The sequence below is a fragment of the Pantherophis guttatus genome, chromosome 1, assembly GCF_059756535.1.
Source record: "Pantherophis guttatus breed Tessera chromosome 1, ASM5975653v1, whole genome shotgun sequence".
NCBI lineage: Eukaryota > Metazoa > Chordata > Lepidosauria > Squamata > Colubridae > Pantherophis > Pantherophis guttatus.
In genome coordinates, this window is record NC_142063.1 from 6743018 (window position 1) to 6815106 (window position 72089).

Consider the following 72089-nt stretch of genomic DNA (forward strand, 5'->3'; position numbering starts at 1 on the left):
TGGTTAGAGGGAATGTTGCAGCAACATATAGAGTTAAAACTAGAGATATTCTTATTGGGAATTTTACCAGAGAAATATAGTAAAGAAGATACATATTTGATTATCCATATAATAACAGCGGCTAGAATTATACTGGCACAAAACTGGAAAGCAGATAAAATCCTGTTGGAAGGAGAAATTATGAAGAAAATGTTCAGAAATGAATAGATTAACATTGAGAATAAAAGATAAAGAGGAGTCGATGTATTTCAAGACATGGGATAAATTTTATGATTGATTAGCAAAGAAATATGAATAAGGATACAGAAATAAAATAGATAGAGAATAGATGGGAAAATACAATTAGAAAAATAGATACCCAGATGATGTCAAGTAAAAGGAGAAAGTGGGGAGGATAAAAGGGAAAAAGTGAGATATTATAAAAATGTACGCAAATGATGAAATAAAAATAAATAATAATTGAAAAAAAAAAGAAGTCATGGGTGCCCCATTGCTGGAGTCATTTAAGAAGAGACAGGATAGTCACTTGTCTAAAACTGTAGAGGGTCTGTTGCTTGAGCAGGAGGTTGGACTAGAAGACCTCCAATGTCCCTTCCAATACTGTGATTCTGTTTCTATGACAACCACAGCACAGAGTAAGATTCAAAGTGGTCCTAATGGGTTCTTGGTCTAAAATTCATCAGAATTTTCTGCATCAAAGGCTAAAATGTTGGACCTCTCTGGATAGTGAAGTGACCAACCAGGTCAGATGCTTCCTTCCACATGGCCCAGTAGATCAAACCTCGTTCCTGGCTTCTGCTGCCTTTATCAATGAGCTAGAGAAAATCAGTGGAATTTTCTATGGTTCCGATAGAAATGATTTATTCATTTCAAACATTCATTTATCTGTTAACAAGGTCTTGGGCCAAAGGAACTATTTGAAAGGGTATGTAGCCAAGTAACACAAGAGTAAAATCCTAAAATTAAATTTAGATTGTGGGACTAAAATTCTTCTGTTTTGGTGAAATTTGAATTGGAAACCATTCCCAGTGATAAAGGGTAAATGATTAGTTTCAGAGTTAAATACTTGGTGTTACACCTGATTCCTCAGATCGCCATCAAGAGATGGAAATATTCTCAAATATAAATTCATCTTCTCAAGATGGCCATTATGTGATGATAGAAGCCATGATGTCCCATTTGTAGCTCTAGCCCAAAAACTCCAATTTCTGAAGGTCTCCTTTCTTTCAGATTCTTCCCTATTTGAGCAATGTGCAGTTCAACAACAGTGCTGGAGATGAGGTCTCCTTCTCAGAAGATGGACTGGGATCTGCTCGTTATGACCTTCTCAACTGGGTTTTCCTCCCCAATCAATCTTTTCTCCCCAAGAAGGTTGGGCAAGTAAATCCTGAGGCTCCCAAAGGCCAGGATTTCACCATTAACTCTGATAGAATCGTCTGGGCCACAAAGGTGAGTTGCAAGAAAATGTTTTAAGTTCAGGGAAAGATTAATTCTCTTCCTGAGATGGAGAACATCTTCCTAACTTTAAAAATAATCAATTGAGTCGAAAATCATGGCAGTTATTTTTTGAGAAATCTGCTTTGCATGTAACACATTTGAGGTCTGATCTGTGTCATTCCACAAAGGATTAGGCTTGGGAACAACGTCTGCTTAAAATACAGAATACAATTACAGCAAGTAACAATGATTTCCATGGACCATTGCTGGTCAGTTGTATCCTCATGGTTCTTTCTTCAAGAAACACTGCAGTTGAGTCACAAGCCATCCTCTACAGGCTGAGATCTCACTTCCAATCTCCAAAATCCATTGGTGTCTCAGAAATGCCACTGGCATCCCTCAAGAGTGTCCCGGATTTCTTATCGATGGTGGCAAACTATTTCTTTGCAAGAGAATCAAAACATAGAAGTAGGAAAGAGGAAGGGAAATAGGAATGAATCATCAGGTTCATTGCTTAGCTCATCCCAAGTATTTCTCTTTTCTCTTTCAGAAGATGCCCATTGCCAGGTGTGGAAGGGAGAGATGCCATGCAGGAGAGAGGAGGAGAGTTCCAGAGGGCAAGCCAGTTTGCTGCTACCAGTGTGACCCTTGTCCAGAAGGGACCTTTTCTAATCAGACAGGTAGACCAAACTTTTAAATCTAAATCTTCCATAATCAAGGAAGACATTCATTAAATCAATATATTTTTGTTATTGTGTCATTTTTGATAAGATTGAGATGCACTCATACTTTTCAGCAGAACCTTTCAGTTTATAGATCTAAACTGCCCTGGCGACAGAGGCCACCTTTCCCAACCCTCAGCAAGGATAGTTTGAGGGCACAGTTCATGAGTCCCCAACATCCATTTCTGCTAACACTTTCACATCCAACTGGGAAATCACCTTTCAATCTTTTCCTGAGGAAGTGAGGTATGCAGTCCAAACTGTTATTTTTATTATTCAGAATATGCTCCTTCCATCCGCACTATCAGCCTCTTTGATAGAGCTGGCGGGAGAGAAAAAAAGACTGAATGAACAGATGAACTGCCTCTACATGGGGCTACCCTTGAAAAGTGTTTGGAGACTACAGTTGGTCCAGAATGCAGCCGCGAGAGCTGTCATGGGTGCACCTAGGTACATCCACATTACACCAATTCTCTGTGAGCTGCACTGGCTCCCTATTGGTCTCTGGTCACAATTCAAGGTGTTGGTTATTACCTTTAAAGCCCTACATGGCTCAGGGCCAGGGTATCTTCGAGACCGCCTTCTACCGCATAGCTCCCAGAGACTGGTAAGATCCCACAGAGTTGGTCTCCTTCGGGTCCTGTCAGCTAAACAGTGCCGGCTGGCGGGCCCGCGGGGGAGGGCCTTCTCTGTGGCTGCCCCAGCTCTCTGGAACCAGTTACCTCCTGAGATCCGGACCATCCCCACCCTATTGGCCTTCCAGAAAGCGGTGAAGACCTGGCTTTTCCGGCAGGCCTGGGGCCGTTGACCTCGCTGTTGCGATCTTGTAAGATCTGGCCATGAATGGTGTGAATGGGTTTTAATTGTTTTTAATGTTTTATTGTTTTTATATATGGTTTTTAAATGTATTGTAAGCTGCCTTGAGTCTTCGGAGAAAGGCGGCATACAAATTAAACAAATTAAAATAAATAAATAAAAAAATTTGACCTGCAAAGCAGACAGATTAAGGCTATCAGATTAAGGGATGATAATAGAATAGAATAGAATAGAATAGAATGGAATGGAATGGAATGGAATGGAATGGAATGGAATGGAATGGAATAGAATAGAATAGAATAGAATAGAATAGAATAGAATAGAATAGAATAGAATAGAATAGAATAGAATAGAATAGAATAGGAAGGAACCTTGGAGGTCTTCTAGTCCAACCCCCTGCCCAGGCATGAAACCCTACATCACTTCAGACAAAGGGTTATCCGACATCTTCTTAAAAATGTCCAGTGTTGGAGCATTCGCAACTTCTGTAGGCAAGTTGTTCCACTTATTAATTTTTGTAACTGTCAGGAAATTTCTCCTTAGTTCTAAATTGCTTCTCTCCTTGATTAGTTTTCACCCATTGCTTCTTGTTCTACCCTCAGGTGCTTTGAAGAACAGTTTGACTCCCTCTTCTTTGTGGCAACCCCTGAGATATTGACTGCTATCATGTCTCCCCTCATCCTTCTCTTCATTAAACTAGACATACCCAGTTTCTGCAACTGTTCTTCATATGTTTTATCCTCCAGTCCCCTCATCATCTTTGTTGCTTTTCTCTGCACTCTTTCTAGAGTCTCAACATCTTTTTTACATCGTGGCGACCAAAACTGAATGCAATATTCCAAGTATTGCCTTACCAAGGCATTATAAAGTGGTATTAACACTTCACGTGATCTTGATTCTATCCCTCTGTTTATGCAGCCTATAACTGTGTTGGCTTTTTTGGCAGCTGCTGCACACTGCTGGCTCATATCTAAATGGTTGTCCACTAGGACTCCAAGATTCCTCTCACTGTTACTACTATTGAGCAAGGTACCACATATACGGTACCTGTGCATTTTGTTTTTCTTCCCTAAATGTAGAACCTTACTTTTTTCACCATTGAATTTCATTTTGTTAGATAGCGCCCAATGTTCCAGTCTGTCCAGATCCTTCTGTATCTTGAGCCTATCTTCTGGAGTGTTGGCTATTCCTGCCAGCTTGGTGTCATCTGCAAATTTGATGAGTTCCCCATTTATCCCCTTGTCCAAGTCATTGATGAAGATGTTGAAGAGCACTGGGCCTAAAACAGAGCCCTGGGGTACTCCACTGCATACTTCCCTCCATGTAGATGCAGTTCCATTGAGGACTCCACATTGAGTGCAGTTGGTCAGCCAGTTATGAATCCATCTGGTGGTGATGCTGTCTAACCCACATTTTTCTACTTTATCTAGTAGTAGGTTATGGTCTACTTTATCAAATGTTTTACTGAAGTCCAAGTAAATTATATCGACAGCATTCCTCTGGTCCACTAATTTTGTCACTTTGTCAAAGAATGCAATAAGATTAGTCTGGCATGATCTGTTTTTGACAAACCCATGTTGGCTTTTGGTTATTACTTGGTTTACTTCTAGGTGTTCGGTGATTCATTGTTTGGTTATCTTTTCCAGAATCTTCCCTGGTATTGAGGTCAGGCTAATAGGTCTGTGGTTTCCTGGATCTATTTTTTTTTCCTTTTTTTGAAGATGGGAACTACTTCAGCTCTTTTCCAATCCTCTGGCAGTTCCCCTGTGCTCCACGATCTTTGAAAGATATAGTTCAGTGGTTCTGAGATCTTGTCTGCCAGTTCCTTCAGAACTTTGGGGTGTAATCCATCTGGTCCTGGTGATTTGAACTCATCTAGGGAAGATAGGTGTTCACTTACCATTTTCTTCCCTATTTTAACTTGTGTTCCTAATCTGTTTTTTGTGGTGCTGTTTTTGATAGGTTGGACTGTTTTTTTGTGAAAAGACAGATGCAAAAAAATGAGTTAAGTAGTTCTGCTTTCTCCCTGTTGCTTGTCACCTTCCTGCCACTTTCTCCCAGCAATGGAGCAATTATTTCCTTGACTTTTTCCTTGTTTTTAATATGATGGAAGAAGCTTTTTTTTTTTGTTATTTTTTACTTTAGTCGCAAGCCTTTGTTCATTGTGAGCCTTAGCTTTCCTCACTTCATCTTTACAGGCTCGGGCTATTTGCTGATATTCTGTCTTAGTTATTTGCCCCTCTTTCCACTTTTTATACTTGTCCTTTTTGTCTTTCAATTTGTTAGAGAGTTCTTTATGCAGCCATGCTGGTTTCTTTTGAGATCTATTATTTTTCTTCTTCATTGGTATTGTGCTAGACTGGGCTTTTATAATCTCACTTTTCAAAATTTCCCAAGCTTCTTGAGTTGTTTTCCCCTTAAGGATTCTCATCCATGGAATCCTTCTCAAGCTCTCTTTTTAGCTCTAGTTTATTGAAATTAGCTCTCTTAAAGTCCAAGACTCTAGTTTGAATTTGTTCTACTACTTGTGTTTACATAATGTTGAATTCCAATATTGCGTGATCACTTGCCCCCAAGGTTCCTGTAGCTTCAACACCTTCTATTATTTTGTCTCTGTTAGTGAGAATTAAGTCCTGATCCTCTTGTTCCCTTCTCTACTTTTTGGAAAACAAAGTTGTCTGCTAGGTTTTTTAGGTACCTGTTGGATCTTCCACTTGGTGCAGAGTTTGTCAGTTGATGTCAGGGTAGTCAAAATCCCCCACTACTATTGTGATGTGCTTCCTACATACTTTAGTTAGCTGACTAGCAAAAAGTTCATCTACTTCCTCTGTTTGGCTGGGTGGCCTATAGTATAGACCTATGGCAATGTCATTTCCGGCCCCCTTTTAATATTGACCCAAATGCATTCAAGATAATTTTCATCATTGTTGTGCTCTATTTCTGTAGAGGTGTAGTTATTTCTTATATATAGTGCAACTCCACCTCCTCTTTTATTTGGTCTATTTCTTTTAAATAATTTCTATCCCTCTAGCTGTATGTTCCATTTGTGGGTTTCATCCCACCAAGTTTCCGTAATGGCAACAATATCATATCTGCCCTCATTTACTTGAATTTCTAATTCACTCTGTTTACTCCTCATACTCTGTGCATTGGTGCATAGACATTTGAGTCCATTTTGATTGACCCTATGTTTGCTGTCTATATAACATGTGTTGTACCTGACTGCCCCCGCTTTCTTGCCACCTGTTTGATTAATGCACATGGTAAGACACTCACTATCAAATGCTTGATTTTGGTTGTCAGCAGGAGTGATAATCTTACTCACACAGACATCTATGTTACATGCACTGATAGCCCTATTAATTTTGGATTGCTGGGGATTGTACAATGTACATTGTACTTTGGATTGTATATTTGGATTGATGTACACACAAACAAAACACCAGCATTCCTGGACAGATCTGTCTCTCTTCTGTGGGTTCCATTATAAAATGGGAGTAAAAACAGGCAGCTATCTCAAATATGAAAGCCATATTATTTATTTATTTATTTATTTATTTATTGCGATTTATATGCCGCCTTTCTCCCTAGGGACTCAAGGTGGCTTACAAAATGACAACTTCAATACAAATCACAATGCAATACAAAATTAAAATCCGTAACCCAATTAAAAAACAATTTAAAATTATACCAGTGTACCCCCAAACGGATCAGTTTAATTGGCGGAAGAGCCACATCTTCAGCTCGCGACGGAAGGAAAGAAGGTCGGGGGCTGTCCTGAGCTCAGTGGGCAATCCATTCCAGAGGGTCGGGGCTCCCACAGAGAACGCCCTCCCCCTGGGGGTCATCAGCCGACATTGTTTGGCCGACGGCACCCTGAGGAGGCCGACTCTGTGAGAGCGCACAGGACGATGGGAGAACGGCTGGAGATGGTCCTGCAAGTACCCCGGGCCTAAGCCATGAAGGGCTTTATAGGTGAGCACCAGCACCTTGAAACATATCCGGAGTGCCACCGGTAGCCAGTGCAGCTCACGCAGGAGAGGTGTTACACGGGAGTATCTAGACGCCCCCGTAACTACCCGCGTGGCTGCATTTTGGACTAGCTGAAGCCTCTGGACACATCCCAAGGGCAGCCCCATGTAGAGGGCGTTACAATAGTCCAACCTAGCGGTAACAAGGGCGTGAGTGACCATGGCGAGGGCATCCTGGTCTAGGAACGGGTGCAACTGGTGCACAAGACGGACCTGTGCGAAGGCCCCCCTGGTTACGGCCGTCAGATGGTCATCTAAAAACAGCCGAGAATCCAGGAGGACACCCAAGTTGCGGACCCTATTGGAGGGAGCAAGGGTTTCACCTCCGATCATTAAGGATGGAACCTCCAGATCCCGGGATGCCGGCATCCACAGCCACTCAGTCTTGGAAGGGTTGAGTCTAAGCCTGCTCCTCCCCATCCAAACCCGCACCGCTTCCAGACAGTGGGACATCACGGAAAGGGCATCCCTAGGGTGGTCAGGGGTGGAAATGTAAAGTTGGGTATCATCAGCATATTGATGATACCTCACCCCAAAACCACGGATGATCTCACCCAGCGGTTTCATATAGATGTTAAAGAGCAGAGGGGAGAGAACCGATCCCTGAGGCACCCCACAAGTGAGAGGCCTCTGGGAGGATCCCTGACCCCCCCGCCCAAACAGACTGCAGATGGCCCGAGAGATAGGAGGAGAACCACTGTAAAACAGTGCCTCCTAACCTTATCCCCCTGAGCCGCTGCAGCAGAATACCATGGTCGAAGGTATCGAACGCCACTGAGAGGTCAAGAAGGACCAGGATGGAGGAGCAACCCCCATCCCTGGCCCGCCAGAGATCATTTACTAGAGTGACCAATGCCGTTTCCGTGCTGTGCCCATGCCTGAAACCAGATTGGTAAGGATCCAGGTAGTCAGTTTCCTCCAGGAATTGAGGGAATTGCTATGCCACCACAGACTCAACAACCTTCGCTAAAAAGCGAAGGTTGGACGGTAGTTGTTAAGTATGTCAGGATCCAGGTTAGGCTTCTTAAGGAGGTGTCGAACCACCACCTCTTTAAACGCAGCGGGAAAGACTCCTTCCTTTAGTGAAGCATTGACAACAGCCTGGATCCAGTCTCCAGTCACCTCCCTGGCTGCCGAAACTAGCCAGGAGGGACAAGGGTCCAGTAAACATGTGGAAGACCCCAGCCTACCCATAATCCTGTCCACGTCATCCAATGAAACAGGCTCAAACTCAACCCAGATGTCTCCACCAAGACTAGGCCCTGTCACCTCAATGGACTCTGTCCAGTCGGAGTCCAACCCGGTCCGAATCTGAGTGATTTTATCTTGCAGAAACTGTGCAAAGTCCTCAGCACGGCCCTGTAAGGGGTCCTCCCTCGCTCCCTGATTAAGGAGGGAGCAGGTCACTCTAAACAGGGCTGCTGGGCGATTTTCTGCAGATGCAATGAGAGTGGCGAAATAGTTACGTTTCACCACTTCCATCACCACAAGATAAGATCTAATATGGGTTCTTAGTTGTGTTCGGTATTATTCATGGAAGAGCACAGTGAATGGATAGATGAAACTCAATCCTTGTCTCTGCTTAATCTATGCCTAGGATCATCACAAATGAAGGATGATTTGCTCTTTTTGATGTCCCATAAATTGCACAGTGGGTTCTTTCATTCTTCCCTTTGTGGATCGGTCAACAGCAGAAAGGAAATACTTTTGTGATTTATGCGGGAGGGATAATATACATGGTAGCTGCTCATGAACTACTTAGAGAAGGACTTTTGATTTCAGATGCAGCTCACTGTGTCCCCTGCCTAGAAGACCAATTTCCCAACAAGGACAAGGACCAATGCATTGCCAAGAAGATCCACTTCCTGTCCTATCATGACACCCTGGGATACATTTTAGTTTTTCTTGCACTTTTCCTCACAGTGATCACATCTGCAGTCCTGGTGATTTTCTATAAACATCATGACACACCAATTGTCAGGGCCAACAACCGAGATCTCACTTATGTCCTACTAATCTCCCTCCTGCTCTGCTTCCTCTGCTCCTTCCTCTTCATTGGCAGACCAGGGAAAGTTACCTGTCTCTTCCAACAATCTGCCTTTGCCATTCTCTTTGCCCTTGCAGTTTCCTCTGTGTTGGCAAAAACTGTCATGGTGGTTCTGGCTTTCATGGCCACCAAGCCAGGGAACAAGACAAAGAAACTTTTAGGGAAACCACTGACCAACTCCATTGTCATAGCCTGTCCCATGGTCCAAGCAGTCCTTTGTGCCACCTGGCTGGGAACCTCTCCCCCATTTCTTAACTTGGACTTCCACTCCTTGTTTGGAGAGACCATCTTGGAATGTAAGCAAAGCTCAACTGTAATGTTTTACGGTGTCCTCTCTTACCTAGGAGTTTTGGCCCTTGTCAGTTTCACAGTGGCATTTCTAGCTAGGAAATTGCCTGATAGTTTTAATGAAGCCAAGTTCATTACTTTTAGCATGCTGGTCTTTTGCAGTGTTTGGATCTCCTTCCTCCCCACCTACCTGAGCACCAAAGGGAAGTCCATGGTGGCTGTGGAGATCTTCTCCATCTTGGCCTCTGGAGCTGCTCTCTTGGCTTGTATCTTTTCCCCCAAATGCTACATTATTCTGCTGAGGCCCAATCTGAATTGCAGAGAAAATATAGTAAGAAACAAGAATTTCTGACTAATTCAAGGATTGGCCTCATTTTTATTTGTCTTTGTGGCACGTTTAGAAGGTGATAAGATTTTTAATAAATGATAACATGAAGGAGGAATTTGTCCATAAAAGCATTCCTTATGAAGTTCTGCAACTGCTTACAATATTCCAGTGGTCAATTTTTTGTTTTTCATGTTTTCAAAGTCATTAGTGAGGTCCAGTGCTCTGAATGGAAGGAAAACTTGTTGTCAAAGATGTGTTTATTATTTCTGATTTTTCTAAGTTTATATGGCAAGGGGAAAAAAACAAGAATTAGATACAAGTAACTGCAAGATGCTAAGGAAATAGAACCTCCTATGGGTTTATCAGACCTAAAATTATATTTTGAGGCACGTTGTCTGGCCTGGTTAAAAAAATGGGTGAACCTCCAGAATAGGAGGCTACTTGAATCACTCTGCTAGACGTGCCATATTTATATTTAGTTTTGAATAAATATAAACAAGGTTCTATACAAAGTTGCCTCTTTGGGTGTCCCCCCCCCCCCAAGAAGCTTTTTTTAGAAAAAAGGAATGGTGGCAAAGCCAGACTGGTGGACGTGGTAAAATATTATCTTTAGACTCTGGTGAAGCTACATTAAAGTTGAGGGAAGATCTTGAATTATGCTTACCATCGGTTTACATATCAAGAACTGAAAGAATAGTTTAAATCAAATTTAAAAAGTTGTGGGTTTGATTTTGCTAAAAATGAATTGGAAATATTATTGTGTGGTAGTGATGAGCATATTATTGTTAAGTTTTAAAAAATGTTATTGAATTTGAATTTGGAAAGTGAACATGTAAAACATTGTATGATTCAGTGGGTAAGGAATTTTGGATATAATGTGATGCTTGAACAATGGAAAAATATGTGAGTGAAAGCTTTAAAATTTACACTAAACTATAATTTAAAAGAAAAAAAATTATAAGATGATGTATTGCTGGCATTTAACACCAGATAAGTTATCTAGAATGTACACAGATATTTCAAATGAATGTTTTGTCTAGCTTTGTTTCCACATGGAGACTGTTTATGAACTTTGTGCTTGAAGTGATAAAAAAGGAAACTTCGATTTTGGGTTTTACCAATTAAATTGATATGTTTTTATAGAAATGGCTAGTTTATATTATTATGGAAAAACAAAAAGTTGTGGTTTGATGTTAATGCTTTTTTTTTACTTCAAAAGAGGGAGTTGGAAGTCAATGTCTCTTCTTTTCTTTTCCTCAATTTCTCCTCACTTTTCTCTCCCCTTTCCTCTCTCCCACTGTGTCTTCCTACTTACTTTTGTATTTTGCATTTTATCTTTTAACCTAATAAAAAATGTTAAACGGCAAAAAGATGTGTTTGTTATTTTAAAAAGGATTCCATGGGATGACTTCCAATGTGATAACCCAAACCTTCAGTTGGACATGGATACAAAGCAGAAACCAATGCAGCTTGTAAAACAGGGCTATGACATGGGCCATACTAGGGGTAGAAAACATTGTCCACCCTGCTTCCTTCAGCACCAGCTGCAGCTTCCAAATGCTCTTCAAAGGTAGCCCTATGTAAGCACATTGTATGAATTCAAAGGGAAGATGACCAGGGCATGAGTGACTGAGCACAGGGAATCACAATCCAGAAAAAGTTCCAACTGGTACACTATAAGAAGTTATGCAACTAGAAAGAGTTGTGAGTCCAGGAGAGCGAGAAGGCCCCATCTGCAAGAAGCAGCTGGGTCTCCCCTCCCCATCTGCCCTGTCCGAGCCCAACTCCAGAACTGACTCACAAAAAATAGAGAATAGACTGGGAGAGGTTGAACAAGAAACAAATCATTTTATTTGATGAGAGATGGACAAAGCAGAATTTTATTTGAGATTCCAAAATGTGGAGGAAGAGAAAGGAGAAAATTTGGTGGATATTATGATTAATTTGCTGGCTGAGGCATTAGAAATCACTAAAGAGAAGATGATGGATGGGGTCGACGAAATTTATCGAGTTTATACCAGATATGCTATGCGCAACAAACTGCCAATAGAAGTACACATAAGATTTACCAAGAAATCAATTAAAACACAAATACTTCAGGCAGCTAGAGAAAAAACCCTGAAGTACAAGGAGAAAGAAGTGTCTTGAAACAAATACCAAGAAAGATTAGAGAGCTGAGAAGAGAATACCAATTATTGACAAAAATCTTGATTCAAAAAGGAGTTAACTATAGATGGCTGGTCCCAGAAGGATTAACTCTCACATGGCAGCTCCAAAGATATAGGCTGAATACAATTAAGAAAGCAAGAGCTTTTTATGATGAATTTCTTAAAGAAAAAGAAGCAGTAATGCAAGTTGAAACACAAGCTGCAGTAGTTCCAATGACATTCACAAAGGAAGAACTGGCAGTGCTTGAATCAACAGAGGGTGCCGTCGGCGGGGCGGTGGAATATAAGGAACAACATGAAGTAAGAGCAACTAGAGCAACAAAACCCACATACAAAGTATGAACATGGAAGAAAGGAAATTAATTTCAATAAATGTAAATGGACTAAATTCGGTCATTAAAAGAAGGAAAGTATTTCATAAATTAGAGAAATTAAATTGTGATATAATTTGTCTACAAGAAGTGTATATTAAAAAACAGCATGAATACATGAACCCATGTATTTCAGAGCTCCGCAGCTAGGCCACCCCTGCTTTTCTTCCTTCCTTGCCTTGCAGCAGTGGCACCACCAGCAGCAGCAGCCAGGATCAGGAGGCAAGCAGGCCCAGGCATCCCCTCAGGGAAGCGGGGCTGGGCAGTAGAGTCCCGGAGCTTTAGGAACTCAAGTGTTGGGTGCCTGCTGCCCAGGACCTGCCGACATGCCTGGGAGGGTCGGTGAGGCTCCTGCAGTGGATCAGTGCCTGGTGCCTACTCTGGTCCCAACCCCTGACATTAGGGACATCGAACTGGCCATGTCCACTCTGGCCATGCCTGCCCAGATAGTCAAAACCGCCCGGACACACCCCTCCCTGGTTCCCCTGAGGACAAGGACAATCCTGATCTGACCATCAAAGAAATGGTGTTTGATACCCCTGTTCTAGCTCATGTTCAGTCAGATTCATCCCTCATGTTCCTTCAGCAGAGCTTTGAATGTCTCTTGATCCTTTTCAGCTCCCTCAATTGAATAATGGGGCATGTTGGGAGCAATGGACCAAGAGAGGCTGTATGCGAGTGATCCTATCCAAGGCCTCAGTAGTTTTCCTATTCCAGGTAGTGGCCAAGGCCTCAGAAGGATCACGCAGCAGAGCCTGGGGTATAATCCTCAATTCCCTTTGGAACCCCATCAGTCACTAAAAGTGGACTGGTCAAAGAGATCCAGCCTCCCTGCAGAGAGAGGCAACATAAAAGAATCTCAAAGTCATCAGGCCATGATCTGGCCAGACAAAGGGGACCAGGATAGCTCCTCCTCAGATCACATTGGAAGTGGTCTGTTTTGAGTTAGCCAAGAATGATGGTGGACATGATGAGATCCTCTAAGGCCAAACCTGGGGATGGCAAATGGACATCTCTCCAGACCATAAGTCTGGGGTACCCCACAGTCAATTGTGAAATGCCCTCTAGAGGTTCACACACAGAGGTTGCTGTGCAGCAGGACGGGTAGTACAGTAGTAGCAATCCCAATTGGTCCTGTGAATGAATCTTCAAGAAAAGAATTTCAGACCTGGGAATTTGGGGAGCAGCACCCCAAAAGACCAAAGGAGACACCTTCATGACAATTCCTACCCTGAGGCTACAGCAACAGAAATGTTTAAGTCTTGCCAAAAAATTGCAGTTAATATGCTGAGATACTTCCTCAAATTACATTTCTGTCTTGTGCCATTGTTCCCAAGTAGCCCTCCTATGATCTGACCAAATTAGGACACAAGCCAAAGAGTCATTTTCATACGGGTCGAATAAAAAGCTTCCCCATGACTCCATCTGCTCTGTGAATTACAAGGAGAGACACAGATATGTTTTGCATGAAGAGAAGCTGTTGCTAAGGGGATAGGACAATGGCTCTTCCTTGCAATTATCAGAAGAACAGTCATTCTTCATCCTTCCAGGATAAAACTTGCTTTAAAAAATATCTCTGAGTTCACCAGCTTGGGGGCAGATAATAAGAGCCTGTAGTACAGTGGACTAAAGCTGTTGTTATTAACAGCTAAGTTGTTATTAATAACTGCTGCTTGCAATTACTGCAAGTTCGAATCTCACTAGGCTCAAGGTTGACTCAGCCTTCCATCCTTCCTAAGGTAGGTAAAATGAGGACCCAGTTTGTGGGGGCAATAAGCTGACTTTCTATAAATATACAAAAGTATGAAGGCTATTAACTGCCCTGAGTCTCCGGAGAAGGGCGGCATATAAATTAAAGCAAAAAAAAAAAAAAGATATGTCACCTGCCTTGCAAAGAGCTTACTCCTGGGTTTGAAGAGACTCCCATGCCTTTGTTTCCTCTATGGTCCTCTATGGTCACAGCCCAAACTCAGGTAAGAGGAAGCACTGTTGCTATAAATTTGTCCTGGTGCCATCCAGGTGGCACAGATGGTGTCTGATCTGCTAAAATTTCAGTGAGATTTCAGGAGCAACTTTTAAATCAGTTTCTACATAACTTTGATTTCTGTTCTAGGATGGAAGGTGATAAGACAGACTGGGCAGGAGTCATGCTACTTCTGATGCTTCTGCTGCTCTTCTGGCTCCTGGCTCCAACTACAGCACAGAGGCTGCAAACCATCTGTGAGCTCAGAGATTATATTGACTCAGAGTTAAACTACTATAGGCCTGGTGATCTCAATTTGCCCTTGGGAAACATTTATAAATGTCCTGTCCAAGAGTTTAATAAAGTGAATCGTCATGTACAGAGTATGTAAGTCTCAACTGGAGGTGAAATATGCAGATAATTATTTTCTTTGCTTAAAATTCAGGCACTGTTTTTAGAAATACTTCTTCTAGGGCTTTGAACTGTCCTGATGTAGTTAACGTTGCACTTTTCTCGATAAAATACCAAGTTCTTCAAATAAGATGCAATTCTTAATCTCTTCCTCAGTAATTCGATAAACAGCAAAAATGAAGAGGGAATCTGTGTTGGCCTAGGGAAGAACTTGAATTATAATATTAAACTGAAAAGTAACTTGTGGTCAAAAACTCAAAAAGAAGCTCAATCCTCTTCCAGTGTTCAGGAGTTACAAAAATGCCTCTCAGCGTTGGAATCAGCATTGCTGATGAATAATGGCCTTCAGTAAAGCTATGAGGTGACCCCCACTGTAGTCCTGTGCTCAGAAATCTTTACCACACCTGTAGAAGCTGCTCCAAGAGAGACCTTAAATAATTACTGTGAAAGGGGAACAGTTGGAAAGGATTTCAGCCACTGGAGCAAAGTCAATATGGCAGGGATGATAGAGAGTATAAACAGTCCATGATATCTATGGAAAGGCTTGTCTCCTTTCTTACAAAGTCATCCAAGTTTAGCCAAGGGTAATCCTTTGAAAAAAACCAAACTCCCAAAGAAATTTGGGAGTTTCTACCCTCAAAAGTCCCCCCAAAAAGTGAAGCAAAATCTACACCCATACAGAAGCTTTCCTGTAATGTTCTCCAATGTTTTTCTCACTACAGATTCATACCTGGTAACTACCAGCAGTTCCTTGCATTAATGTTTGCTGTCTCTGAGGTCAATACGGATTTTCTTCTGCTCCCCAACATCACCCTTGGCTTCCACATCAACAGCCATTCCCAGAAAGAGATGGATATTTCTTTAAACAGCCTCTCCATGCTCTCCTCACGAGGCCAAGTGGTTCCAGGGTACAAATGTCACCTGCAGGACACTCTGCTGTCCCTCATTGGTGGTCTCAGTGCCAAGTCCTCAAGGCTGATGGCCTCCATCTTCAGCATCTTTAAGGTGCCACAGGTAAGTGAGCTCCATTGGATACACTATGGAATAGACAAAGATCAAAATACACACAGAGAAGCCAAAGATGAAACTAAAAGTAGGAGGAGGCATATAATGAGTTTGTGACTCTTAGATTATTCTTTATTAAAGTGTAACCATCATTTTAGTGCCATCTATTCTCTGTATTAGGTTGTTGGTTTCTTCTCTTGTCTTCTGACAACCAATAAAAATGGCTAAGAAGGGAAGAAGATGAAGTTTGCCAGTCAAAGTGAGTCAGCCTAATTAGAGGAACATCAACCACACAATGGTCACTACTAAAGTCACCAGAAAACTTTTACTTTGTCTTTGAAAACAGAATCTCTTTTTCTCCAGCTCGGTGTTGGCTTTGGGTTCTCTCAGGGAGAGAGAAGAGTTTATCCTTCCTTCTTCCAGATTAATCCCAAGGAATCTCCTCAGTATGTGGGTTTAGTCAAACTGCTCCTGTATTTCCAGTGGAACTGGGTTGGTCTTCTGGCCCCTGAAGATGACAGAGGAGAACGTTTCATCTCAACTCTGACGCCAATGCTCCAGGAGAAGGAGATCTGCATGGTGTTCACTCAGAAAAAAATTGTTCTCTATTTCCGTACCTGGTCTAAAGCAGAAGTGTTTATTCTGTATGCAGACTTAGCTGTTACTCTCACTGTAATAGGGGTGGTAGAGTTATTTGAAGATATCTTGAAAGTATCATTCAGGAAAGTTTGGATCTTCACTTCCTATTGGAAACTTGGCATGGAAGAATCTGAATACACATTGCAATTTATAAAGCCCTTGCATGGGGTCTTGCATTTTAGGGACCATTCTGGGGTTGTCTCTGAATTCAGCCACTTCCTCCTGTCTTTAGACCCCTTGAACCCCCAAGGAGATGTCTTCCTCCCTCCATGGTGGGAAATAGTTTTTCGCTGCAAGATCCATAAATCAGGAAAGATCCCTTCAAAGGGGGGAAAACAATATACAGGAAAGGAGAATGTGCAGAATCTGCCCAATTACACTTTTGAAAAAAGAATGACAGGAGAAAGTTACAATATCTACAATGCTGTTTATGCTCTGGCACACGCTTTACATGCAATGGATGGATCCAGAGTTGGACTGACCATGATGAGGCTTAGAAAGAGGATCTCAAATGTCCAATCATGGCAGGTAATTTCTGTGGCTTTTGACTCAGTCCACATAGATTGGAAACTCCCATATTTCTTCAGTTCCTGATTAAGTCACTGCGTGCTCCCATACCAATTCATCTGAGACCCTGCCCTTTTTTTTAGTTTACCATTTGTTGTGCTACTCAGCTTGCTGTGTGAAAACAGCTTTTGATTTACAATGGATGGAAACTAACCAAGGAGAGAAGCAACCTAGAACTCGGAAGAAACTTCTTAAGGAACGGTTTACTTTAGAAACCATGGGTGGCCCATTGCTGGAGTCATTTAAGAAGAGACAGCATAGCCACTTGTCTAAAACCGTAGAGGGTCTGTTGCTTGATCAGGGGGTTGGACTAGACAACCTCCAATGTCCCTTCCAATACTATGATTCTCTTTCTATGACAACCACAGCACAGAGCAAGATTCAAAGTGGTCCTAATGGACTCCTGGTCTGAAATTCACCAGAATTTTCTGCATCAAAGGTTGAAATGTTGGACCTTTCTGAATAGTGAAGTGACCAACAACGTCAGATGTTCCCTTCCACATGGCCCAGGAGATCAAACCTGGTTCCTGCATTCTGCTGCCTTTGACAAGGAGCCAAAGTCTAGTCAAAAAAATTGCAGTTAAGATACTTCTTCAAATTACTGTATTTTTCTGACTATAAGACAAATCGGTGTATAAGATGCACCAAAGATTTTGAAGAGGTAAGTAAGAAAAACAGGTTTTTGCCCTCCCCGGTCCCCAGGAGCACTCTGCAGGCCTCCCAAACCCTCTGTGCACCCTGTTTTTGTGAAAAAACGGGCCCATTTCTCACAAAAATGGGATGGGCGGGGCCTCAGGAGGGCAAAAATGACCATATTCGGTGTATAAGAGGCACCAACATTACCACCCTCTTTTAGGGGGGTAAAAGTGTGTCTTACACTCCAAAAAATATAGTACATTTCTGCCTTGTGCCACTATTCCCAAGTAGCCCTCCTATTATCTGACCAAACTAGGGCAAAATCCAAAATCCATCTTGTGTGCAGGGGTCACTTTCACATAGGTCACCTACACAGCTTCCCCATGACTCCATCTGCTCTGGGAATTACAAGAAGAGACACAAAGATGTTTTCCATTCTGCTGCATGAAGAGAAGCTGTTGCTAAGGGGATAGGACAATGGCTCTTCCCTGCAATTATCAGAAGAACAGATACATTCTTCATGTATCCCCTGTGGATTTCCAGACACAAAGAACTTCCAGGATGAAACTTGCTTTAAAAATTATCTCTGAGTTTACCAGATGGGGGGCAGATCGTGTCACCTTAGCCTGCCTTGCAAAGAGCTCACTCCTGGGTTTGAAGAGACTCACATGTCTTTTTTCTCTCTATGGTCACAGCCCAAAGACAGATAAGAGGAAGGATTTTTGATATAAATTTGTCCTGGTGCCATCCAGGAGGCACAGATGGTGTCTGATCTGCTAAAGTTCCAGTGAGATTTCAGCAGCAACCTTCAAATCAGTTTCTGCATAAACCTTGATTTCTGTTCTAGGAGGGAAGGTGGTAAGAATGACCGGGCAGGAGTCATGCTACTTCTGATGCTTCTGCTGCTTTTCTGGCTCCTGGCTCCAACTACAGCACAGAGGCTGCAAAACATATCTGTGTTCAGGGATTGTGTACAGTTAGAGGAAAGTAACTACAGGCCTGGGGATCTCATTATTGGTGGGAATTTACCCCTGCAAATGATTTTCAAGCCTCCTGCCCTAGATTTTAATACAGTGAATCTTCTTTTAGAAAATGTGTAAGTTTCAGCTGAAGGAGAAACATGCAGATAAATTGTTTCTTTGCTTTACATTCATGGACTTTTTTCAAAAAATCCTTCTAGTGTTTTGAACGGTCCTGGTGTAGTGCGCATTTTGTGCTTCTCTCAGTTAATTAGGAAGCTCTTAAAATAGGCTGGAATTCTCAATCTCTTCATCAGGAAGACGATAAACAATAAAATGAAGAGGGAAGCTATGCTGGCCTAGTGAAGAAGTTAAATTATATTATTAATCTGAACAGAAGTTTCTGGTAGAAAATTCAAATAAAAGCTCAACACTCTTCAAGTGTTCAGGGGTTACAAAAATCCCTCTCAGTTTTGGAATCAGCATTGCTGATGAATAATGGCCTTCAGTAAAGCTATGAGGTGACTCCCACTGTAGTCCTGTGCTCAGCAATCCTTACCACACCTGAAGAAGCTGCTCCAAGAGGGACCTTAAATAATTACGGTAAAAGGGGAGCAGTTGGAAAGGATTACAGCCACTGCAGCAAAGTGAATATGGAAGAAATTGATAGAGAGTATAAAACAGTCCATGATATATATGGAAAGGCTTGTCTCCTTTCTCACAAAGTCATCCAAGTTTAGTCAGGGGAAATCCTTTGAAAAAATCCAAACCCAATGAAATTTGCGAATTGCTGCCCCCAAAAGTCCCCCCAAACAGTGAAGCAAATTCTACAGCCATGCACAAGCTTTCCTGTCATGTTCTCCAATGTTTTTCTTACTACAGTCTCCTACCCAGTAACTACCAGCAGTTCCTTGCATTGATGTTTGCTGTCTCTGAGGTCAATAAGGATTTTCTTCTGCTCCCCAACATCACCCTTGGCTTCCACATCTACCGCCATTTCCAGAGGGAGGAGATTATTTCCTTAAACAGCCTCTCCATGCTCGGCTCACGAGGCCAAGTGGTTCCAGGTTACAAATGTGACCTGCAGGACACTCTGCTATCCGTCATTGGTGGTCTCAGTGCCAAGTCTTCAATGGAGATGGCCTCCATCTTCAGCATCTTTAAGGTCCCACAGGTAAGAAAGCTCTCTTGGATAGAGTATGGAACAGACGAAGATCAGAAGCACAGACAGAAGCCAAAAATAAAACTAAAAGTATTTTTTGTTGGGGTGGGGAATATAATTAGCTTGTGACTCTTACTTTATTTTTTATTAAACAGTAGCCATAATTTTAGTGCCATTTTTTTAAAATTTGATTCATATGCCGCCCTTCTCCGGAGACTCAGGGCGGCTTACAGTGCGTTACTTTTGTATATTTTATACAAAGTCAGCTTATTGCCCCCACAAACTGGGTCCTCAATTTACCTACCTTAGAAAGGATGGAAGGCTGATTCAACCTTGAACCTGGCAAGATTCGAACTTATTTTAATTGCAGACAGCTGGTGTTAAATTACAGTGCTTAGTCTGCAGAGCTATCCAGGCTCCATTTATTCTCTGTATCAGGTTGTTGGTTTCTTCTCTTGTCTTCTGATGTACCACAACTAATAAAAATGGCTAAGAAGGGAAGAAGATTAAGTTTGCCAGTCAAAGTGAGTCAGCCTGTCTGTGAGGGCCATCAACCAGACAATGGTAACTACTAAAGTCAACATAAAACTTACTATGTCTTTGAAAAAATAATCTCACTTTCTCCAGCTCGGTGTTGGCTTTGAGTTCTCCCAGGGAGAGAGAAGAGTTTATCCTTCCTTCTTCCAGATTAATCCCAAGGAATCTCCTCAGTATGTGGGTTTAGTCCAGCTGCTCCTGCATTTCCAGTGGAACTGGGTTGGTCTTTTTGTCCCTGAAGATGACAGGGGAGAACGTTTCATCTCAACTCTGATGCCAATGCTCCAGGAGAAGGAGATCTGCCTGGCCTTCACTCTAATGCTGAAATTGGATGATATTCAAATTGCTCAGAAGAAGCTTATTCTCAATTTCCTCACTTTGTCTAAAACAGAAGTGTTTATTCTGTTTGCAGACTCAGCTGTTACTATCACTGTAATAGGGATGATGTATTATTTTGAAAACTATATGAAACTATCATCTAAGAAAGTTTATATCTTCACTTCCCATTGGAAACTTGGCATGGAAGAATCTAAAGAAACATTGCAATTTATAAAGCTTCATCATGGGGTCTTGCATTTTAGGGACCACCCTGGCAATGTCTCTGAATTCAGCCACTTCCTCCTGTCTTTAGATCCCTTGAACCCCCAAGGAGATGTCTTTCTTCCTCAATGGTGGGAAGCGGTCTTTGGCTGCAAGATCTATAAATCAGGAAAGATCCCTCCAAAGGGGGAAAAACAATGTACAGGAAAGGAGAATCTGCAGAATCTGCAAAATTACATTTTTGAAACAAGAATGACAGGTGACAGTTACAATATCTACAATGCTGTTTATGCTCTGGCACATGCTTTGCATGCAATGTATGGATCCAGAGTTCGACCGACAATGATGAGGCTTGGAAAGAGGATCTCAAATGTCCAGTCATGGCAGGTAATTTCTGGGTCTTTTGACTCAATCCACAGATAGAAACTAACCAAGGAGAGAAGCAACCTAGAACTAAGGAGCAATTTCTTAAGGAACGTTTTACCTTTACAAATTGTAGGTGCCCCATTGCTGGCGCCATTTAAGAAGAGACAATATAGCCACATGTCTAAAACTGTAGAGCAGCAGTTCTCAACCTGGGGGTCGCGACCCCTTTGGGGGTCGAACGGCCATTTCACAGGGGTCGCCAAAGCCCTCTCTCGACCCCCCCCCCATGCCTTCACTCACCCTCACTCTCTGCTCTGTTGGATCGCCAGCCGTTCACTTACCCCGCCCACTCCCAATCTATTGCTGCCTCCTGAGTCCCAGCTGATGGCTAGAGGAAAAGAAACTGTTTAAATTCTTGCCGTGGGGCTTTCTTAAATTGCTGGCTCGCCCCGCCCCTCCGCACCACTATTTATTGCCAATAAATAGTGGTGGGTGAGCCAGCAATTTAACAAGTGGTTCGGTGTTTTTTTGTAATTTTATTGGCCCGCGGAGCTTCAGCATAGGCTAATTAGCCCTTGATTGGATCGGCTCCCGACCCTCAGCTGATTTGCTCTCAGCTGTTTTGCTCAGGGCTTGCTGCTTGCTGGAGCAGATTTTTTTTCCCCTAGCTATGCTGAAAAACGAAACTGAAACTGCTTTGCTGTTGCTGCAACATTGGAAAATTAGGCAGGCAGATTTCTTTTCTTTTTCCTCACCAAAAAAGGTGGGTGCAAACAATGGGAAATTTAGGGAAAAAGAGGAGAGTTCAAGATTTTAAAACACAAAAGAAAAAAAGCTCTGTTTAACTAGGGAATTGTAATAATTGAGATACTATTAATTGTATATTGTGTTGAAAGCAGAAATGGTTAAGTTGTGATTTGGAGGAATATATGGGGAAAATTATTTGGTTTATTATTATTGGTAAATATAATTAATTGATTTGTAAGAAATTGGATTGCATGGAAATAATTGGAATATTCATGTTCATATTAATTAATATACAAAAAGGTAGTTATATAACTAATTGATTTATATTAAAATGTTGAATTTATATTAAACAACTGTAATATTACATAATTAACCAATGTGAGCATGGATATAAAAATAGATGACAATGGGAAGGGGTATAATATAGAATAGAAGGGAAAAATTGAATTTGATTAAGATTAGAGATGAGGATGAAGGGTAATATTGGCTTTTTACAAAAATAGATGAGGAATAAATATGGCAAAAAGGAAATATAGAAATTGTAAATTTAATTGAAATGACTAAACACTGTTTAAATTTGTGAACCGGCCAAATACTCTGTTCAAAGAAAATACATTGTATGTTTGTATGTGTGTTTCTAATTATTGTTATTTATTCATATTTGTTCTCTTTTATTCTTTAAAGTTTAACAATTCATTCTTTATCTTAATATCTTTATATTTGTTTGGGGTTGGCTTTCTTCCCTTTCATCATTTTTATTGTAAGCAATCTTTCTCCTCAAACCTACCACCTCTCTCTTTTCTTTCCTTCTTACTTTCTCTTCTTCCCCCTCTTCTCCTCCTCCCTACTTTCTCTTCCTTTCTCCTTCTCCTCCTCTCTTCCTCCCTCTCTTACCCTCACTCCTACTCTAATTTCCCTTCCCTTCCTTCATCCTTCTCTATTGCTGTATCCTTTTATGCATATGGACTACTCAGAGGGCTGAAAAGGTTATTTTTGACTGGTCCTCGCACTTTTGACCAGTCCTCGAACTTACGACTGTCCTCACATTTTACGTTTTTGCCCTATCTTGTCACCATGGTGAAGAGAAGCAGTTGTGAAATGAGTGACACGGTTGTTAAGAATGCTACAATGGGCATAAATGATGACCAGTCATAAGTGCGAAGACCGGTCAAAAGTGCAAGGACCTGTCAGAAATCACTTTTTTCAGCTCTCTGGGTAGTCCTTTTGTGCATATGGACTACTCAGAGGGCTGAAAAAGTTATTTTTGACTGGTCCTCGCACTTTTGACCAGTCCTCGAACTTACGACTGTCCTCACATTTTATGTTTTTGCCCTATCTTGTCACCATGGTGAAAAGAAGCAGCTGTGAAATGAGTGACATGGTTGTTAAGAATGCTGCACGGGCATAAATGTGAGGATGGTCATAAGTGTGAGGACCAGTCAAAAGTGCGAGGACCTGTCAGAAATAACTTTCAGCCCTCTGAGTAGTCCCTATACACATAGCCATGGCCACCCGGTCACATGACCAGCTAGCCACGCCCACCCAGTCACATGACCTCCAAACCATGCCCACAAAATAAGCCACGCCCACAGAACCTGTAGTAAAAAAATTTAGAACCCACCCCTGGTTGGGGGTCACCACAACATGAGGAACTGTATTAAAGGGTCGCGGCATTAGGAAGGTTGAGAACCACTGCTGTAGAGGGTCTGTTTCTTGAGCAGAGGGTTGGATTAGAAGACCTCCAATGTCCCTTCCAATAATAGGATTCTGTTTCTATGACAACCACAGCACAGAGCAAGATTCAAAGTGGTCCTAATGGGTTCCTGATCTGAAATTCATCAGAATTTTCTGCATCAAAGGCTAAAATGTTGGACCTCTCTGAATAGTGAAGTGACCAACCAGGTCAGATGCTTCCTTCCACGTGGCCCAGTAGATCAAAACCGGTTCCTGCATTCTGCTGCCTTTGAGAATGAGCTAGAGAAAATCAGAACCATGAATTTTCCATGGTTCTGATAGAAATAATGTATTCACTTCAAACATTCATTTATTAGTCAACAAGACTTTGGAACTGTTTCAAAGTGCACATAGCAAAGTATCACAAGAGGAAAATTCTAAAATTAAATTTAGATTGTGGAACTAAAATTCTTGTATTTCAGTGAAATTGGAGTTGGAAACCATACCCAGTGATAAAGGGAAAATTTACTTTCAAAATAAAATACACTAGATTCTTCAGATCGCCACCAATAAATGGAACAATGATGTTCCATTTGTAGCTCTAGCCCCAATACTCCTATTTCTGAAGGTCTCCTTTCTTTCAGATTCTTCCCTATTTGAGGAACGTGCAGTTCAACAACAGCGCTGGAGATGAAGTCTCCTTCTCAGAAGATGGACTGGGATCTGCTCGTTATGATCTTCTCAACTGGGTTTTCCTCCCCAATCAATCTTTTCTCCCCATGAAGGTTGGGCAAGTAAATCCTGAGGCTCCCCCAGGACAAGATTTCACCATTAAATCTGATAGAATCGTCTGGGCCACAAAGGTGAGGTGCAAGGAAATGTAAATTCAAGGAAAGATTCATTCTCTTCTTGAGATGTACAACATCTTTCTAACTGGAAAAATAATAAACTGAGTCAGAAATTATGGCAATTATTTGGTGAATAACCTGCTTTACGTGTAACACCTTTGAGGTCTGGTTTGTGTCATTCCACAAAGGGTTAGCCTTGGGATCAACATCTGCTTGAAATGCAGGATGCAATTATAGCAAGCAACATTGATTTCCATGGAACTCAGTTGTATCCTCATGGTTCTTTCTTTTAGAAATGCTGCAGTTGAGTCACAAGCCTTCCTCCTCATGATGGAACCCCAGTTCCAATCTCCAGCATCTATTGATGTCTCAGGAATGCCAGTGGCCTGAATCCCTCAGGAGCTGTTCCATATTTCTGATAGACAGTGGCACTGTATCTCTTTAGAAGAGAATCTGAACATTGAAATTGGAATGGGGAAAAGAATGAATGCAGCAGGTTCGTTCCTTAAGTAATTTCAAATACTGATCTTTTAGACCATCCCCATTGCCAGGTGTGGAAGGAAGAGGTGCCGTGCAGGAGAGAGGAGAAGAGTTCCAGAGGGCGAGCAGGTTTGCTGCTACCAATGTGACCCTTGTCCAGAAGGGACCATTTCTAATCAGACAGGTAGACCATACTTCAAATTTAAATCTTCAGATATCAAGGAAGACATTCATTAAATCAATATATTTTTGTTATTGCATCATATTTCATACAATTGACATGCACCTACACTTTTCAATAGAACCTTTCTATTGATCTAAACTGCCCTGGCCACAGAGGCCACCTTTCTCGATCCTCAGCAAGAATAGTTTGGGAGCACAATTTATCAGTCCCCAACTTCCATTTCTGCTTCTACTTATACATCCAATTGGGAAACCAACTTCCAGTCTTTTCCTGAGGAAGTGGGGCATGTGGTCCAAGCTTTTATTTGGTCATTTAGAGGGTGCTTCTTCCATCATCTCCCCCAAACTCTGAGGAAATAGACCTGCCAGAGAAAGCAGACTTCCATCTATTTATGTCTCTTCGATAGAGCAGGAAGAAGGAATGGACAGATTTTTTAAAAGTTTTTTAAACTCATTTCATGACTGGTTTGATTCCTGGGTTTCATACATTTCAATATAAATAATCATAACAATATTCTTAATAATTACAATCCATTTTCATTTTTAATTTTACTAACATAGTTTCTACTGTCATCTTTCAACTCTTAACCTTCTCATAATTCTATCATACTTCATATCATCTTAATATCTGTTTTTACTATTTCCCCCCTCATATTTCTACTTCTATTTTAGCTCTCTTTTTTCCCCCTCTCCTTTCATTCTAATAATCAAAGATCTTTCCTTTTTTCATTATTCAATATTCCAATATATCAATATATGATCTTTCTCTAGTTTTTTGTTAATAATCACATTTTTTAAATATATATACATTATCTCCAATCATTCATTTCTTATATTCATTATGTTACTACCAGTAGTGGGTTGCTCCCGGTTCACACCGGTTCTATGGAACCGGTAGTAAAACAGGCGGGAGGCTCTGCCCACTGAACCCAATGTCATCAAAATGCTTCTGCGCATGAAGCTTCATTTCCTTACGTTGTTCTTTCATAAAATCCTTCATATCTTGGTATGTCAGCTCCATATCATTATATCCACTTATTTCCATTTTACAGTCAGTCCAATTTTTTAAAAAATCCAGGGGTTATCCACGTCCCTTCCAATCACTTTTATTTCTTCAAAAGTTTTGTATTTTGAAATTTAAAGTAAGTTTGAAGTAACTCCGTATAATCCAACAAAGATAATTCCCATAGATGCACAGTTCTCCTCTTAGCAGAGATGGCGATCACAATTCAGCTTCGTATTGCCTCTCTGCATAGTGCTGATAATCCAACTTTAATTATTTTAGATTGTAAATCCAATAGGTGGCCGAACGAATAATAATAAAATTTGATAGTCATAAAATATAAACAATTTCCAGATCAAATTCCAATATATATATATATATATATATATATATATATATATATATATATATATATATATATATATATATATATATATATATATATATATATATATATATATATATATATATATATATATATATATATATATATATATTTATATATATATTTATATATATACCTTTTCAATGTCATGTCTTCACTTTGAGAGTTCAATTTTTTAACTTAGTTTTCTTTAAAACGTTTCTCTTCTTAAATATTATAGCACACACACACACGTGTGTGTGTGTGTGTGTGTGTGTGTGTGCTTATTCTTCCGTTAGCAAAGAGTTCCAGTATTCTTCCCCCTCATATTTCTTGGGGATATTTTCAAAGAAAATTATTCTTTTGTCCAGTTCACAAGCCACTCACTTTCTCTGCTCCTGCTCAGTCCTGGGTATTAAGGTTGTCTTCAACTTCAGGCAGCCATGTTTGCTGCCGTTGCTCCCTGTAGTTGGTGGAGTGGGCTTTCCTAGTCAGGGAAGGGAGACGTGACTCCCCTCTACCTGCTAGGCTGTCCCCCTTTGCTTCACCATCCCTCCAGGGTAGCTGTGGTCCCGATCTGGACCCTCCAATAATGAGAGGTCAGAGCTGACCACAGAGCTCGTGGATCAGGCTTCCGAAGGCACAAGAAGTACAACCGGAAGTCAGGAATGAACAGATTTGAAGTACAAAGCAGAGATGTTAAGGCAGAAATAATGTACTCAAAACAAAACAGCAACATTTCTGGATAACGGATCTGCTGTTCTTCTTTGTGTTCGATTATAAAATGGCGGAAAAACAGGCAGGAATCCCAGACTGAAAGCCACATTACTCATGGAAGTGCACAGTGAATGGATAGCTGGAACTGAATAAATCCTTGTCTCTGGCTAATCTCTCCCCAGGATCATCATAAATGGAGGATGATTTGCCCTTTTTGATGTACCATAAATTGTACAGGGAGTCCTTTCATCATTCCCTTTATAGACAGGCCAACAGCAGAAAGAGGAAGTCATATCACCTCTGTAGGAGGGATAATGCATATGGCAGATACCCAAGAAATTCTTAGCCAAACACTCTTGATTTCAGATGCAGCTCACTGTGAACCCTGCCCAGAAGACCAATTTCCCAACAAGGAAAAGGACCACTGCATTGCCAAGAAGATCCACTTCCTTGCCTATCAAGACACCCTGGGATACATTTTAGTTTTTCTTCCTTTTTTCCTTTCTGTGATCACTTCTGCAGTCCTGGTGATTTTCTATAAACATCATGACACACCGATTGTCAAGGCCAACAACCGAGATCTCACCTACATCATCCTGGTTTCCCTCCTGCTCTGCTTCCTTTGCTCCTTCCTCTTCATTGGTCAACCAGGGAAGATCACCTGCCTCTTACAACAACCTGCCTTTGCCATTCTCTTTTCCCTGGCAGTTTCCTCCGTTTTGGCAAAAACTGTCATGGTGGTTCTGGCCTTCATGGCCACCAAGCCAGGGAACAAGACAAGGAAACTCTTAGGAAAACCACTGACCAACTCCATTGTCATAGCCTGTCCCATGGTCCAAGCACTTCTTTGTGCCACTTGGCTGATAACCTCTCCTCCGTTTCCCAGCTGTGACTTTCACTCCTTGTTTGGAGAGATCATCTTGGAATGTAAACAAGGCTCAACTGTAATGTTTTATATTGTCCTCTCTTACCTAGGACTTTTGGCCTTTGTCAGTTTCTCAGTGGCCTTTCTGGCTAGGAAATTGCCTGATAGTTTCAACGAAGCCAAGTTCATTACTTTCAGCATGCTGGTCTTTTGCAGTGTTTGGATCTCCTTCCTCCCTACCTACCTGAGCACCAAAGGAAAGTCCATGGTGGCTGTGGAGATCTTCTCCATTTTGGCCTCTGGGGCTGGTCTCTTGGCTTGTATCTTTTTCCCCAAATGCTACATTATTCTGCTGAGGCCGGATCTGAATTGTAGAGAAAATATAGTAAGAAACAAGAATTTCTAATTAATTCAGGGATTGGCCTCATTTTTATTTGTCTTTGTGGCATGTTTAGAATGTGATCAGATTTCTAATAAATGATAATGTGAAGGAGGAATTTGTCCATAAAAGCATTCCTTATGAAGTTCTGCAACTGCTTACAATATTCCAGTGGTAAGTTTCTTGTTTTTCATGTTTTAAAAGTGTCATTAGCGAGGTCCAGTGCCCTGTATGGAAGGAAAATGTGCTGTCAAAGATGTGTTTATTATTTTGGATATTTCTAAGTTTATTTGGCAAAGGAAAAAATCCAAAATTAGATACAAACCACTGCATGATGCTAAGGAAAAAGGGGGTTTGGGTTTACCAGACCTGAAATTGTATTTTGAGTCATGTTGTCTGGCCTGGTTAAAAGAGTGGGTGGACCTCGAGAATAAGAGGCTACTAGCATTGGAGGGCCACGAATTAAGGTTTCGATGGCATGGTTATTTATGGTATGATAAAGTTAAACTTAATGTTGATTTTAATAATCATTCTGCTATAAGTGATTTCCAAGACTTTGGAATAAATATAAAACAAGGTTCTATACGAAGTTGCCTCTTTGGGTGTCCTCGCCCCCTCAAGAAGCTTTTTTAAGAAAAGAAATGGTGGCAAAGTCAGACTGGTGGATGTATGGTAAAATATTATCTTCAAACTCTGGTGAACCTACATTAAAGTTGAGGGAAGAACTTAAATGAGAAGGTTATGTTTGCCATTGGTTTACATATCACGAACTGAAAGAATGGTTTAAATCAAATAAAAAGAGTTGTGGGTTTCATTTTGCTAAGAATGAATTGGAAATCTTACTGTCTGGTAGTGATATTATTACTAAGATTTATAAAATGTTATTGAAACTGAATTTGGAAAGTGAATATGTAAACATTGTATGATTCACTGGCTAAGGAATTTTGGATACAATATGATGCTTGAACAATGGGAAAATATGTGGATGAAAGCTTTAAAATTTACGCTAAACTATAACTTAAAAGAAAAATTTTATAAGATGATGTATCACTGGCATTTAACACCGGATATGTTATCTAGAATGTATAAAGATATTGAAAATGAATGTTGGAAGTGTAAAAGAAAGAAGGAACTTTTTCTCATTTATGGTGGACATGTGATAAAGCAAAGAAATTTTGGAGTAAGAGTCATATTATAATACAGAATATTATTAAAACAAAAATGAAAATGAAACCAGAAACTTTTCCTTTGGGTTTAATGGAAAAAGACTTGGAGAAAATTTTTGATCTTATATATGTTGACAGCAGCAAGAGTATTATATGCACAAAAGTGAAAGGACCCTAAGATTCCCACTATGGATGAATGGCTACAGAAGCTGATGGAGTTGGCAGAAGTGGCAAAATTGATCATTTTGGTGAAAGGAAAGAATATAAGTACCTTTATTTCCACAAAGAGAAATTCTGAACTTTGTGATTGAGGTGGAAAAATTTGAAACTTTCATTTTGGGTTTTACTGATTAGATTGATACGTTTTTATAGAAATGGCTAGCTTATATTATTATGGAAAAACAAAAAGTTGTGGTTTGATGTTAATGCTTTTTTTTACTTCAACAGAGGGAGTCGGAAGTCATTTTTTCTTCTTTTCTTTTCCCCAATTTCTCCTCACTTTTCTCTCCCTGTTTCCCCCTCACACACACTGTGTCTTCCTATTTACTTTTGCATTTTGTATTTTATCTTATAACCTAATAAAAAACATTAAACTGCAAAAACATGTGTTTTTTATTTCAAAGAGGATGCCATGGAGGACTTTTAATGTGATAACCCAAACCTTCAGTTGGACAGGGATGCAAAGCAGAAACCAATTAAGCTTGTAAAACAGGGGTATTACATGGGCCATTCTAGGGGTAGATAACATTGTCCACACTGCTTCATTCAGCACCAGCTGCAGCTTCCAAATGCTCTTCAAAGGTAGCCCTATGTAGAGCCCATTGTGTGAATTCCAATGCAAGAAGACCAGGGCAGGAGTGACTGAGCCCAGGGAATCACGATCCAGGAAAAGGTCCAACTGGCACACTATAAGAAGTTATGCAACTAGAAAGAGTTGTGAGTCCAGGAAGGGGGGAAGGCCTCATCCCAAAGAAGCAGTTGGGACTCCCCTCCCCACTCTGCCCCACCCAAACCCAGCTCCAGAGCTGACCCACACGCCCTGCACCAGTGGTGGGTTGCCGCCGGTTCGGACCAGTTTGCAAGAACAGGTAGTAAAACTGGCGGAAGGCCCCACCCACTGCCCCGGATGTCATCATCAGAAACTTCTGTGTATGCGCAGAAGCAAGGCACGTTCGCTGGCTTATCTCTCTCTCATGCGTGATCCTGTTGCAAACCAGTAGTAAAGATAAGTAGAACCCACCCCTGCCCTGCATTCATGTATTTCGGGGCCCCGCAGCCAGGCCTCTCCCGCTTTGCTTCCTGCCTCACCTTGCAGCACTGGCACCACCAGCAGCAGCAGCCAGGATCAGGAGGCAAGCATGCCCGGGCATCCCCTCAGGGAAGTGCGGCTTGGCAGTAGAATCCCAGTGCCCTGGGAACTCAAGTGTCAGGTACCTGCTGCCCAGGGCCCCAGGTAGCCCATGCTGCCCTCCAGGGCCTGCCCACGTGGCCTGAGATTGTTGGTGAGGCTCCTCCAGAGGATCAGAGCCTGGCACCCACCCCTAACACAAGGGACATTGAACTGGCCACACCCACACTGGCCATGCCCACCCAGGCAGCTGCAACCACCCAGTCACCACCACCCTGGCCCCCCAAGGGCAACAACAATCCTGATCTGACCCTCAATGAAATGGAGTTTGACACCCCTGCTCTAGCTCATGTTCAGTCAGCTTCATCCCTCAAGTTCCTTCAGCAGAGCTCTGGATGTCTCTTGATCCTTCTGAGCTCCCTCAGTTGAATGATGGGGCATGTTGGGAACAATGGACCAAGAGAGGTTGCATGTGATTGATCCTTTCCAAGGCCTCAGTAGCTTTCCTATTCCAGGTAGTGGCCAAGGCCTCAGAAGGATCACGCAGCAGAGCCTGGGGTATAATCTTCAGTTCCCTTTGGAACCCCATCAGTCACAAAGAGTAGACGGGTCAAATAGATCCGGCGTCCCTGAAGAGAGGGACAGCGTAAAAGAAACTCAAAATCATAAGGCCATAATCTGGCCAGGACAAAGGGAATAAGGACAGCTCCTCCTCAGACCACACTGGAAGGGGTCAGTTTTGAGATGAGTCAAAAATGATGGTGACCATGTTGAAAGGGAAAATCCTTTGAAAAAAAAGCCAAACCCAATGAAATTTGGGAGTTTCTGCCCTCAAAAGTCCCCCCAAAGAGTGAAGCAAATTCGACAGCCAAGCAGAAGCTTTCCTGTCATGTTCTCCAATGTTTTTTCTTACTACAGAGTCATCATCATTTACTACCAGCAGCTCCTTGCATTGATGTTTGCTGTCTCCCAGGTCAATAAGGATTTTCTTCTGCTCTCCAACATCACCTTTGGCTTCCACATCTACCGCCATTTCCAGAGGGAGGAGATTATTTCCTTAAACAGCCTCTCCATGCTCTCCTCACGAGGCCAAGTGGTTCCAGGGTACAAATGTCACCTGCAGGACACTCTGGTGTCCATCATGGGTGGTCTCAGTGCCAAGTTCTCAAGGCTGATGGCCTCCATCTTCAGCACCTTTAAGGTCCCACAGGTAAAAGAACTCTCTTGGATACAGTATGGAGTAGACAGTGATCAAAACACACAGAGAAGACAAAGATGAAATTAAAAGATGGGGTTTTTTTGGTGGGGAATCATGAACACGTGACTCTTAGTTTATTCTTTATTAAAGGGTAGCCATCATTTTAGTGCCATTTATTCTCTGTATCAGGTTATTGGTTTCCTCTCTTGTCTTCTGAGAACCAATAAAAATGGCTAAGAAGGGAAGAAGATGAAGAATGCAAGTCAAAGTGAGTCAGCCTGATTGGAGGGGCATCAACCACACAATGGTCACTACTAGAGTCAGCATGAAACTTTTACTATGTCTTTGAAAACAGAATCTCTTTTTCTCCAGCTCGGTGTTGGCTTTGAGTTCTTTCAGGGAGAGAGAAAAGCTTATCCTTCCTTCTTCCAGATTAATCCCAAAGAATCTCCTCAGTATGTGGGTCTAGTCAAACTACTCCTGTATTTCCAGTGGAACTGGGTTGGGCTTTCTTTCATTCCCTCTATCCTATAAGTTGATTGGCCACATTTCCCCCCTCATTATTTCAAGGAGGACATTTCACATTCTATTCTTTTTAATTTAATTATTTTTTAAAATAGTGTTTTAAAGAGTTGTTATCAGAGCTTTTAGGCCTATATGGTTCTTTCCTTAGATGTCTGAGGCTTTATAGAGTTCTCTACCAGTATTCAGTTATTTTTTAATAACATCTCCCTTTCCATAAAATGGCCTCTCGTGTGGGAAATAGAAACAATGGAGGAATGTGTGCTAATTGGCTCATAAAATAGCAAACTCAAATTCTCTGATTTTCAATAAGCTTTATCAAAATTTCTATGGCAAACTAACTGACATACTTTTTTATTAAGAGAATATTTCTCTGTTGAAGATAGTAACAGTAGGAGAGTGGCACCATAATTGATAGTTTGTTAATTGTGAATAGGTATGATTACACCATCTATTTCTTATGCATATATCATTTTCTCCTTCTTTCTCAAATGTATAAATATGAGTGTATCCTTTGGTCTTCAAGCATTCCTCCCACTATTCTCTGGAGAAAATGTATGCTGGGCACACTCTTAACAAACAATACTGCCGTGAGACTTGATTTGGTCCTGCATTTGAAGCCAGAAGGCTTAAGCAGTTGTAATAGCTACATAGACATTACAGAGAGTCCTTACTTAGCAACAATGATGAAATGGTAACGTTGCAACCCATCACATTGATGGGAATCGGACAATTGGCTGCAGTTGTCTAGCCCTGGCCACCTCACCCCAGCCTCCCCATTTCAGCTAGCCTACCATGGCCACCCCTCGCCATCAGTCCCTCTCAGATTGCCCCTGCCTATCAGGCCCCCCCCAGCTGATTCTCCACAGAAAACCCTCCCCAGCCACCATCCCCCACTGCCCAGTGGTGGATTCCTTCCGGTTCAGCCTGGTTCTGCAGAGCCGGTAGCGGTGACGATATGATGTCACCAAACCAGTTCTCTTTGTTCGGGAGCTGGGCCCTCCCCCTCCCCCATTATTCTTACCTGTTATTTGGCCTTGCCCCCAATCTATTTGCTGCCTCCGAGTCCCAGCTGATCGGCTGGAAGGAAAACAACTGTTTAAACTCTTGCCGCGGGGCTTCAAAGGGCTGCCCTACAGCTGATCAGTGTTAAAAGGCTGTGTGGTGGTAGACCAGGATGCTCCAAGAACAAATGAGTAGACCGGTACAGCTCTGCAAGCAGTTACAAGCCTGGTAGACCAGTACCTCTGCTAAATCCTAAAGAATTGTCACATGACCATCAAACCACGCCCACAGAACCGGTAGTAAACAAAATTAAAACCCACCCCTGCACTGCCTCACCCCAAGCGATTTACTGCAGTAAAAATTGTCACGTCAGATTTGCCATGTGGGACAATTAGGTGTACATGTATCAACTGTTCCCCAACCAAAACCATTCCCAGAAGGTCTTTCCTACTGCACCAATTTCCTTCTCCAAGGTGGCCTTGACCAGCCAAGAGGGCATGGATCTAGTTCACTGGTGTTCACATTTATATCCCAAGGACTCAACTTTCTTGGGATCAACACTGTCAAACTGTTCCTAGATAACTGGGTAAGTCCTTTCTGCAGCCATCTCCATAGGATCTACACCATGCTTGGGGACAGGGAACAGATCCAATAAATTTTATCAACCAGATGCACAGAGAGGCCTGAAGGAAAACCTACATGTGGTCCTTACCCAGAAAGTCCATAGGGTGCTATAAGGATTGCAATAAGAATGGAGAAATATTGACATTTTGCAGCTTGTACTGCCATGAGGTAGGTCTTAATAGAAGCTCTAGCTCAGATATGTTGAACACAAGGCCCCTCCCACCCCAGTGCCTGGACAGGAGGTGGCAAGCATGCTGGAGCCAAAACTGTATGGTAGAAGCTGCAGCCCACTGATGCACACTGGGGCTTCGCAGCCCATGCTGCGCAGATGGGTCCGAGGGCTGGGACCACTGAGCCGGCCCTCCAAGCAGCAAGCTGAGGCAGAGGCAGGGGGTGAGGCATGTAATCCAGCCTGCTGAACGCACAGGAAGCCACTAACTCACCTGCCCACCATTTGTTTTTGCTTGTCCATGGCCATCCCAGCTGGGACGGGGCAGGTGGCTGCACGGTGCTGCCTCCATGGGGCTCAGCCCTTGTCATCCAAACTTCATCCTCCAGTTCCACTGGAGATGTGGGATGAGCCTTCCGCCCACTGCCCCACCTGCAATGGCCCCTGTTTATGGGAAGGGTGGGGAGCCCCCATCCCCAAGAGGTAGCCAGGACTTCCCTTCCCATTCTGTCCCATCTGAGTCCAGCTCTAGAGCAGATCAAAATGCCCGGTAGTCATATATCTCGGGGCCCCACAGCCAGGCCACCTCACTTGTCCCCTGCCTCACTTTCAAGCAGTGGCACCAGCAGCAGGAGCCCCCTCCAGCCCTGGAAGTCCAGCCTGGGCAAGGAGAGTGAGCACAGCAACCGCAGCCTGGAGCAGGAGGGAAACAGTCTCTGCCATCCCCTTAGGGAAGTGGGGCTGCGCTGTGGAGTTGTGGCCACCTGGGAGCTCAAGGGTCCTGTTCCTGCTGCCCAGGATCCCAGGCAGCCCATGCTGTCACCCCCCCCACCTCCCCACCCCAGTATGGTCTGAGAGGGTCGGTGAGGCTCCTCCACTGGAACAGGGCCTATTACCCACCCTAGTCCCACCCCATGACACAACGGATGTCAATCAGGCCACAACCATTTTGGCCACACCCACCCAGATAGCCACAACCACCCAGCCATGCCCCCCCCAGCTCCTATGAGGGCAACAACAATCCAGATCCGACCCTCAATGAAATGGAGTTTGACACTCTTGCTCTAGCTCTAGCTCATGTTCAGTCAGCTTCATCCCTCATGTTCCTTCAGCAGAGCTCTGCATGTCTCTTGATCCTTTTCAGCTCTCTCAATTGAATGATGGGGCATGTTGGGAACAATGGGGCAAGAGAGGTTGCATGTGAGTGATCCTATCCAAGGCCTCAGAAGTTTTCCTATTCCAGGTAGTGTCCAAGGCCTCAGAAGGACCATTCAGCAGAACCTCGGGTATAATCCTCACTTCTTTTTGGAACCCCATCAGTCACAAAAAGTGGACTGGTCAAATAGATCCAGCCTCCCTGCAGAGAGGGGCAGCATAAAAGAATCTCAAAGTCATCAGGCCATGATCTGGCCAGGACAAAGGGGAACAGGATAGCTCCCCCTCAGATCCCATTGGAAGTCATCTGTTTTGAGTTGAGGCAAGAATGATGGTGGTCATGGTGAAATGCCTCTAAGGCTTGCCCCAGGGATGGCAAATGGACATCTCTCAAGACCATAAGTCTGGGGAACCCCACAGTCAACTGTGAAATGAGGCCCAGACACAGAGGATGCCTTGCAATATGAAGGCTGCTACAGTGGCAACGATCCCAACTGGTCCTGTGAATGAACCTTCAAGAAAAGAATTTTAGGCCTGGCAATTTGGGGAGCAGCACCCCAAAAGACCAAAAGAGACACCCGGATGTGTCACAAGTAAATGCCTTATTCTCCAATATGTAAATAGTATATATATATATACTCAGGATATTAGGGGTTAACTTATTCTTTATTACTTAATATATTCATATGTAACCACTCCCTCATCTTTGCTCCGCCTTGTGTGTATAAAAGGAGTTGTATGCACCTCCTACTTGCTTCTATCTGCGATTATTCAGTGAATATAGAATGCCTACTGTAAATAAACAGTGTTTTGTTTGAATACTTTATTCTTAAACCAATTATTGAGTCTGATCCTTAAAATTACGCAACAATCTGGTAGCAGAGGATGGTTGAATTGACTCAATAAAACTTTAGATATGCCTAAGGGAGAAAACTCCACAAACAAAAGAGGAAGACCCAACACCAGGGCACATAGTAAAGAAATGGAAGCGGATCAAGAAATGATCGATGAACCCACAACTGCAATATTGAGAGAATCTGAAGACTGCACTACAGACAACGAGGAAATAATGGATGATACTGATGACCAAGAAGAAAACGAGATAGAAAACAACGAACTCAGGTCAGAGATACTGAGACTCTTAAAAAGTCAAAAGAATGACGAAAATCTCATCGCGAACCTCCAAGACATAATAAAAAACAACGGAGCAGCAAGAGAGAAACACATCGCAACAGATGAACCTAAAGAATCAAAAATGGTGAGCGAATTACCTGTAGATAAGAACATAACCAAAAAGAAGACTAACAGTCCCACACAAAATTTTGAATGGCAGCCATCTTGGTTTCAACAGACCAATAAGATGAGCGAAGCAGAGCCAATCAGAAAGCAGAATTCAAAATATCTGGCACGAAAAGCCTTACATGATGCAAAAAACAAAAAGAAGAAAAATTACTCTTCAGAAGAATCAGACACAGACATCGAAGAAACTTCTATAGAAATACTAATAGAATCAGCAATGAAAACGCTTTTTGCAGCATTCGGTCCAAAATTAAGAATCACAAAAGAATCAGCAAAAGCTAGCAATCGAGAAATAAAGAAAAGACAAGCAAGCAAACAAACGTCTCAGAATCTACCCGCTTCTATCCAAACGACGAGAGCACCGACGCCTGAACCCAGAGAGCCCTGCAAATACCACCCCACGCCACAGACGATTCCAGGAACCAGCGATCTCAACAGGAATCATCTCAACGAAAGAAAGCGAGCGCCTGCTGTCACCTGGACTCCCAAGATCGAACCGGAGACCGATTCATCGGAGGAGGAACGCTGCGAGGGAGCTACAGCAGCGAGAACCTCTCCCGACAGCTACAGGAGCGAAATGAGCAACGCGCATGTGCAGACCTACGCAGACAACTTCGGAGGACATGAAGAGCAGAGAGAGCCATTCAGACTCGTTGCAAGCATACCCACACCATTCTGCAACTATCAACACTTGCAAGATCACGGACTACCTCCAGTTGTAAGTAATGGACCTAACAATATTGGGAATTTACCCAATGATTTCCCAAAACTGAGAATAGATGGCATTAATTTGCAGGAATGGTGTCAACAACTTCAGGTTGTTTTTCTAAAAGAAAACTTATTATTCTTCATTACTAACCCCCCCAAAAGACCTTGGACTTTAAAATTGGACTGCCTACACCACAGAGCATTTTACTTATTAATTTCCAGTATATCTCCTGCTATGTACCATAGTATTAAGCAAAATCTGACTGTCTCAGAAATTATTCAATGCATGTTTAAATTGTTTCATAGTGAAAGTGTAGCCACTACAACAAGAATGTCTAAAGATTTCTTCTCAGCTAGGATAAAGCCAGGGGTTACTATAAGTGAACATTTAATATCTTTAAACAAAATCAGAGCAGAACTGCATTTAAGGGGAGAGATAATTTCAGATCAAACAATGAAGAGTGTTATCATTAACTCACTAGACCCATCATGGGATAACTATATATCACATTTAGACACTATTAATTTAGGGTACTTATCCATAGAGAATTTATCCAATAAGCTAATAGCTGAAGATAATTCAAGAAGGAGTCGTTGTAATAACCACATAGAACATAAACAATATAAGAGGGTAGCATTCCAAGAAAGATATCGTGAACCAATTGAATGCCACAACTGTGGATCTAAAGAACATAGTAGGAGAGATTGTCCTAAATTCCTTAGAGAAAGACAAAAAACTGATTATAGAAGTAGATACCATAACAGACAATCATCCATTGATAGACATAGATATAGAAGTCCATCCAACTATAGAGAACATAGAGGGGGCAGGGATAATTCAAAGGATAGAAGATCTGGTTCACTAAATGGATTAAACAAACATAACACAACTAGCATACCGCAGTCAGAGGACAATGATTGGCTCATTGATTCTGGGGCAACTAATCACACTACACATAACAAAAGCATATTATCTTCATTTATAGAAGATAAATTTGTAATTAAAGTAGCTAATCAAGAAAAAGTACAAGTCATTGGTAGAGGAAATGTAAACTTACCCGGTCTAGGGAAAATAGAGGGGGTATTACTAATACCAGAAATACCTCATAACATACTTAGTGCAATAAAACTAAGTAGGGATTCTGACATAAATATAGTATTCTCAAAAGGAAAAGCAACACTAGAGAAAACCAAAACAAGCTTAGGTAGCGTAGTTATCAAAGGAGGTCTACCATATTTAATCACAAAAGAAAGATGGTTACACAACATTGATTCCAACATGGATGATAACAATGACATAGATAATGGAGACAATAGCAATAGTGATAATGAAGAACATGAAACAATTCATAGTCACAAAGGCACATCTATTAATGACACACCCAATGACAAAAAACCTAAAATTGGAAAACCAATTCACGATGAATGTGCACATATTTTACATAGGAAATTAGGACATGCTAGTTTTCCTGTAGTACAAAAGATGATTGAACATGCTGAAGGTGTTAAAATAAAAAATTGTAAAAACTATTTGGAATGCTCAGTATGTAAGTCCACAAAACTCAGAACTAGTCCCAAACCAAGAAAGGCAACAAGATCAACTAATCAAATTTTTGATTTGGTACATATGGATTTAGTTGGTCCATTAACACCATCAATCACATATAGAAAACGTTATTTTCTGACTATTGTAGATGACTATAGTCGTTACGGGTTTGTCTACACTTTAAAACACAAAGATGAAACTTTCCAGAAATTTAAAGAGTTTTACAAACGTGTAGAAACGCAACACAATATCAAAATAAAACAAATCATGACAGATAGGGGATCTGAATTCATGTCAAAAGAATTCTCCCAATGGCTAAAAAACAAAGGGATGCTACATTTCACGTCTAGCCCTTTCTCTGCATTTCAAAATGGAGTAGTAGAGAGAAAGAACTCAACATTACAAACCATGATTAGATGCACATTAGAAGATGCTGGCTTAGGAAAACAATTCTGGTCAGAAGCATTACAATATTCCAATTATACACAAAATAGAACTTGGTCCAGCATTATTAACAAGACACCATATGAACTAATGTACAGTAGAAAACCCAAGATAGCACACATGCACATATTTGGAGTCACAGCGGATGTACACATACCAAAACAATTGAGGCGTAAAGGAGAAAACGTATCCAGAAGACTTAGATTCATGGGATACGAAACAGGCACAAAAGGATACAGATTTATTGATAATAATAACAACTTTATAATTTCTAGAACAGCAGTATTTCATGAACAGGCCAACTGGTCTAAAATACATCTTAATGAAATATTCCCAATCACAAATTCAGACACTGAGCATCAAGATAAAATAAATAGAGAGGAAAGTAATCACAACACACATAGAAACAAAATCAAAACATGGACAAACAGCCAACACAGAATAAGGACAGATTCGTTAACAAAAAAGGAGGCAAGATACTTACATGATAACAATAGTAAACCAGAAAAGACAATCAGATATAACAGAAATCAAGTACCAAACAAATACAAAGATTACGTAATGTACATGGATAGTGAAACATCAACACCTAACACATACGAGGAAGTATTAAAGCTTCCCTCTGAAGAAAGAAGAAAGTGGGAATCAGCCATGGCCAAGGAGATGGACAGTTTACGAGAGTTAAATGTATTCACACCTAAACCTGCACCTAAGGACAAAACCATTATAGGCACCAGGTGGATATACAAAATTAAAAATCTAGAAGAAGGCAACACATTATACAAAGCTAGGTTAGTTGCACAAGGTTATGCTCAAAAATATCCTGAGGATTACACAGACACATACTCTCCCACAGTAAGAACTGAGAGTGTCAAAACAGCTTTAGTTATAGCATCAGCACTTGACCTTGATGTATTCCAATATGACATACAGACTGCATATCTACACGCAAAACTTGATAAAGAGATATATGTAAGAGCACCCCATAGTCAATACACAAACAAAAATGAAACGTGGTTATTAAATAAAAGTTTGTATGGATTGAAGCAATCTGGCAAATGATGGTATGAGTGTTTGGTCAAAGTACTCAGAACTATGAATTTCAATGCTACTACCGCTGACAACTGTTTCTTTGTCAAAAAAGAGGGTGACTCATTAGAATTCGTGTTAATTTATGTGGATGATATTTTGTATATAGGTAAACATAAAGAAAAAAGAGAGACATTTGTAACAAAACTAAATGAACACTTTTCTTTAAAATCATTAGGTAAAGTAAATAAATATCTTGGAGTTCAAATCAGTAAAACCAAAAAAGGATTCAAACTTTCACAAAAAGATAAGATTGTAGAACTCCTAAACAAGTGTAATTTAAATAATGCTAAGCCTTGTGACACTCCTATGCAAACTGACTTAAGGAACATAGATGAATCATCCCCTGAATTTAAGGATAATACACTCTACAGATCAGTTATTGGTTCCCTTTTATATATTTCTAATTGGACTAGACCTGATATTGCTTTGCCCCTCAATTTGTGATCCAGGTACGTCAGCAAACCCCTAATGTATCATTGGGAAGCAGTTAAAAGAATATTAAGGTACTTAAAGCACAGCTTAGACTTCTGCTTATTATTGGAACCTAATAATGTCAAGGAGCCCATCCTCACATGTTATGCCGATGCGGATTGGGCAGCTGATACTTTATGTAGAAAAAGCACATCTGGCTATATATTTTTTCTTAACGATTGTCCAGTTTACTGGTACACTGGAAAACAAGAATTAGTAGCCACCACAACAACTGAGGCAGAATATGTTTGTTTGTCTAAAGCCTCCAATAATCTTGTATGGTTTAATGATTTATTGTCTAATACTTGGAAGAAACCTTCATTACCATTTATCATACACGAAGAAAACAAAGCTGCTATTGAAATATCTAGGTCTGATGCTATTGGTCAAAGATCCAGACATATAGATATAAAATTCAAGCACGTGAGACAATTATCTCAAGATGGATTTATTAAAGCAGTTCATTGCGAAACATCAGAGCAAATAGCTGACATATTGACAAAGCCTTTGCCTTCTAAACAGCACAAATACTTAACTTCCAAATTGCAAGTTTTATATTGTTCTGAATCTGAATGTAATTATTGTTGTATGTCGAACCGGCATTTAGAGGGGGATTTGTCACAAGTAAATGCCTTATTCTCCAATATGTAAATAGTATATATATATACTCAGGATATTAGGGGTTAACTTATTCTTTATTACTTAATATATTCATATGTAACCACTCCCTCATCTTTGCTCCGCCTTGTGTGTATAAAAGGAGTTGTATGCACCTCCTACTTGCTTCTATCTGCGATTATTCAGTGAATATAGAATGCCTACTGTAAATAAACAGTGTTTTGTTTGAATACTTTATTCTTAAACCAATTATTGAGTCTGATCCTTAAAATTACACAACAGGATGACAATTGCTACCCTTAGGCTACAGCATCAGTCTTGCCCAAAAAAAAAAAAATGCAGTTTGTTGCAATATTTTCTGGATCAGACTCAATAATGATAATAAGAATTAAAGGTTTAAATATACTTCCTTTTAATTACAATAGGCATTCTATATTCACTGAATATTTACAGATAGAAGCAAGGAAAAGGGTGAAGGTGGCTCCTTATATATACAATGGGTGGAGCTATAAGTGGGAGTGGTGAATCATGAATACATTAAGGATTGAAGAATAAGTTAACCCCTGATATCCCATTCATATACTATTTACACATTAGAGAATAAGGCATTTACATCTGACAAATCCCCCTCTAAATGCCGATTCGTTATACAACACCAATTACATTCAGATTCGGGACAATACAAGATATGCAGTTTAGAAGTCAAATATTTGTGCTGTTTAGAAGGTAGAGGCTTTGTCAATATGTCAGCTAATTGTTCTGAAGTATCGCAGTGCACTGCTTTAATAAATCCATCCTGAGACAGTTGTCTCACATGTTTAAATTTTATATCTATATGCCTGGACCTTTGTCCAATGGCATCGGATCTAGATATTTCAATGGCTGCTTTATTGTCTTCATGCATAACAAAAGGCAAAGCAGGTTTTTTCCAAACATCTGAAATCAAATCGTTAAACCATACAAGGTTATTTGCAGCTTTGGATAAACAAACATATTCCGCTTCTGTCGTTGAAGTAGCTACTAGTTCTTGTTTACCAGTGTACCAGTAAACTGGGCAGTCATTTAAGAGAAAAATATAGCCAGATGTACTTTTTCTGCATGACGTGTCTCCAGCCCAGTCTGCATCTGCGTAACATACAAGCTTTGGTTCTTTATTATTACTAGGTTCTAATACTAAGCAGAAATCTAGTGTATTTTTCAGATACCTTAAAATTCTTTTAACAGCTTCCCAGTGATACATAGTTGGTTTGCTGACGTGTCTGGATAGTAAATTGAGTGGTAAGGCGATATCAGGCCTAGTCCAATTAGATATATAAAGAAGTGAACCTATGATTGATCTATAAAATGTGTTATCCTTGAACTCAGGAGAAGATTCATCAGTATTTCTAAGAAAATCAGTTTGCATAGGAGTATCACAGGGTTTGGCATTGATTAAATTACATTTATTTAAAAGTTCTATAATCTTATCTTTCTGAGTAAGTTTGAATCCCCTTCTAGTCTTATTAATTTGGACACCAAGATATTTGTTCACTTTACCTAGGGATTTCAATGAGAAATGTTCATTTAACTTATTTACAAAAGTTTCTCTTCTCTCTTTGTGTTTTCCTATATATAAAATGTCATCCACATAAATCAATACAAATTCAATGTAATCATCACTCTTTTTGACAAAGAAACAGTTATCAGCAGTGGTAGCATTGAAATCCATGGTTTTAAGTACTTTTACTAAACAATCATACCATCTTTTACCAGATTGTTTTAATCCGTATAAACTCTTATTCAACAACCAAATTTCATTTTTGTTGGTGTATTGACTGTGAGGTGCTCTTACATATATTTCCTTATCTAGTTTCGCGTGTAGATACGCAGTCTGTATGTCATATTGAAATACATCAAGGTTGAGTGCTGATGCTACCACTAGAGCTGTTTTAACACTCTCTGTTCTTACTGTGGGGGAATACGTGTCAGTATAGTCCTCCGGATATTTCTGTGCATAACCTTGTGCAACTAATCTAGCTTTGTATAGGGTATTGCCTCCTTCTAAGTTCTTAATTTTATATATCCACCTGGTACCAATAATTGTTTTATCTTTAGGTGCAATTGCAGGTGTAAATACATTTAATCCTTGTAAACTTTCCATCTCTTTCTTCATAGCTAGTTCCCATTTTTCTTTTTCTTCATGAGGAAGTTTTAACACTTCTTCATATGTGTTAGGTGTTATTGGTTCACCATCCATATGCATTATGTAATCTCTGTATTTATTAGGCATTTGATTCCTGTTGTTCCTAATGGCTCTTTCAGGTTTACTATTGTTATCGTGCAAATATCTTGCTTCCTTTTTTGTTAGTGTGTCTGTCTTTATTTTGTGTTGGCTATTTGTCCAGGTTTTGGTTTTGTTTTTGTGTTTGTTGATATTTTGTTTTTCTATGGTCCCTTCCTCACGAGATTTTGTTTCTTTGCATTTATTTGGAAATATTTCATTAAGATGTAATTTAGACCAGTTGGCCTGTTCATGGAACACAGCTGTTCTGGAAACTATAAATTTGTTATTATTATCAATGAATCTGTACCCTTTGGTGCCAGTTTCATATCCCATAAATCTGAGTCTTCTGGATACGTTTTCTCCCTTTCTTCTCAACTGTTTAGGTATGTGTACGTCTGCAGTGACTCCAAATATGTGCATGTGTGCTAATTTTGGTTTCCTATTATACATTACTTCATACGGTGTCTTATTCACAATACTGGACCAGGTTCTATTTTGTGTGTAATTTGAATAGTGTAAGGCTTCTGACCAAAATTGTTTGCTTAAGCCAGCATCCTCCAATGTGCACCTAATCATGGTTTGTAATGTGGAATTTTTCCTCTCTGCAATCCCGTTCTGAAACGCAGAAAATGGGCTAGACGTGTAATGTAGCATTCCTCTATCCTTTAACCATTGGGAGAATTCTTTTGACATGAATTCACATCCCCTATCTGTCATAATTTGTTTTATTCTGATATTGTGTTGTGTTTCTATGCGTTTGTAAAATTCCTTAAATTTTTGAAAAGTTTCATCTTTATGTTTTAATGTATAAACAAACCCATAACGACTATAATTGTCTACTATTGTCAGGAAGTAACGTTTTCTATAAGTGATTGATGGAGTTAATGGGCCTACTAGGTCCATGTGTACTAAATCAAAAATTTTGTTAGTTGATCTAGTAGAGTTTCTTGGCCTGGGACTAGTTTTTAGTTTTGTAGATTTACATACTGAGCATTCCAAATAGTTTTCACAATTTTTTATTTTGATACCTTCTGCGTGTTCAGTCATTTTTTGCACTACAGGAAAACTGGCATGTCCTAACTTCCTATGTAAGATGTGAGCACACTCATCATGAATTGGCTTACCTATTTTTGGTTTTTTTTTATCGTGTGCATCTGTATGATCATGAGATATTTTACATTCATCATTGTCACTGTTGCTAATATTTTCATCATCTGCTTCAATACAATCTTCTATATTTGAATCAATGTTAAGAAACCATTCTTCCTTTGTTATCAGATAAGGTAGGCCTCCTTTAATCATTACAGTGCCTACATTTGTTTTATTCTTCTCCAAAGTCGCTTTTCCCTTTGAGAAAAATATATTAATGTCAGAATCTCTACTTACTTTTATGGCACTTAGTATGTTATGAGGTATTTCAGGTATTAACAATACCCCCTCTATTTTTCCTAGACCAGGCAAAGTTACATTCCCTCTGCCTAATACTTGGACCTTTTCTTGGTTAGCTACTTTTATTACAAATTTATCTTCTGTAAATGAAGACAATATATTCTTGTTATTAGTGGTGTGATTAGTTGCTCCAGAATCAATAAGCCAATTATTGTTCTCATTTTGCTGTAACTTTGTGTTGTCTTGTTTATTTAGTCCATTCAGTGAACCAGATTTTCTATCCTTTGAATTTTCTCTGCCCCCTCTATTTTCTCTGTAATTTGGTGGGCTTCTATATCTATGTCTATCTATGGAGGACTGTCTATAATTGTATTTGTTCCTATATTCTGACCTATGTCTTTCCTTTGAAATTTTGGGGCAATCTCTTCTATTGTGTTCCCTGGATCCACAATTGTGACATTTGTATGTTTCATTATATTTTTCTTGGAAAGCTACTTTCCTAAAAGGTTTGTGTTCTGTATGATTGCTAGTACGATTTTTTCTTGAATTGTCTTCTGCTATCAATTTGTTAGATAGACTTTCTATGGATAAATATCCTAGATTGATGGTGTCTAAGTGTGACATAAAACTATCCCATGATGAATCAAGTGAGTTGATAATAACACTTTTCATTGTTTGGTCTGAAATCACCTCCCCCCTCAAGTGCAACTCAGCTCTTATTTTGTTTAAAGATATTAAATGCTCACTTATGGAAACCCCTGGTTTTACTCTAGATGAAAAGAAATCCTTAGACATTCTTGTGGTGGTAGCTACACTGTCGCTGTGAAACAAATTAAACATGCATTGAATAATTTCTGAGACAGTCTGATTTGGTTTGATGCTATGATATATTGCAGGAGACACACTAGATATTATTAAGAAAAAAGCTCTATGGTGTAAACAATCTATTTTTAAAGTCCAAGGTCTTTTTGGGGGACTAGTGATAAAGAATAGTAAGTTTTCCTTCATAAAGACCACCTGGAGCTGTTGATACCATTCTTGCAAATTAATGCCATCAACCCTTAGTTTTGGGAAGTCACTGGGTAAGTTTCCCACATTATTTTGTCCATTACTTACAACCTGAGGTAGTCCGTGGTCTCGCAAGTGTAGAAAATTGCAAAACGGCATGGGGATGCTCGCAACGAGTCTGCGTGGTTCTCTCGCCAGTTCATGTCTTCCCGGACCGTCTGCGTAGTTTCGCGCATGCGCGTTGTCCATTTCTTCTTTGACGTCGTTGTGGAAGGTTCTCTCCATCGCGGCTCGCTCGCTCTGCTCCTCTTCAGATGAGACGTTCTCTGGATCGGTTTTGGGAGTTCTGGCGACGGCGGCTGCTCTTCTTTTTCTTTTGGGGGCGTAGTCACTTGCTTCAGTCTTGGGTGTAGGGCGGAATCGACAAGGCTCTCTAGGTTCGGGCGTCGTCGTTCTCGAAGTCAGGATGGGAGCGGGCAGGTCTTGAGGTATCGGCTTGCTCGCTCTCTTCTTCAGTGGCTTCTTGGTAATTTTTAGTTTTGGCCCAAATGCAGCAAAAAGCGTTTTCATCGCTGACTTAACTTGGGATTTCGTTGAGTCATCTTCACTTTCTGATTCTGACTCTTCCGAGGAGTTTGAATCCTCTTTTTCATTTTCGTTGTCTGATAACGTTTTTCGCGCCAGAAATTTTGAACCGAGCATTTTGATTGGTTCTGCGTCGTTCACCTTGGAGGCTGTTTTTGGTTCTTTAGGCTTCTCATTAGTGATGTTTTTCTCTCTCGCTGCTCCGCTGTTCTTCAGCATTTCTTGGAGGTTCGCGATGAGGCTTTCATCATTCTTCTGGCTTTTTAATAGTTTTAATATCTCTGACCTGAGTTCGTTATTCTCTATTTCGATTTCCTCCTGGTCATCATTTTCATCTATTATTTCTTCGTCTTCAGTGGTGTATTCTTCGGATTCTCTTGAAATTGCGTTTGTGGATTCGTTGATTATTTCTTGTTCTGTTTCCATTTCTTTGCTGTAGGCCCTGGTGTTGGGCCTATCTTTCTTAGACATTTTTTAAGTTTTTATTGAGTCAATTAACCATCCTCTGCTACCAGCTTGTTGCAATATTTTCTGGATCAGACTCAATAATGATAATAAGAATTAAAGGTTTAAATATACTTCCTTTTAATTACAATAGGCATTCTATATTCACTGAATATTTACAGATAGAAGCAAGGAAAAGGGTGAAGGTGGCTCCTTATATATACAATGGGTGGAGCTATAAGTGGGAGTGGTGAATCATGAATACATTAAGGATTGAAGAATAAGTTAACCCCTGATATCCCATTCATATACTATTTACACATTAGAGAATAAGGCATTTACATCTGACACAGTTAATATCCTGAGATTCTTTCTCAAATTACATTTCTGCCTTCTGCCACTGTTCCCAAGTAGGCCTCGTATGATCTGACCAAACTAGGGCATAAGCCAAAATCCATCTTCTGTGCAGGGGTCACTTTCATGTAGGTCAACTAGACAACTTCCCCATGACACCACCTGCTCTGTGAATTACAAGAAGAGACACAAACGTGTTTTCCATTGTGCTGCATGAAGAGAAGCTGTTGTTAAGGGGATGGGATAATGGCTTTTCTCTGCAATTATCAGAAGAACCGTCATTCTTCATGTATCCCCTGTGGATTTCCAGACACAAAGATCTTCCAGGATAAAACCTGCTTTAAAAAATATCTCTGAGTTCACCAGATGGGGGGCAGAATATGTCATCTTAACTTGCCTTGGAAAGATCTAACTCCTGGGTTTGAAGAGACTCACACGCCTTTGTTCTCTCTATGGTCACAGCCCAAACACAGGTAAGAGGAAGCATGGTTGATATAAATTTGTCCTGATGCCATCCAGGAGGCACAGTTGGTGTCTGATCTGCTAAAGAACCAGTGAGATTTCAGGAGAAACCTTCAAATCAGTTTCTGCATAAACCTTGATTTCTATTCTAGGAGGGAAGGTGATAAGACTGACCGGGCAGGAGTTATGCTACTTCTGATGATGCTGATGCTCTTCTGGCTCCTGGCTCCAACTACAGCAAAGAGGCTGCAAGCCATTTGTGTGCTCAGCGATTATATCCAGTTAAAGAACAGCTACTATAGGCCTGGTAATCTCATTATTGGTGGGAATTTGCCCTTGGGATCCATTTCCATGTCACCTGTCAAAGACTTTAATACACTGAATGCTCCTCTGCAGAATACGTAAGTTTCAGCTGTAAGGGAAACATGCAGATAATTATTCTCTTTGCTTTAAATTCTGGGACCTTTTTTCAGAAATACTTCTAGTGTTTTGCACTGTCCTGGTATAGTGCACATTTTGTGCTTTTCTTCATAAAGTAGCAAGCTTTTAAAATAGATTCGAATTCTCAAGTTCTTCATCACGAAGATGATAAACAGCAAAAATGAAGAGGGAAGCTGTGCTGGCCTAGTGAAGAAGTCAAATTATAACATTAATCTCACCAGTAATTTCTAGTAGAAAATTCAAATAAAAGCTCAACACTCTTCAAGGGGATTCAAAAATCCCTCTTAGTATTGAATCAGCATTGCTGATGAATAATGGCCTTCAGTAAATCTACAAGGAGACCCCCACTGTAGCCCTGGGCTCAGCAATCTTTACCCCACCTGAAGAAGCTGCTCCAAGAGAGACCTTAAAGTATTCAATTGAAAGCGGAGCAGTTGGAAACGATTACAGCCACTGCAGCAAAATGAATATGGCAGGGATGATAGAGAGTATAAAACAGTCCATGATATCTATGGAAAGGCTTGTTTCCTTTCTCAGAAAGTCATCCAAATTTAGCCAAGGGAAATCCTTTGAACAAAAAAGCCCAACCCAATGAAATTTGTGAGTTTCTGCCCCCAAAATCCCCCCCAAACAGTGAAGGAAATTCTACAGCCATGCACAAGCTTTCCTGTAATGTTCTCCAATCTTTTTCTCACTACAGACTCATCACCAGTTACTACCAGCAGTTCCTTGCTTTGATGTTTGCTGTCTCTGAGGTCAATAAGGATTTTATTTTGCTTCCCAACATCACCCTTGGCCTTCACATCTCCTGCCATTTCCAGAGGGAGATGGATATTTCCTTAAACAGCCTCTCCATGCTCTCCTCACGAGGCCAAATGGTTCCAGGGTACAAATGTCACCTGCAGGACACTCTGCTGTCCGTCATTGGTGGTCTCAGTGCCAAGTCCTCAAGGCTGATGGCCTCCATCTTCAGCGTCTTTAAGGTCCCACAGGTAAGAGAGCTCCATTGGATACAGTATGGAATAGACAAAGATCAAAATACACACAGAGAAGCCAAAAATGAAAGTACTTTGGGGGTGGGACTTATAAAGAGCTTGTGACTCCTAGATTATTCTTTATTAAAGGGTAACCCTCATTTTAGTGCCATTGATTCTCTGTATCAGGTTGTTGGTTTCCTCTCTTGTCTTCTGACAACCAATAAAAATGGCTAAGAAGGGAAGAAGATGAAGTTTGCCAGTCAAAGTGAGTCAGCCTGACTTGAGGGCCATCAACCACACAATGGTCATAAAACATAAAACTTTTACTTTGTCTTTGAAAACAGAATCTCTTTTTCTCCAGCTCGGTGTTGGCTTTGAGTTCTCTCAGGGAGAGAGAAGAGTTTATCCTTCCTTCTTCCGGATTAATCCCAAGGAATCTCCTCAGTATGTGGGTTTAGTCCAGCTGCTCTTGTATTTCCAGTGGAACTGGGTTGGTCTTCTGGCCCCTGAAGATGACAGGGGAGAACGTTTCATCTCAACTCTGACGCCAATGCTCCAGGAGAAGGAGATCTGCCCGGCCTTCACGCTAATGCTGGAATTGGATAATTTTGAAATCACTCTGAAAAAGTTAATTCTCAATTTCCCTACTTTGTCTAAAACAGAAGTGTTTATTCTGTTTGCAGACTCAGCTTTTACTATCACTGTAATAAGTGCAATATTTTTTTTTGAAAATACCAAAAAGGTATCATTTAGGAAAGTTTGTATCTTGACTTCCCATTGGAAACTAGGTGTGGAAGAATCTGAATACACATTGCAATTTATAAATCTTTTGCATGGGGCCTTTCATTTTAGGGACCACTCCAGGGATGTCTCTGAATTCAGCCACTTCCTCCTGTCTTTAGACCCCTTGGACCCCCAAAGACATGTCTTCCTCCCTCCGTGGTGGGAACAGGTCTTTCGCTGCAAGTTCCATAAATCAGGAAAGATCCCTCCAAAGGGGAAAAAACAATGTACAGGAAAGGAGAATCTGCAGAATGTGCCCAATTACACTATTGAAAAAAGAATGACAGGAGAAAGTTACAATATCTACAATGCTGTTTATGCTCTGGCACACACTTTGCATGCAATGCATGGATCCAGAGTTCGACCGACCATGATGAGGCTTGGAAAGAGGATCTCAGATGTTCAGTCATGGCAGGTAATTTCTATGGCTTTTGACTCAGTCCACAGACACTTCAATTGGAAGCTCCCATATGAATTTCTTCAGTTTAGTTTAGTTTAGTTTAGTTTAGTTTAGTTTAGTTTAGTTTAGTTTAGTTTAGTTTAGTTTAGTTTAGTTTAGTTTAGTTTAGTTTAGTTATTTATTGTCATTGCACCTTGTACAATTTAATTAAATGCCATCTTCAGTGTACATAATATCTACAACAATAAAATAAAAACACACATCCTTCACATTCTATATAATTGACTTGAAAACTTCTAATATTTCATTAATAAATACAGTAGAATTTAATATAGTTACTGTTCTGGTACAAAAGCTGTTTTTCAGCCTGTTTGTCCTTGTTTTTATTGTCCTGTACCATCTGCCAGATTGTAATAGTTCAAAAAAAAAAAAGGTGCCCAGGATGAGATGGATCTTTAAGAAAGTTTAAGAACCCTGTAGAGCTCCTCCAAAGAGGGGAGAGGGCAACCAATGATCCTCTGGGCCATGATATTAACCAGGGGTGGAATCTAAAATTTGTTACTAGTGGTTCTGTGGGCGTGGCTTGGTGGTGGTGGGGGTTAATGTGACTGGGTGGGTGTGGCCAACTTTTTTTTTTTTTTACTTTTAAAAGCATTTTTTCTACAACCTCTTTGGCCGAAGAGGTTGCAGAAAAAAATGCTTTCAAAAGCCTCTGACGATCAGGCAAGTCACCTGAGATCGCCAGAGGCTTTTAAAGACTTTTTTTTTTCTACAGCCTCTTCAGCCGAAGAGGTTGCAGAAAAAAATCTTTTTAGAAGCTTCTGGTGATCAGGCAAGTCAGCTGGGATCGCCAGAGGCTTTCAAAGGCATTTTTTTTCACACAGCTCGCTGTGTGAAAAGAGCTTCTGATTAATAATGGATGGAAACTAACAAAGGAGGTAAGCAACCTAGAACTAAGGAGAAATTTCATAAGGAGCGGTTTACTTCAGAAGTCGTGGGAGCCCCATTGCTGGAGTCACTTAAGAAGAGACAGGATAGCCCCTTGTCTAAAACTGTAGAGGGTCTGTTGCGTGGTCTTCCGGGTGCGATTCAAGGTGTTGGTTACCACCTTTAAAGCGCTCCATGGCATAGGACCCGGGTACCTTCAAGACCGTCTTCTGCCACCAATAGCCTCCCACCGACCAGTCCGTTCCCACAGAGAGGGTCTCCTCAGGGTGCCATCAGCCAAGTTATGTCGGCTGGCGACACCCAGAGGGAGGGCCTTCTCTGTGGGAGCCCCAGCCCTGTGGAATGAACTGCCCCTGGAAATACGTAAGATCTCCGACCTCCGGGTGTTCCGCTGCGCACTGAAGACCCTGTTGTTCCGCCAGGCAGGGCTGTCAATATAATAATTTTAAATTGGGGTATTTTAATTTTTAGGGTTTTAAATCGGCAAAATCTATTTAATTATTTTAATTTTTAATTATTGTTGTGTCTTGTGTTTTTAAATTGGCTGTACACCGCCCTGAGTCCTTCGGGAGAAGGGCGGTATAGAAATAAAATTATTATTATTATTATTATTATTATTATTATTATTATTATTATTATTATTATTATTATTATTATTATTATTATTATTATTATTATTATTATCAGGCGGTTGGACTAATATTGTGCCTTTCAATACTGTTGAAAGGAAATAATAATAATAATAATAATAATAATAATAATAATAATAATAATAATAATAATAATAATAATAATAATAATAATAATAATATATAAGGGTCAGTAGAATTGGTTTGACTTGCTGTTTTGCTTCTGTAAGAATTGCTTTGCTAAGAATTGGAATTGCCTCTGCCATTTGCTTCTACCAGTGATCTAACTCCTGTTATCTTGGGGTTCTGTTTTTTTAAATAACTCGGTGCCTGGTATGTATCTCAAATAAGAAGCGGGGTATGTCATAGTTTGGCAGGGTTTCATGGGGCCAATAGCTGTGTTGCTAAGCCCCCAGCCCCCCTGTTGCTTGCTGCACAGCCAATGCAGGGCTACAAGGAAGGCATGGGCCAGGGGGCCTGAACTGGGTAATAAGCTGATGTCTCTGAAGGTATAAAAGGACGCCATATTTTCCCCAAGGTGTGGCCTTCCTTACATGTATCTTCTCTGTATGTTCATGGAATGGTCTACCCAGCTCTTCTTTGTACAAATAAAGGCTGTTTCTTTTCCAAGCCTCTTCTTGGGTCTCTCTCTTTGGCATTCTGGTGACTCAAGTACATTTGGGGATCTTACACTCTGATTCTGTTCCTATGACAAGAATCAAAGTGGTCCTAATGGGTTCCTGGTCTGAAATTCATCAGAATTTTCTGCATCAAAGGCTAAAATGTTGGACCTCTCTGACTAGTGAAGTGACCAACCAGATCAGATGCTCCCTTCCACATGGCCCAGTAGATCAAACCTGGTTCCTGCATTCTGCTGCCTTTGAGAATGAGCTAGAGAAAATCAGTGGAATTTTCCATGGTTCTGATAGAAATGATCTATTCATTTCAAACATTCATTTATCAGTTAACAAGACCTTGGGCCAAAGAAACTATTTGAAATTACATATAGCCAAGTCTCACAAGAGGAAAAGCCTAAGATTAAAGTTATATTGTGGAACTAAAATTCTTCTGTTTTGGTGAAATACTAGTTGGAAACTGTGCCCAGTGAAAAAGGGAAAACTTAGTTTCAGAGTTCAACATACCAGATTCCTCAGGTATCGCCCACATACTCCTATATCAAAAGGTCTTATTTATTTCAGATCCTTCCCTATTTGAGGAATGTACAGTTCAACAACAGTGCTGGAGAGGAAGTCTCATTCTCAGAAGATGGACTGGGATCTGCTCGTTTTGATCTTCTCAATTGGCTTTTCCTCCCCAATCAATCTTTTGTCCCCATGAAGGTTGGGCAAGTAAATCCTGAGGCTCCCCCAGGCCAGGATTTCACCATTAACTCTGATGGAATCATCTGGGCCACAAAGGTGAGCTGCAGGGAAATGTTGTACATTCAGAGAGAGATTCATTCTCTTCCTGAGATGCAGAACACCTTCCTAACTTATAAAATAATCAATTGAGTCAAAAATTAGGGCAGTTGTTTCATGAAAAATCTGCTCTGAATGTAACACATTTAAGCTCTGATTTATGTCATTCCACAAAGGTTTAGGCTTGGGAATGATTCCTGCTTGAAATGCAGGATGCAATTACAACAGACAACAATGATTTCCATCGACCATTTCCACTCAGTTGTATCCTCATGGTTCTTTCTTTTAGAAATGCTGTAGTCCCATCACAAGACTTCCTCTGCAGGCTGAGATTCCAGATACAATCTCCCACATCCATGGGTATGTCAGGAGTGCCCCTGGCCTGATTACCTCAGGACTGTTCTTGAGTTCTGATAGACAGTGGCAAATTATTTCTTTAGAAGAGAATCTGAACATAGAAGTAGGAAGAAGGAAGGGAAATAAGAATAAGGAAAAGAATGAATGCAGCAGGTTCCTTGCTTAGGTCATCTTTTTTTTTTTTAATTTGATTTATATGCTGCCCTTCTCCGGAGACTCAGGACGGCTTACAATGCGTTAAGCAATAGCCTTCATACTTTTGTATATTGATACAAAGTCAGCTTATTGCCCCCACAATCTGGGTCCTCATTTTACCTGCCTTAGAAAGGATGGAAGGCTGAGTCAACCTTGAGCCTGGTGAGATTTGAACTTGCAGTAACTGCAGGCAGCTGGCAACTTAAGTGCTACTTTAACAGCACTTAGTCCACTGTGCCACCAGGCTCTTTCTCAAGTGTTTCTCTTTTCTCTTTCAGACGATCCCCATTGCCAGGTGTGGAAGGAAAAGGTGCCATGCAGGAGAGAGGAGAAGAGTTCCAGAGGGCAAGCAGGTTTGCTGCTACCAGTGTGACTCTTGTCCAGAAGGGACCTTTTCTAACAAGACAGGTAGAGCAGACTTCAAATGTTCATCTTCCAGGATCAAAGAAGACATTATTTAAGTCATTTTTGTTATTGTTGTCTTTTTTGATAAGAGTGACATGAAATCATATTTTTCAGCAAAACTTTTCAGTTTACAGATATAAATTGCCTTGGCCACAGAGGCCACCTTTCCCGATCCTCAGCAGTTCCATGTAGGATAGCTTTAGGGCAGAATTGATAAATGTCCAATTTGCATTTCCACTCCTACTCTAACATCTAATTGAAAAAACCGCCTTTCAATCTTTCCTGAGGAAGTGGGCTGTGCGATCCAAGCTTTCATTTTTATTATTCAGAATATGCTCCTTCCATCAGCACTATCCACCTCTGAGGAAATTGACCTGCCAGGGAAAGAGGACATTCATCTATCTATGTCTCTTTAATAGAGCAGGAGGGAGGGAAAAAACATCTGAATGAACAGATTTGAGATACAAAGCAGAGAGGTTGAGGCAGGGATAATATACACACATAGAAAAAAACAGCAACATTCCTGGAGAACAGATCTATCAGTCTTCTGTGGGTCCCATTATAAAATAGGAGAAAAAACAGGCAGGAATCTCAGACTGAAAGCCACAATATTCATGAAGTGCACAGTGAATGGATAGCTGGAACTGCATAAATCCTTGTCTCTGGCTAATCTATTTATTTTATTTATTTATTTTATTTTAATTAGATTTATATGCCGCCCTATCTCCATAGGACTCAGGGCGGCTCACAACAATTAAGATATACAATCTCAATCCAAGTAAGAAACATGTTAAAATACATATTAAATGCATATTAAAATACATTAAAAATCAAAACCCCATCAGTCCAGGCTGGGCAATTTAAACAGCCATGTTTTTAGTTCACGGCAGAAAGTGCGAAGGTCAGGGGCCAACCGGAGCCCCCGGGGGAGTTGATTCCAAAGGGTGAGTGCACCCACAGAGAAAGCTCTACCTCTGGGGGTCACCAGCCAACATTGTCTAGCCGACGGCACCCTGAGTAGCCCCCCCACTGTGAGAACGCACCGGGCGATGGGAAGCCATTGCTGGTTGCAGATGGTCCGACAGATATCCTGGGCCCAAGCCATGTAGGGCTTTATAGGTCATCACCAGCACCTTGAATCTCACCCGGAGGGCAACCGGCAGCCAATGCAAGTCACGCAGGAGAGGTGTAACATGGGCGTATCGGGATCCTCCCATCACAACCCGCATGGCCGCATTCTGCACCAGCTGAAGCCTCCGAGTGGTCTTCAAGGGCAGCCCCAAGTAGAGAGCATTGCAGTAGTTAATACAGGAGGTGACTAGCGCATGAGTAACTGTGCGTAGGGCATCCCGGTCCAAATAGGGGTGCAACTGGCGCACCAGTTCTATCCCTAGGACTTCTTAAATGAAGGCTGATTTGCTCTTTTTGATGCCCCATAAATGGCACGTTGGGTTCTTTCATCAGTCCCTTTGTGGGTAAGCAATAGCAGAAAGGCAACACACGTATCTGTTATGCAGGAGAGATAATGTGCTTGGTAGATGCCCCAGAAATTCTTAAACTAAGACTCTTGATTTCAGATGCAGCTCACTGTGAACCCTGCCCAGAAGACCAATATCCTAACAAGGACAAGGACCAATGCATTGCCAAGAAGATCCACTTCCTTTCCTATCAAGACACCCTGGGATACACCTTAGTTTTTCTCGCTCTTTTCCTCTCAGTGGTCACATCTGCAGTCCTGTTGGTTTTCTATAAATATCATGACACACCGATTGTTAAGGCCAACAACCGAGATCTCACCTACATCCTCCTGGTCTCCCTCCTGTTTTGCTTCCTCTGCTCCTTCCTCTTCATTGGTCAACCAGGAAAGATCACCTGTCTCTTCCAACAATCTGCCTTTGCCATTCTTTTTTCCCTTGCAGTTTCTGCTGTGTTGGCAAAGACTGTCATGGTGGTTTTGGCCTTCATGGCCACCAAGCCAGGGAACAAGACAAGGAAACTCTTAGGAAAACCACTGACCAACTCCATTGTCATAGTCTGTCCCCTGATCCAAGCAGTCCTTTGTGCCACCTGGCTGGGAACCTCTCCCCCGTTTCTTAACTTGGACTTCCACTCCTTGTTTGGAGAGATCATCTTGGAATGTAAGCAAGGCTCAGCTGTAATGTTTTACTGTGTCCTCTCTTACCTAGGATTTTTGGCCTTTGTCAGTTTCATAGTGGCATTTCTAGCTAGGAAATTGCCTGATAGTTTTAATGAAGCCAAGTTCATTACCTTTAGCATGCTGGTCTTTTGCAGTGTTTGGATCTCCTTCCTCCCTACCTACCTGAGCACCAAAGGGAAGTCCATGGTGGCTGTGGAGATCTTCTCCATTTTGGCCTCTGGAGCTGCTCTCTTGGCTTGTATCTTTTTTCCCAAATGCTACATTATTCTGCTGAGGCCCGATCTGAACTGTAGAGAAAATATAGTAAGAAACAAAAATTTCTAGGAGTTGCCTCATTTTTATTTGTCTTTGTGGCATGTTTAGAATGTAATAAGATTTCTAATAAATGATGACATGAAGGACAAATTTGTCCATAAAAGAATTCCTTAGCAAGTTCTGTGACTGCTTACAATATTCCTGTGGTCAGTCTTTTGTTTCTCATGTTTTCAAAGTGTCCTTAGTGAGGCCCAGTGCCCCGTATGGAAGGAAAACATGGTGTTAAATATGTGTTTATTATTTCAGACATTTCTACCTTCATTTGGCAAAGGAAAAAAACCAAGAATTACATACAAACCACTGCAAGATGCTAAGGAAAAAGGGGGGTTGGGTTTACCAGACCTGAAATTGTATTTTGAGGCATGTTATCTGAGTGGGTGAGCCTCCAGAATAAGAGGCTGCTTGAATTAGGGGGCCACGAATTAAGGTTTGGATGGCATGGTGAAGCTACATTAAAGTTGAGGGAAGAACTTGAATTAGAAAGTTATGTTTGCCATTGGTTTACATATCAAGAACTGAAAGAAAAGTTTAAATCAAATAAAAAGAGTTGTGGGTTTGCATTGGAAATCTTACTGTGTGGTAGTGATGAGCATATTATTACTAAGATTTATAAAATGTTATTGAACGTGAATTTGGAAAGTGAACATGTAAAACATTGTATGATTCACTGGGTAAGGAATTTTGGATATAATGTGATGCTTGAACTATGGAAAAATATGTAAATGAAAGGTTTAAAATTTACCGTAAACTGTAATTTAAAAGATGAATTTTATAAGATCATGGATCGTTGGCATTTAACACCGGATAAGTTATCGAGAATGCATAAAGGCATTTCAAATGAATTTGTAAAGGAAAGAAGGAACTTTTTGCCTTTTATGGTGGACATGTATTAAGGCAAAGAAATTTTAGAATAAGATTCATCCTATAATACAGAATATTCTTAAAATGAAAATAAAAATAAAACCAGAAACTTTTCCTTTGGGTTTAATGGAAAAAGACTTGGAGAAAAATTTTGATCTTATATATGTTGACAGCAGCAAGACAATTATACGCACAAAAATGGAAGAACCCTTAGATTCCCACTATGGATGAATGGCTACAGAAGCTGATGGAGTTGGCAGAAGTGGACAAATTGATCATTTTGGTTAAAGGAAAGAATATAAATACCTTTGTTTCCACATGGAAACCGCTTCTGAAGTTTGTGCTTGAAGTGGGAAAAAAAATGAAACTTTGATTTTGGGTTTTACTGATTAGATTGATATGTTTTTATAGAAATGGCTAGTTTATATTACTATGGAAAAACAAAAAGTTGTGGTTTGATGTTAATGCTTTTTTTTTTAACTGCAACAGAGGGAGTCGGAAGTCATTTTTTCTTCTTTTCTTTTCCTCAATTTCTTCTCACTTTTCTTTCCGTTTCCCCCTCACACACACTGTGTCTTCCTATTTACTTTTGTATTTTGTATTTTATCTTATAACCTAATAAAAAATGTTAAACTTGAAAAAAGATGTGTTTATTATTTCAAGGAGGAAATTTTCTTATTTTATTTAGTTTATTTTTAAGGTTGTGTTTTAAAGGATTGGGTTCAATATCAGTGTTTTTAAACATATATGGCTGTTTCCTTAGATGTTTGAGGCTTTATAGAACTTCCCTATCACTACTCAATTGTTTTTGAAATAGCAGAGTTTAAATCTTCCTCACATCCAGATCTGCAGTACTGCCTCATCAATGTTGGGCAGAATTTCCCTGAGAGGAATGAGCAAAGAATGTCATAATTGTATGGAGTAGGTTAGTCATCTCTTGTGACATTTCATCGCATGGACTTCCCTGGTAAACTATGCTGTTCCATGAGATCTGTGTGCACAGAAGGTCTCCACAGGAATCATTCCATCCATGTCCAACATCACAATCACATTTTTTTAATGAGGACAAGTTCCCAGTAATGTCATTCAAGGTGTGCCAAGGCATGACAGTCATCCAAGTCAGGAGGCACCTAGAAATCACAGAGTCCTGTGACATGTAGTCATTTAATCCTGGGTAGTGCACAATTGGTATGTTGAGGATAAAATCTCCATTTCCATCAGAAGGCCTCTCATGTGGGAAATGGAAACAATGGAGGAATGTGTGCAAATTGGCCCATAAAACAGCAAACTCAAATTCTCTGGTTTTCCATAAACTTTATCAAAATTTCTATGGCAATCTAACTGACATACTTTTTTATTAAGACAATATTTCTCTGTTGACGATAGTAACACTAGACAAGTGGCACCATAATTGATAGTTTGTTAATTATGAATAGGTATGCTTACATCATCTATTCCTTATACATATATCATTTTCTCCATCTTTCTCAAATATATAAATATGAATGCATCCTTTGATCTTCAAGCATTCCTCCCCCTATTCTGTGGAGAAAATGTATCCTGGGCACACTCTTAACAAACAATACTGCTGTGAGACTTGATTTGGTCCTGCATTTGAAGCCTGAAGGCTTAAGCAGTTGTAATAGCTGCATAAACATGAGAGATAGTCCTTATTTAGCGACAATGATGAAATAGTAACTTTGCAACCCAACACATTGATGGGAATGGGACAATTGGCTGCAGTCGCCTTGCCGCGGCCACCTCACCCCAGCCTCCCCATTTCAGATAACCCACCACGGCCACCCCTCCCCATCAGTCCGTTCCTGGTAGCTCCTCCCTATCAGCCCCCCAACTGATTCTCCCCAGCCACTCCTCCCCAGCCACACACACACACACACACAATGACTCACCCTGGGCGATTCACTGCAGTACAAATTGCCCTGGCAGATTTGCAATGCGGGACAATTAGCCCTGCGTGTCTCAACTCTTCCCAGAACAAAACTATTTCCAGAAGATCCTTCCCACTGCACCAACCTCCTCCTCCTCTACTGACTCCTGGAATTGGGGCCTATTTGCCATTTTTTTCATCACCTCCCACATGAGAATCACTCTCAGCAAAGAGGGATTGGGGCCATGTGAGTTGCAGACTGTAAGAGGCTCTAGGTCAGATCTGCCATAAAGGATGAGAGGGGGGAGATAGGGAAGGGGGGAATGACAGGAAACATAACAGGCAACCAGAGACAACGACTGAATGATCCAAGGACAGAGGCATGGGAACAGAATGCAAAGGGCCACCAAACAGGCCTCAAACTTTAGAAACCAAAACAGCTCATTTTAACCTCATTGGACACTAACAAGATGACATATGGGGGAGGGCCTGGGAATAGGGAAAATCACATGGTTTATACAGGAATCTTCAGATCTGGTTTTGCTTATGCTGTAACCACTTGACTTTTAGAAAAAGAATACCCAACTCTACAGATAGTCAAGGATTTTTCTTTCCTAAATGTCTAAGCTGGGACAGGCCTGACATTCTGTCCACCAGCAAGGCCAGCAAAGGCATTATGCAACCGGTGGTCCCAACTGGAGAGCCATAGATGATGCTTCCTAAATTAAAGGCTCTGTCACTCCAGAAGAGATTGAATTTTTTCCCCTCCCAGATAGTTGTACAGAGAGCCCAGTCCTGCCCTGCATTGACAGCAGGCTACAGCTTGTGGGCCCCTCTTTGCAATCTGCACACCTCAGGCCACGGAATTGATCAGCAAACCAAAGCTCCGGATTGGTTGCTGCATGGTGGGAACAGAAGCTGTCTGGCCCATGTGCTCACCCTTTGCATTGAACGAAAGTGGGGCAGCTCAAAGGGAGTCAAAAGGCCATCATGATCACTCCTGCCACAGCCTGGGGTATCCAGTTTGCAAAGAGGGGAGCTTCAACCATAGCAGCTAGGGAGGGGTGAATGCCATGGGTCAGCTGGGGTGAGGGGGCTGGGATGAAGTGGATGTAGCCAATTGTCCTAGACTACACAGTGACAATGTTCACAGGTCTGTAAAGCATAAAAAAATGATGTTCTTCATCAATGTTGGGACAGATTCGCTAAGCAAGCATGTCCAGCATGATTTTGGTAGCAGCCACCAGTGGCCTCATTCAGTTGTGGTCCCTTGGAATATGGTGGCCGCTTCTGTCATTGCACCATGTGGCCTTGTGACAAAGTGATTCGTTCTGCTTCCCTCTTGCTGTTTGTGCAGCATTGCAGAAAACTCTGGAGCTCCAGCGAAGGTGAAGTTTCAGGTGGGGGTCAACAACGGTGATTTCATTTATTTATTTTATTTTCCGAGTGCAGAACATCTTATATTAAAAGGAGAAATATGCTATTTAATGTTGGCCTATTGATCTAAATAAACCAAAAACCAAAAACTATACAATCAATATAAAAATTAAACACAGAAGGAGTTTAAAACCCTTATGTGACATTATACAGGCCATCCTCGTTCAAAGTTACAAAGGCACTGAAAAAAAGTGACTTATGACTGTTTTTCACACTTATGACCATTGCAGCATTCCCATGGGCATGTGGTCAAAATTTGGGCCCTTGGCAACTGGCTCATATTTATGACGGTTGCAGTGTCCCGGGGTCACGTGATCCCCTTTTGTGACTTTCAACAAGCCAGGTCAAAGGGGAAACTAGATTCATTTAACAACCATGTCATTAACAGGGGGGCATGGATCTAGTTCACAGGTGGTCACAACTACATCCCATGGACTCTGTTGACATCCTTGGGATCAGCCGGATCAAACTGTTCCTAGATAACTGCAAAAGTCCTTTCCCCAGCCTTCTCCATAGGATCCACACCATGCTTGGCCTCCAACTGGGAAGAGATCTAAGCAATTTTATCAACCAGAATTCCTCTGTGAGCGTGAGAAAAAAAAATTCCCTCACAGTTGCTGTGCTTATTAATGGCCTTTGGCTTAGATAATTGAATAGGCCAATCAGAGTGCAGCTCCTGGTTTTGAATCTCCCGGGCTTTTTCTATGCCTTCCCTAACTGTCACTAACTGTCACTAACTGTCAGTATATAAGGAGCTGCTTGCCAGCAGGCTAACCCAGTTCGGGATCAGAGGCAGAGCTGAAGTCACCAAAGCCTCTCCCTTCTGAGGAAGAAAGGCCCAAACTCCAATCGTGCAGGGCGATTGGAGAAAGAGCTGACAAGATACTTAAGGAAGAGACTGACGATGGATATTCTGTTGAATAGGCTTTGTTTATTTTCATAAATAAAACAGTTTAGTTTAAAAATCTTAGTGAGGCTCATTTATTTAATAGATTGTAAACGTATAAAGTTACGGTTCATCACCTTTATAACATGCTGTGAGGCCTGAAGGAAAACCTACACATGACCCTTACCCAGAAGGTTCCAGATCATCTTTAAAAAGGCCACGGGTGTCACTCAGTGTTATAAGAAATGCAAAAAGAATGGAGAAATATTGACATTTTGAGGCTTGTAGTGCCATGAGGTAGGTCTTAATAGAAGCTCTAGCTCAGGTATGTCAAACACAAGGCCCCTCCCACCCCAGTCCACACACAGGAGGGGACGAGTGCACAGGGTCCAACAGCGTCTGGCAGTAGTCACAGCCCATGCTGGGCAGGTGGGTCCAAGCACTGGGACTGCCAGGCCGGCCCTTCAAGCAAAAGGGGGAGGCAGAGCTGTGGGGGGAGGCACATGATCAGGCCTGCTGAATGCACCAGGTGGCTGCCCACTCACTCACCCACTCTGTCCCACCATTTGTTTTCGCTTGCCCACAACCATCACAGCTGGGACGGAGCAGGCAGATGCGTGGCCCCCTTGCAGACCAAACCTCATGCCTTCCACCAAGCATCTGCTTCCACCTGCTCCTGTTGCTGTCCAAACCTCTTCCTTTAGCTCTACCAGACATTTGGGATGAGTCTCCCACCCACCTCCCCACCTGGAATGGCCCCAGTTTAAGGGAAGGACAGGAAAACAATCCCCAAGAGGCAGGCAGGACTCCCCTCCCTACTCTGCCTTGCCTGAGCCGAGCCCCAGAGCTGACTTACATGCCCTACACCAGCGTACATTGGGACCCCTCAGTCAGGCCACCCCTGTCTCACCCCCTGCCTTGCCTTCAAGCAGTGGCAGAGCCCTCCAACAGGAGCCCCACTGTCCCTCAGCCCCTCTTCCCAATCCAGGAAGCCCAGTCTGGGCAAGGAGAGTGAGCACAGCAGCAGCAGCCTGGAGCAGGAGGCAAGTGAGCCCAGGCAGCCCCTCAGGGAAGTAGGGCAGGGCTGTGGAGTCCTGGTGCCCTGGGAGCTCAAAGGTCAGATGACTCATGCTGCCATCTGTACCCCCACATGGCCTGAGTGGGTCAGTGAGTCTCCTCCGGTGGATGAACCTGGTTCCACCCCCCAACATGAGGGACATCAAGCTCGCCATGTCCACCCTGGTCACACCCACCCATCCATCCACCCACAACCACACAGCCATGCCACACCCTGCACCCCTAAAGGCAACAACAATCCTGATCTGGCCCTCAGTGAAATGGAGTTTGACACCCCTGCTCCATCTCAACTTCAGTTAGATTCATCCCTCATGTTCCTTCAGCAGAGCTCTGGATGTCTCTTCATCCTTTTCAGCTCCCTCAGTTGAATCATGGGGCATGTTGGGGACAATGGACCAAGAGAGGTTGCATGTGCCTTGGTGGTGCAGCAGACTAAACTGCTGTTAAAGTAGCACTTAGCTGCCAGCTGCCTGCAATTACTCCGAGTTCAATTCTCACCAGGCTCAAGGTTGACTCAGCCTTCCATCCATCCGAGATAGGTAAAATGAGGACCCGGTTTTGTGGGGGCAATAAGCTGACTTTATTTTAAAAAGAACACCGCTTAGGGGGGCACAAAAGGACCTACTAAGCAGGTATATACAAAAGTATGAAGGCTATTGCTTAAAGCATTGTAAGCCGCCCTGAGCCTCTGGAGAAGACTGTGGTTATTACCTACAAAGCCCTTCATGGCCTAGGCCAGGATATTTGTCGGACCCCTGCAGCCAGCGACAATTCCCAATCATCTGGTGCATTTATTTTTGCCACAGACAGGGTCTCCTGAGGTTGCCGTCGGCCAGACAGTATCGGCTGGTGACCCCCAGGGGGAGAGCTTTCTCTGTGGGCGCACCCACCCTCTGGAACCAACTTCCTTTGGAGCTCCGGATGGCCCCTGACCTTCGCTCGTTCCACCGTGATTTGAAGACCTGGTTTTTCCGCAGCCTGGACTGATGGGGGTTTCTTAATGAATTTTAAATGGTTTTAAATTGGAATTTTAATTTTATATTGTCTTGTAATGAGGAACTGTGCATCTTAACCATTGTGAGCCACCCTGAGTCCTTGGAGATAGGGCGGCATATAAATTGCATAATAAATAAATAAATAAATAAATAAATAAATAAATAAATAATAATGTGATTGATCCCATCCAAGACCTCAGTAGCTTTCCTATTCCAGGTAGTGGCCAAGGCCTCAGAAGGACCATGCAGCAGAGCTTGGGGTATAATCCTCAGTTCCCTTTGGAACCCCATCAGACACAAAGAGTGGACTGGTCAAAGAGATCCAGCCTCCCTGCAGAGAGGGGTAGCAGAAAAGAATCTCAAAGTCATCAGGCCATGATCTGGCCAGGACAAAGGGGACCAGGATAGCTCCTCCTCAGATCACGTTGGAAGTGGTCTGTTTTGAATTGAGCCATGAATGATGGTGGCCATGTTGAAATGCCTCTAAGGATTGCTCTAGAGATGGCAAATTGACATATCTCAAGACCTTAAGTCTAGGGAACCCCACAATCAACCGTGAAATGCCTCCAGAGACTCAGACATGGAAGTTGCTGTGCAGCAAGAAGGCTGGTACAGTAGTATTGATTCCAACTGCACCTGTGAATGAAACTTCTAGAAAAGAATTTCAGACCTGGTAATTTGGGGAGCAGCATCCCAAAAGTCCAAAAGAGACAACCAGATGACAATTCCTACCCTTAGGATATAGCAACAGAAATGTTCAAATCTTGCCAAAAAATTGCAGTTAATATCCTGCCATTCTTCCTCAAATTACATCTCTGCCTTGTGCCACTATTCCCAAGTAGCCTTAATATTATCTGACCAAACTATGGGACAAGCCAAAATCCATCTTGTGTGCAGGGGTCACTTTCATGTAGGTCAACTAGACAACTTCCCCATGACTCCATCTGCTCTGAGAATTACAAGAGACACAAAGATGTTTTCCATTCTACTGTATGAAGAGAAGCTGTTACTAAGGGGAGAGGACAATGGCTTTCCCTGCAATTATCAGAAAAAACAGTCATTCTTCATGTATCCCCTGTTGATTTCTACACACAAAGATCTTCCAGGATAAAACCTGCTTTAAAAAATATCTCTGAGTTCACCAGATGTGGGGAAGAACATATCACCTTAACCTGCCTTGCAAAGAACTCATTCCTGGGATTGAAGAGACTCGCATGTCTTTATTTCTTCTATGGTCAAAGCCCAAACACAGGTAAGAAAAAACATTGTTGCTATAAAGTGGTCTTGGGGCCATCCAGGTGGCACAGGTGGTGTCTGATCTGCTAAACTTCCAGTGAGATTTCAGGACCAACCTTCAGATCAGTTTCTGCATGAATCTCAATTTCTGTTCTAGGAGGGAAAGTGAGAAGAATGACCAGGCAGGAGTCATTGCTGATGCTTCTGCTGCTCTTCTGGCTCCTGGCTCCAACTACAGCAAAGAGGCTGCAAACTATCTGTGTGCTCAGGGATTATATCCAGTTAGAGGAAAGCTTCTATAGGCCTGGTGATCTCATTATTGGTGGGAATTTGCCCATGGGAGCCATTTACGAGTCTGTTGTCCAAGACTTTAATAAAGTGAATCATCATTTCAATATTGGGTAAGTTTCAGCTGGAGGGAAAACATGCAGATAATTATTCTTTTTGCTTTAAATTCAGAGACTTTTTTCCAAAAATACTTCTACTATGTGTACTGTCCTGGTGTAGTTCACATTTTATTCTTTTCTCCATAAAGTAACAAGCTCTTCAAAGAGGCTGGAATTCTCAATCTCTTCATCAGGAAGATGATAAAGAACAAAAATGAAGAGGGAAGCTGTGCTGGCCTAGTAAAGAAGTTGAATTATAATATTATTCTGGTAGAAAGTTCAAATAAAAGCTCAGCACTCTTCAAGTGTTCAGGAGTTACAAAAATCACTCTCAGTGTTGGAATCAGCATTGCTGATGAATAATGGCCTTCAGTAAATCTTGGAGGTGACCCTCACTGTTTTTCTGTGCTCAGCAATCTTTACCACACCTGAAGAAGCTGCTCCAAGAGATACCTTAAAGAATTACATTGAAAGTGAAGCAGTTGGAAAGGATTACAGCCACCGCAGCAAAGTGAATATGGCAGGGATGATAGAGAGTATAAAACAGTCCAGGATATTTATGGCAAGACTTGTCTCCTTTCTCACAAAGTCATCCAAGTTTAGCCAAGGAAAATCCTCTGAAAAAAAACCCAAACCCAATGAAATTTGGGGATTTCTGCCCTCAAAAGTCCCCCCAAACAGTGAAGCAAATTCTACAGCCATGCACAAGCTTTCCTGTAATGTTTGCCAATGTTTTGCTCACTACAGATTCATCATCAGTTACTACCAGCAGTTCCTTACATTGATGTTTGCTGTCTCCGAGGTCAATAAGGATTTTCTTTTGCTCCCCAACATCTCCCTTGGCTTCCACATCTATGCACATTTCCAGACTGAGATATTTATTTCTTTAAACAGCCTCTCCATGCTCTCCTCACGAGGCCAAATGGTTCCAGGGTACAAATGTGACCTGCAGGACACTCTGCTGTCTGTCATTGGTGATCTCAATTCCAAACTCTCAAGGCTGATGGCCTCCATCTTCAGCATCTTCAAGGTCCCACAGGTAAGAGAGCTCCCTTGGATACAATGTGGATTAGACAAAGATGAAAACACACACATAAGCCAAGAGGAAATTAAAAGTAGTTTTGGGGAGGCACATCATGAGCCTGTGACTCTTCATTTATTCTTTATTAAAGAGAATCCATCATTTTAGTGACATTTATTTCCTGCATCAGGTTGTTGGTTTCTTCTCTTGTCTTCTGACATATCACAATCAGTCAAGATGTGTAAGTGGTGGCTCTCCCTAAAAAGGGAAGGAGATGAAGCTTCCCACTGAGAATCAGTCAGCCTGACTGGTGGAGCAAAAGCCACACAATGGTGACTCCTAAAGTTGCCCTAAGACTTTACTTTGTCTTTGAAAAATGAATCTCATTGTTTTTCAGCTCGGTGTTGGCTTTGAGTTCTCTCAGGGAGAGAGAAGAGTTTATCCTTCCTTCTTCCGGATTAATGCCAAGGAATCTCCTCAGTATCTGGGTTTAGTGCAGCTGCTCCTGCATTTCCAGTGGAACTGGGTTGGGCTTCTGGCCCCTCAAGATGACAGAGGAGAAGATTTCATCTCAACTCTGATGCCAATGCTCCAGGAGAAGGAGATCTGCCTGGCCTTCACTGAAAGGTTGAAATTAGATGATCTTCAGATTGGAATAGAAAAAATGCTTCTCAAGTTACAGACTTGGTCAAAAACTGAAGTGATTATTGTGTTTGGAGACTATGGTTGTAGTTACACTGTACAGTCACATTTATATTTACATGAAAAAATGAACAACACAACATTGCAGAATGTTTGGATCTTAACCTCCCATTGGAAACTTAGTCTGGAGGAATTTGAAGGCATGTTGCTAAAGCCTTTCCATGGAATCCTGCATTTCAGGGACCACACCGGGGAGGTCTCCGAATTCAGCCATTTCCTCCTGTCTGTAGACCCCTTGAACCCACAAGAAGCCATCTTTCTCCCAGGATTGTGGGAACATGTCTTTGATTGCATACTCCACAAACCAGGCAAGATCCCTCCAAAGGGGAAAAAACAATGTACAGGAAAGGAGAATCTGCAGAAACTGCCAAATTACGTTTTTGAAACCAGCATGACAGGTGAAAGTTACAAGATCTACAATGCCATTTTTGCTGTGGCACAAGCTTTACATGCAATGTTTGGATCCAGAGCCCAACCGACCATGATGAGGCTTGGAAAGAGGATCTCAAATATCCAGTCATGGCAGGTAATTTCTTTGGCTTCCTTAGAGAGGAAGCTTCCCATATGCATTTCTTCAATTACTGATTAAATGTCTGCATGTTATTATATCAATGCATATTCAAAACAATTATTAGAAAAATGTGAATTAAGAATAATGTTTTGTTGGAAGAGTTTGGGGGGGGGGAAGAGATGCAAGCAAAGCAGCTGTCCATAAGACCCATTGTTGTTGTTATTTTAAAATAATTTTTATTAAACAATTTTGTCTTTAAAAACAACCTAAAAAACAACCACAAATACATAAAAACAAAACTAAACACAGCAAACAATATATGCCATCTAAGGTCATTTTACAGCTTTCTATACCTCATATTTATTTTGCTTTTGTGGTTCTCTATTCTATCGTATCTATTTACTTCTCGATAGTAGTATAATAACTTTACATCAATGTATAAACCAAAGTACTGCCCCCTGGGGGGCAGTGGAATGATTTAGGGGAGCACTAAGAGGCAAGGGGGGCGGCAGGGGGGTGCTAAGAGGCAAGGGGGTGGCAGAGAAGTGCTGGAGGAGGGCTCGTGCGGCATCAGCCATTCCTCCTCCGTGTTTGCAACCTGAAGCTCAGATCATCAGACTAGCTGGCCAGTGCGCATGCGTGCACCAGAAACTGAAAGTTTGTTTCCTGCTGCACACAAGCCCACTGGGCAGTTCCTCTTACCACACGTGCGAGGCTGAACTGTTGGATGCTTTCTTATTGCTCTTCTTGCTTGCTATCGGTTACTGCTTGCCCAAACCACCCGGCCCAGGCCCAGCTGCTTTGCTCCTCGCCCACTTGACTGCCGTCGCCTTCCTAATTTTTGGTAAATTGCAGGTGGGCTGCCGCGGGGGGTGAGGGCCTGGTGGGGTGGTATGCCTGGCTGGCTGCTGGTGCTGTGCTGTGCTGTGCCACTCAGGACGGAGGAGGGCTGCGGTGGGGGGAGGCCTGGGGAGGGTGGCAGGCCAGGCTGGCTGCTGGTGCCACCACTGCCGTTCTGCCAGGAAAGCCAGGGCCAGTATCAGTAAGAGTTGGAAGGGACCTTGGAGGTCATCTAGCAACCCCCTTCTCACGCAGGAGGACTATACTAGGGATTCTAGACACCTGCAGCCCATTCCTGCCTCCTCAGGTGTTGGAGCATTTGGGGGGGATGCTTTTCGAGGAGTCACAAAGGGGGCTGAGAGCAGAGTCATTCTGACAGTGTCTTTTAAAATTGCTTGGAAGAGCAATTTTTCCCCTAACAATAATGGTTTGTATACTGTGGAGTAAAACATATGCTTGGAAAAAGTACTTGCAAAACTTGGACAGAAGGAAAAGAAAGGCAGGACTGGACTCATTTTCAGTAGCTAGTAGTTCATTGTTATCAGTGACTCCCACTGATTCTAAACTCATTTTAAGACTGGGATTGGTGACTACTGAAATTTAAGTATTCAACACTGGTCTCAGAAATCTTTGAGAACCTGCAGAGGTGAAGACCTTAGGTGGCCATCAGTCATTACCTTAGTGATGAACTCAAAGAGATCAGGCATGACATTGCTTATTTATCAGAACTGTTTGCAAAGTTCAATGAAGTGAATTTGCAGTTGCAAGGAAATAAGGTCACTGTTATTAAGGCCAAATTTGTCATCTCTACGTTTATTTCAAAGTTAACTCTATTCAAGCGCAATATAGGCCGTCACGAGCTATACCAATTTCCGAGCTTGTCTGAGCTAGAAGAGAAAGGTAGGATATAAGATGACGATCTGCAAGGTTTTTGTGACCATTTGGACATGCTGCATAAAGAGATGTCTGAGCGATATCAGGATCTTCTTTTGATGGAAATTCCAGATTGGGTGATAAATCCATTTTCAGATACTGAGGAAGATGGGGTAGTGGAGGAACAACTAATAGAGCTGAAAAATGACATTGAGCTGAAGCCAAAGTTTAAGAAATCGTACCAAGAGTTTTGGTTACAGAAGGAAATTTCTGATTGCTATCCTGCACTATGGACAGTGGTTAAGAAGCTCCTTGTTGCATTTGCAACATCATATTTGGTGGAACATGGTTTCAGTGTGGTCATCCAACTTCTCTCCAAGCAAAGAAATCGACTCCAGATTACTGAATGTGGTGATTTAAGACTCCTGCTAAGTGACTTAAAACCAGACATTGGGAAACTGGTATCATTTCATCAAGCCCACCCATCACATTAAGAATTTACTGAACAGAGAAGTAGTTACTAAATTTTACTGAGTTTACTAAGTTAGTAGTTACTAAGGTTCTTGATAAATGACTATCAGGCTTTGAAAACCTGGTATCACTGGATCGTGTTCAACAATTTTGTTGAATTAACAAAAGATTTGTAAATTGGGTTTTGAATAAATGTGCAATTCATTGTTACAGTTTTGAATTTTACTGTTACTATCTTCCTTAGTGGGTCGTGCAAACCGCTATTACGAACAATGCTATTTATAGGGGTGGGGGTGGGGGGCACTGAGGATGAGTTTGTAGCACCAAGAGGGCGGTGGACTGAAAAAGTTTGGGAACCACTGGTATAAACACATATAGTAGTATTCATTATTCTTGTCTACCGATTTATATTCATTTATATTTACATCTCTTTGTTTAATGTTTTTCAATTACTCCAATTTAGGTTTCATGAGTACTAAGTTAAACATTTCCTGTTTTGGTTTCTATTTTCGAGCCAACTGTACATTTTATTCCATACTTCATAATAGTCCAAATCATCCCTCTCTTTTAGCTCCATAGTCATTTTATCCATTTCTGTGCATTCAAGAATTTTTCTAATTCCTATTTTGTCTGAGGGTAAATTATTTTGTTTCCAGTTTTGTGCAAATATGATTCTTGCTGCACTGAGTATGTGTAGTGTGATGTATTGAAGTTTTTTATTCATTTTCGGGTCCAGTATTCCTAATAAAAATAGTTCTGGTTTCAAATCTGTTTTTTGCTCTGTAATTTCTTCCAGCCATTTTTGAATTTTGCACCAATATTTCCTTGTCCACCACATGTGATGGAATGTTCCAAATTTGTAGTTACATCTCCAGCATTTGGGGGATAAATTTGGGTACATTTTGACCAATCTCGCTGAGGGCAAATGCCATCTATAAATCATTTTATAGCGGTTTTCTTTGTAGGCGACTGCTGTTGTAAGTTTATGGTTCCTTGTCCATAGTTTGTCCCACTGTTCTAATTCTTTCTGTCCTCTACCATCCCCTGAAGTCCATTTAAGCTCATGCCTCCTGCTTCAGTGACTCCATCCAGTCCCCTCATTCTCTGTCGTCCCTTTCTTCTTTTCCCTCAATCTTTCCCAGCATTAGGCTCTTCTCCAGTGAGTCCTTCTTTCTCATTACGTGGCCAAAGTATTTGAGTTTCATCTTCAGGACCTGGCCTTCTAAAGAGCAGTCTGGGTTGATCTCCTCTAGGACTGACTGGTTTGATTGCCTTGCAGTCCAAGGGACTTGCAGGAGTCTTCTCCAGCACCAGAGTTCAAAGGCCTCCATTCTCTGCTGCTCAGCCTTTCTTATAGTCCAACTTTCACAGCCACACATTGCAACTGGGAAAACGATAGCCTTCACTATACACACTTTTGGTGGCAGGGTGATGTCTCTGCTTTTTAGTAAGCTATCTAGATTTGCCATAGCTTTCCACCCCAGGACCAAGTGTCTTTTAATTTTTTAGCTGCAGTCCCCATCTGTGGTGATCTTGGAGCACAGAAAAACAAAATATATCACTATCTCCATTTCTTCCCCATCTATTTGACAGGAATTGAGAGGGCCGGATGCCATGATCTTAGTTTTCTTAATGTTCAGTTTCAAGCCAACTTTTGCACTCTCCTTTTTCAACCTCATCAAGAGGCTCCATAGTTCCTCTTCACTTTCTACCATTGGAGTAGTATCTTTTGCATATCTGAGGTTGTTGATATTTC

The 72089-nt window shown here is 41.4% G+C and overlaps 3 protein-coding genes across 3 annotated transcripts; all 3 read left to right on the forward strand.

Annotated features, from left to right (window-relative positions):
* Positions 1-8742: 8742 nt before the first annotated feature.
* LOC148116289 (vomeronasal type-2 receptor 26-like) lies at positions 8743-9693 on the forward strand. The gene has a single exon (XM_087889012.1). The coding sequence runs from the start codon at positions 8743-8745 to the stop codon at positions 9691-9693; it is 951 nt and encodes a 316-aa protein (XP_087745138.1).
* A 3168-nt stretch (positions 9694-12861) lies between these two features.
* LOC132712090 (vomeronasal type-2 receptor 26-like) lies at positions 12862-28280 on the forward strand. The gene is made up of 9 exons (XM_087889498.1): positions 12862-12968; positions 14322-14558; positions 15305-15596; positions 19476-19562; positions 19813-19879; positions 20170-21014; positions 24059-24277; positions 24797-24926; positions 27376-28280. Exons 1-9 carry the CDS (start codon positions 12862-12864, stop codon positions 28278-28280), a joined length of 2889 nt encoding a protein of 962 aa, XP_087745624.1.
* A 27921-nt stretch (positions 28281-56201) lies between these two features.
* On the forward strand, positions 56202-57158 carry LOC148116290 (vomeronasal type-2 receptor 26-like). The gene has a single exon (XM_087889986.1). It carries the CDS (start codon positions 56202-56204, stop codon positions 57156-57158), a length of 957 nt encoding a protein of 318 aa, XP_087746112.1.
* The last annotated feature ends 14931 nt before the right edge of the window (positions 57159-72089 follow it).

Excerpts from the sequence above, each read along its gene's own strand:
- LOC148116290 (XM_087889986.1), top strand. The coding sequence starts at position 56,202 with ATGTGCTTGGTAGATGCCCCAGAAATTCTTAAACTAAGACTCTTGATT.
- LOC132712090 (XM_087889498.1), top strand. The coding sequence starts at position 12,862 with ATGGACCAAGAGAGGCTGTATGCGAGTGATCCTATCCAAGGCCTCAGT. Across the intron at positions 24,278-24,796 it reads GAATCGTCTGGGCCACAAAG|ACCATCCCCATTGCCAGGTG; the intron begins GTGAGGTGCAAG and ends CTGATCTTTTAG. Across the intron at positions 24,927-27,375 it reads GACCATTTCTAATCAGACAG|ATGCAGCTCACTGTGAACCC; the intron begins GTAGACCATACT and ends TCTTGATTTCAG.
- LOC148116289 (XM_087889012.1), top strand. The coding sequence starts at position 8,743 with ATGGTAGCTGCTCATGAACTACTTAGAGAAGGACTTTTGATTTCAGAT.